This window comes from Eupeodes corollae, chromosome 2 (assembly GCF_945859685.1).
Source record: "Eupeodes corollae chromosome 2, idEupCoro1.1, whole genome shotgun sequence".
In the NCBI taxonomy this organism is placed as follows: Eukaryota; Metazoa; Arthropoda; class Insecta; order Diptera; family Syrphidae; genus Eupeodes; species Eupeodes corollae.
Window position 1 is genome coordinate 79447801 of NC_079148.1, and position 61593 is coordinate 79509393.

Genomic DNA, 61593 nt, shown 5'->3' on the forward strand with positions numbered 1-61593 from the left:
TTAAAAATCAAGTTTTAAATATGAGTAGGTGAGAACCAAAACTCGTCATCCAAAAATTTCGTTTTGTGTAAAATGGAAAAATCTTATTATGGCTTATAGAGGGTACTTGCTGAATTTATTATTGTTTTTATATGAGTAGGTGAGAAGCAAAACTCGTTATGTCCACTTTTTTAAAAATTGAGTTTTAAATGTATATTTGAAGGGTTGGCAGTATTGAACATATTAAAATTCAAATGTTAAATCCCTTTGAAAACTCTAGTTGGAAATCATGTTTGGTTTCAAAACTATCCATATCCACTTTGACGTTTGCAGCACAACGTTTCATATCCATCGCAGTAGGTATTGTATTCAAAACTATCCATGCCCACTTTGACGTTTGCAGCACAACGTTTCATATAGGTACATCGCAGTAGGAATTGTTTTCAAAACAGTTCTTCTCTATCATTTGTTTACCGTTGTGCTCAGACAAAAATACATTCTTTTGATAATAAGATCGATTTAAGATGGATAATCATTCTTTCCCAGTTTTGTCTGAAGGTAGGGGCAAAAAAAAGTGATTAATAAAAGCTCTTGGAAAAGGGAACAGCTAAGGAAGGAAAGGTGAGATTTTCAAGCATCAATTTATCAAGTTTATATCATTTTTGCTTAGGTATTTGCTGAAGAAACTTTAAACAGTGCCTGGTTGCACTCACAAGAAGAAAAATCTTAAATGCACTAACATTTCCATTCAAGATATTCGTCGTTTTTATGAATCCTTTTATGCAAATAAAGAAAAGATTGCACAGGATAATTTCATTTTAAAATACATGTATGTACCTACATCTCATTATAAATTATAAATCATTGCATCTCAAACAAATAAATGAGAATAAGGCGCTCTGGTAATAATTTGAATTGCAACTATGTGGTATTTTGAAAAGTCTTATCATAACTGTGATTTAGGAAATGAAACACAAGAAGTACAGTGGCTCCCAGCCAAAATGATGCACTCAATTTCTTTGCTGAAAAACTTAAATAACAAGAGAACCGCTTGAAAATTAAAAACCATACGTTATATTATTTATTAGGTTTATTTCAATGATGGTTTTAACGAAAAATGAAGAATTTATAAATTTTTAATAGCTTAACCAGTCATAATTATTTTGTTTTTGGAAACAATGTCTTAGGTAAAATGATGCACTCAGTTTAACCGGTGAAATGTATACTGTATTGACTTTGTTGTTCTAATGTCGTTGTGAAAGGACGTGTCTATAAAGTGCTCTTAAAGAAAAAAAAAAACAAAATAAGAAGGAAACAAACTGAAATTTAATCACTGAGTGTTGCATTACATACGAAAAACAACATAACACAACACCAAAGAAAATAAAAAGTTTAAATAAAAACATATCCGTTTTGTTTATAGCCCGTTGTAAGTGCTGTTTAAGAGAGTTTTTATCTCTCTTAAATTAACAAAAAATATTCCCTCCTGTCTTTGAAGGCACAGCCGAGGTGAGTAAAAACAAACTCGATTTTATATAAACTGCAAACAATTACATTTTATTATTATATAGAAATTAATTAAAATAAAAACTGCTATACTACTATTATTTAAAGTATTAGAAATTAGCACACAAAAATACAACATATATAAACCACACAAATATCCAAAAACTCTTCACTTTTGACATAGGCTTCTGACACCACACTCACATCTGAAAAAACAGTAGCGTCCTGAACTAAAAAGACCAATATGGAGAAGAGTCAAGTCGACAATAAATTGAACAAACTTTTGAATGCTATTGAAAACCTTGGGACAAATATAAGGAAAGAAATTAAAGAACAAACTGAAACCTTAGAACAAAAAATAAACTTAATAATAGACAGAAACAACACAATTGAAGAGAAACAGGAACACCTAGAAAAGAAAAGAAAATATTTAGAGAGATGTATAAAGAGAAAAAATCTTTTTATTTGCAATATAAAAGAAACCGAAAAAAGCAACGAAGAATTAGTAGACACCATTTTACACCTTTTAAACACTATTCTCGAAATAAAAACTGAATATTTTGAAATCGATTTTGCAAGACATCTAGGTAATAAAGAAGACAAAATAAGACCTAGCATAGATGTCTACAATTAAACCAAAAAGAAATTAATAATATGAACAGTGAACAACGCAACAACTAGCAACAAAAGAAGTAAATTTTGAATAATAAGGACTCTACCCCAAGCCGATTAGCCATCGTGGGGAAGGACAGCCAATTCCCTCCAAACTACCCATCAAACCAAGGCCAATCCAAAAACACTCTAGACATTTGTATATACAATGTAAGAACATTATCTACAGAAGCAAAATAATCAGAACTAAGACTAGCATTATCAACTATCAAGCGGGATATACTGGGACTATCCGAGCTAAGAATTTTTGGACATAATTGAAAACCAGAATGATATATTTGTTACATTGGTGAGACTAAAAGCTTGCATGGAGTTGGATTTCTCATCAAAAAGAGTTTAAAAGACAGAATAATAAATGTACGATTTTTTAGTGAAAGGATATGCAGCCTATGTTTAAAAATACAAATCACAAAAATAACGATAATTCAGGTTTATGCCCCGACCAAAACAGCAACTGACGAAGAAATTTTGAACTTCTACAATTTATTGGACAAAGTATATAATGAAACAAAAAGGGAGATAATGCATGTTATAGGAGATTTCAACGCCAAGTTAGGGAAACAGATTGACAACGATGAAGAAGTAATGGGACCATTTAAATACGGACGAAGAAACAAAAGAGGAGACTCTCTTATAAAGTGGCTGGAAGAGATGAATCTCAGATTTGCAAATTCTTTCTTAAAAGAGAGAAACACGGAAATGGAACTGGAACTGGATTCACCCGAATGGGATAACAAAGAACGAAATTGACTTAGTTCTAACAAATAAACTCAAAACTATTAACGACATCTCCGTATTGAACAATTTTAAATTTGATAGCGACCATAGGCTAGTAAGAGCAAAAATAAAAGTGGACCATAATACGCAGAAAAGAAACAAACAAGCACTCAGTATTCCTAGAATAATAAAGGGTGATTTTTTTGAGGTTAGGATTTTTATGCATTAGTATTTGACAGATCACGCGGGATTTCAGACATGGTGTCAAAGAGAAAGATGCTCAGTATGCTTTGACATTTCATGAATAGACTTACTAACGAGCAACGCTTGCAAATCATTGAGTTTTATTACCAAAATCAGTGTTCGGTTCGAAATGTGTTTCGCGCTTTACGTCCGATTTATGGTCTACATAATCGACCAAGTGAGCAAACAATTAATGCGATTGTGACCAAGTTTCACACTCAGTTTACTTTATTGGACATTAAACCAACCACACGAATGCGTACAGTGCGTACAGAAGAGAATATTGCGTCTGTTTCTGAGAGTGTTGCTGAAGACCGTGAAATGTCGATTCGTCGCCGTTCGCAGCAATTGGGTTTGTGTTATTCGACCACATGGAAGATTTTACGCAAAGATCTTGGTGTATAAAATACAGCTCGTGCAAGAACTGAAGCCGGACGATCTGCCACAACGTCGAATTTTCAGTGAATGGGCCCTAGAAAAGTTGGCAGAAAATCCGCTTTTTTATCGACAAATTTTGTTCAGCGATGAGGCTCATTTCTGGTTGAATGGCTACGTAAATAAGCAAAATTGCCGCATTTGGAGTCAAGAGCAACCAGAAGCCGTTCAAGAACTGCCCATGCATCCCGAAAAATTCACTGTTTGGTGTGGTTTGTACGCTGGTGGAATCGTTGGACCGTATTTTTTCAAAGATGCTGTTGGACGCAACGTTACGGTGAATGGCGATCGCTATCGTTCAATGCTAACAAACTTTTTGTTGCCAAAAATGGAAGAACAGAACTTGGTTGACATGTGGTTTCAAAAAGATGGCGCTACATGCCACACAGCTCGCGATTCTATGGCCATTTTGAGGGAAAACTTCGGAGAACAATTCATCTCAAGGAATGGACCGGTAAGTTGGCCACCAAGATCATGCGATTTGACGCCTTTAGACTATTTTTTGTGGGGCTACGTAAAGTCTAAAGTCTTCACAAAAAACCCAGCAACTATTCCAGCTTTGGAAGACAACATTTCCGAAGAAATTCGGGCTATTCCGGCCGAAATGCTCGAAAAAGTTACCCAAAATTGGACTTTCCGAATGGACCACCTAAGACGCAGCCGCGGTCAACATTTAAATGAAATTATCTTCAAAAAGTAAATGTCATGGACCAATCTAACGTTTCAAATAAAGAATAGATGAGATTTTGCAAATTGTATGCGTTTTTTTTTGTAAAAGCTCTCAAGCTCTTAAAAAATCACCGTTTACCAACCGAAAATATTGAAAAATATAATGACATGCTTAAGAAAGAAATAAGACTTAATATAACTACAAATAGAATAAACGAACATTTTCAAAATACCTATGATTCATTAGAAAAGATAATAAAGAACTCGGTGAAAGTTTCAATCATTCCTGCTGTTACTACAAAACCTGATAAATTAACAAATGACACTAAAGCGCTGATAACCAGAAAAGATAACCTACGAAACAAGGACAACAACAAAAATTAACTAAAATACCTTCGGAAAACCATAAAAGAAGATGCGAAAAATGATATCCAAACATATAACGAAACAATGATAAAAGAGATATTAAGCAACACACAATCTTTTAAAAAGACAAAATCATTTCTTGACAATGGAAAAAATGGATAACATCCATTAAGAACAAAAATAACAACGCTGTTAATAGGAGAGATATAAATGAGTCTGCTACCAAGTTTTTCGAAGAACTTGTCAAATCGACAAAAGAAATAAAAGATGATAATATATCGATGGCGGACAGTTACTCCAACTTAAATACTGTTACACTTTTTACAAAAACAGATATTGAACAAGCAATTGACGATCTTAAGACAGATAAGTGTACAGGAAATGATGGTATTGTAACAGAAATGCTCAAATATGGAAAACAACCAATTTCTACAGTCTTTACCACGATTTTTAATGACAAACTTATAACACAGCAGATTCAAAAACAATGGAAACAAGCTACAATTACGCTTATCCACAAAAAAGGAAATAAAGATGGCTTAAATAACTACATACCAATAAGCAACATTTCTATGATATATAAAATGTTCTCCAAAGTAATGTACACAAAAATTAAGGACACATTAAACAGAAATCAGCCAAGGGAACAAGCAGGATTCCGAGAAGATTTTTCAACAACAGACCATCTAAAAACAATGAACCAACTAATTAAAAAAACTAACGAATTTGAAAATCCTTTGTATCTTTTATATATTGACTTCAGTAAAGCATTTGACTCAGTAGGACATGACGTAATATGGACAGCTCTGACAAACCAAGGAATTCATTCTATCTTTATAAGGACGTTGAAAAATATACATACAGACAGCGTGGCGAAAATAAAAACCGAAAGAATAGGAAGAGAAATAAAAATACAGAGAGGCGTAAGACAGGGAGATCGAATGTTAACACCATTATTCTTTGCCGTACTGGAAGAAATATTCAAGAAACTAAACTCGGTCAATAGATATGGAATAAATATTTGGGGACAATATTTGAGCTACCTTAGATTCGCTGATGAAATAGTTCTCATTTCATCAACTTCCGGACAAATACAAAATATGCTCATAGAATTGACAAATGAATGCAAGAAAGTTGGACTTCATATGAATAAGTCAAAAACTAAGATAATGACTGACCATATTGAAGATGACATATTGCTGGATAACGAACACATAGAATATGTAAAAGGCTATACTTATCTAGGACAGACTAAGTCGTTCATTAACCAAGAGAAAAAAGAAGTTTCTAGACGCATTACCAATAGTTAAAAACAATTTTGGAGTCTAAAACAAATATTACAATCGAATCTAAGGGACGAAACACGAAAATATATACTAGACTCTACTATTCTACCTGTTATGACTTATGAAGATGGAAAGAAAACTACTTAACCTACGAATTAGCCAGAGAGTGAGAAATAGAGAAATAAGACGAAGAACTGGTTTAACGGACGTGGTTGAACGAGCAAAACTAATTAAATGGAATTGGGCAGAAGAATACATGACCAAAGATGGACAAAAATCATACAAAATGGACACCGCCAGAAAGCAGAAGACCAATTAGACGACCGAAGAAAAGATGGGCAGACGATTTGCTTAAAGAAAGCCAAATTTGGTACAATGACGCAAAAGATAGAGATCTTTGGGCAACATTGGAGGAGGCTTATGCCAGATCATAGAATTTGACACGCATCCATTTATTTATTTAAACTTTGTTCACATATTAAAGTTGATTAAAAAAAAAATATGTAAATTTTATATACATAGTAATTAATTCAAAAGAAAAAGAAAATGTAAACAAATCAATAATGGCAAATAAAAGCTTATAATAATAAAATTATAGTAACGAAATTGAAGTAGCAGCTCCTTTTCAATTTCATTTGAATTATAGTAACGAAATTGAAGTAGCAGCTCCTTTTCAATTTCATTTGTGTTTCAATCGCATAATTAAATGTTTCGAATTTGTGTTTTCAAAATGGGACGCCGTACGAGTAATGAAAAACGCGAACTAATAATTAAACATTTTAAAGATGGAAAAAGCCAACGAAATATTGCAGGAATGGTAAAAATTAGTTCTTCAGCAGTGCAACATATAATTGAACGTTATGTCCGTGAAAATCGAGTGGTCAGTAAAGCAAAAGAAGTAATATTTACTGATTCAGGTAAATTTAATCTTCGCGGATCGGATGGTAAGGGGAACGTTTGGAGGCAGACAAATACGGAGCTCCAGCCGAAGAATTTACGTGGGACAGTGAAACACGGTGGAGGGCATGTTATGGTGTGGGGTTGTACGTATTCTGCTGCCGTAGGAAACCTGCTTTTTATCAAAGGTAATATGGACAAAAGCATGCATCTAGATATTTTGAGGCTAAACTTCAAAAACATCAATGACAGTTTTCGACTATATCAAGATTAGTTTTTGGCGTAAGCATCTCCCAAAGCGGCCCATAGGCCTCGATTTTCGCCTCATTCGTAAGGCAAAGATCGTCGCTCCATCTCTTGTTCGGTCGGCCTGTTGATCTCTTGCTTTCCGGTCTCCATTTATTTGCCAATTTTGTCCATCTTTGATTCTGTAGTCTTGAAATATGTCCTGCCCAATTCCATTTTTGTCTTTTGGTTCTATCTATCACGTCAATCATTCGAGTACGGTTTCGGATGTCTTCATTTCTTACTCTTTCGCTGGGCCTTATTCTTTCCATTTTGGATTGACAGATCCTTAGCTGGTCAAGAGATTTCGTAGTCAAGCTTAAGGTTTGTAGTCCTTACTTTTGCCGGTGCTTTGCCGACGACGTCACTTAGGCATCAACATCATGAGATTTGACACAGTTAGCCTTTTTTTATTTGAAACTATCCAAGAGACCGCCCTTACAAGAACAATCACAGAACTCTTGATGCATGAAAAACAACATAACCCAGTTAATGCTAAAATACCGCGAAAGAGTAAATACAAATATTCTCGAAAGAATCGCTTGTTGCTAATCTTTCAAATATGACAACGTCCTGGCTTTATTATTACTACATATTTGGAATGCGTTTACTCTTCGATACAGTAATTTCGACAAAAAAAATAATATTTGGGTGGTAAACAATAATCCGTTAAAACAAATAAAGAACAAAGTATTTTTTTCGTTTTGCTACACGCTACATATGAGGTTGGTTCACGGTGCGTCTTCGCAGATTTAGTGCTGCGGATTATGGGGAAGCTTCTTCGGTTTTCAATAAACCTATTTCATTAATAGTGCCAAAAAGCACTATTAATTACGACGTTAAACAGTTTGTTTCACAAATTCAAAATTCCCCAGTTATGTTCTCCACTCCGGAAACATTTGAAGTCACATTTTTAGTTGTTTTTATACACCGGTGTTGTTTGTGTTTTTAATCTATTTTTTTTTTTGGAAACCTTCAAATACCTACAAATTAAATAATCGTAGAGCCGATAGTCTAGCTGCTAGTGCTCTTAAATGTATTATTTGTAATATATTTTAATATGTTACTGATAAAAATAAATAAATAAATAAATAATAATAAATAATCGTATTTGTAACACTATAACCTATAGGCTATACCTACTTATTGTTCCATAAAACTCACTATTAGTTTTACTGCAATGAAAGTGGGCTGCACTGAATTATAATAATCGCGCTTAAATTTATTAATTATAATAATCGCGCTAAAATGGGATCAAATTGAAAACTTTTGACTTAATGCTGTGCAGATTTTTTACTTCACTATTGTGGACTTCCTTTGCTTCAAAATGCCCGTTTTTAATGACAGCTTCTGCTTTAATCGTTTTTTAAGCTTCAAGATTCATTAGATATTGTAGACGAATTCGAGTGAATAACTTCTTGTACTTTCCTGGCATACAAGCAAAACTAATTAAAAATATTAAAATCGTCTTATTTGTTTTAAAAATAATTTTTATTTGTACAGAAATTACATATATTATACAAAGTAATAAGTATATATTATTTAATAAAACTAATAATGGTGTCTAACAAAGAATTAGTGATAAAAAATCATATTAAAAATATATGAAATTTCAATAAAAACGGATATGTGTGTATGCACTATAAAATCTTCGGTTATATAAAATACAAATTAAAATTATTATTAGAAAAGTAAATTACGTTATTATAAGGTGATACTTAAATGTTAATAATAAATTACTTTGTACGTATACATATTTAAAAAAAATTCACTCAAGAAAATTTAAAATAAAATAACAGTTCAGTCTATTGTATTGCCTCTTAGGATTATTAGCATATTTAAGATGCTAAAAAAAATTACAATATTCATAAGTGATGTATCGATATCGCATTTTTATCGTTCTTTGGTCCAAGACTCATTTCGCTAGCAACGAATGCAGAGTTTAAATTTCCAAAATTATTTGGAATAATTGATATGGAAACAAGTCGAGGGTCAGTATCTTCGATGCTGATACTTTTGGTGAAAATAGGCAGAATAGATGATCGCTTAAAACTCATTTCAGATATTTCACTCATTTCGGGAGATGGTGGTGGACTGTTTTGGTTGCGTTGTCTAGAAAAAAAATGAAATGGAAATATTATAAACTTAAGTAAAACATATCAAAAGAGAGTTGTATAATGTTTTTTAAATAATTCTTACCTTTCTTTGCTTTTGCAGCCAATCAAAGTTATTAGGATTCCTAATATCACAAAAGCTGCAAGCATACCTGATAAACCGGCCACAAGTGTCATAACTTCATGTGGCTCACCATCTGATGTAGCTTTTGGGACTGAAACAAAAAAAAAACAAGTATTAAAGTCATATTTCGAAATTAAGGTTTTCAAATATACTAAAATCTACGAGGCTATGTCCTTTAACTTATCAAATAGCAGGATTGTTTTTGATCTGTCCTTATTTTATTGTAACCACTGATAGAAGCCAGGCTTGGTTAATAAATTCAAGACAAGTTTTAAATTGCAAATTGTCGACAAAATTGTCTTATCCTTCTAAGTGTCAACCAATGAATCGTGTTACTCCCATTAAATATAGTAACTTAAAAATATTCCCATAATCACTTATATTACATAGGTACAACTAATGTATGTTATATTTTTGTTCTTAACTTATTTCACTTTTCTCGTTGTCATCAAGTTCAAAATACACGAAGCACAATACAGTGCGTGTATTTTATCAAGTATTTCCTCATTTTGATTTACACAAAAAATATAGTACTGCTATGCAATCGTGAATCGTGTAAGCCTTAGGGTAAGCAATTTGAACTAACAAACGAGACCAGAATCGACCTTGCCAATAATTTACCGACAGTTAACGACATATGTATATAACAGACGCGGAATTGTAAATTACATAAAATTGCAAGAACTCGGATTCAATCACCAGTACCGGAGTGCTTTAAAGAATAGTTTGAGGAAATTAAAGGCGCCGATAATTGGCCCGAGAATATTTTTGTAAATCAATTTTCAAGATTTGCAACCTTTAGCCAAAGCCAATGGGTAGTATATAAATACAAAGATTTTGCCATCTCCTGAATCAAGATCGAATGTGATTAACTCAGAAAATTATATGTATATTTTGCATGAATTCCTTCCAAGAAATAATTTATTAGAAATGTAAGAATAGTTGTCTTTTGTTTAAATAATTTGATATTGATTGCATACAACATCTGAGAATTCAACCAGAAACCTTTAATGCGGAAATAAATTTTTGTTAAAACGTAGTACATGAGATTGAGGCTTAATCAATATTAAGTGTATCTTAAGTGAAAAATGAAAATGCTAAAAACCAATGATAGCTGTAACTAGCCTACCTTTTAAACTAGAAAACTGATTTAGAGAGAATAATTTTTACAAAGAAACATTTGTATTTCTAGTTTTTTGTTGTTGTTATTGACAAAACATTGTTTTTCTTGACCTCGAATAGAATAACCATTGATTATTAGATATTTTGTTATGATTTTTTATTGAAAAACCTACACAAGTTGTTTTTACAAACAAAAATAGGTAATATCTTTTAGACTAGGTTAATATGTTTATACTCGTTTAACTTATTTGTCGAATTAGAAAACATAATTTTTCCATTTAAGCATTTTCAAATATCGATTAGATACAATTATTATTATTTTGGAGATAAAAACAAATTTACACAGATTTAAAATTTCCTAAAAACCATTCACGAAAACAATTATGAAAAAAACAAAAAAAACTCGTCTGAAGTAATTAGTTGAGTTTCTGATAACTTAATTTTTAGTAAATCGATAACCGCAATATTATGTAACTTTAATTTCATCAATTAAAGTGAGATTTTCGATGACATATTTATTGCTTCGTAGAGAATTATTTGTTTTGAACATTAAAAAATGACAAAACGAATCTCATTTCATTTAAACTCTACGTTCTGTAATATTTTTAATGCTATAATTATCCATTGTTTGATTTACTTAACTTTACCACTATAGTTTATTCCTCTATTAATGATTTTAGAATTTAATTTAAGAACATTTTGATATAATTTAAAAATGTCCCAGTCAACAGTAGTCGAAATGTCACTAAGTTGCAATGTTTCATGTATCGATTAAATTTCAATTTTTGCGAACTGCATTAAGTAAATATAAAATAAGCTTAAAATTTTACACATGACGTGTGTTAAAAAATACAGGTGTTTTAAACCGGATGAAAACATATGACAAAATATGACTTAGCTTTACATAAGTTGTTGTATTATAACAAATACCTTCAAATCCAGCACTGATTTTCGCATTTAATAGCAGTTGGTTACGCATAATGTCAACGTTTTATTTACAGCTTGTCCAATGGGAGAGCGTGAGAATTATTTTTGTGTCAAGTTGAATTATTAAAACACAGCCGGTTGATCGCGCAGCAGTTTCCTTCCAACTATATAATTTTACGATGACTAAGCGGCAAGCGGTCAATGTTCTGACAACTGCGGACAACTGTGGCGGCCGGCAAGGCGGCCATTATCATTATCTATATTAAAAGTAGGTAGGTATAATCATTATGTTAGGTCGCGAACCGCACGCCGCCGCCGGCCGCCAGCCGCCTGCGGCTTCTATATGTGTTGATCTAGACAAACAGGCGTGTGCTCTGTGCTGTTCAGCTATGGCATCGGCACTAAAACAGAAATAAAACCAGTTGCGAGTTGGCTAAATCATTTAGGCGCTTTCTTGTTTTTTTGTGTGTTAATGTCATTAAAACACTGTCTTAGCTTAGTTCAGGTAAGCACTGTATTCCTTTTCCTTCCGTTCTGGACCGTTTGAGTTTGTTTTGTACGTACTTCCTACAGAAACATATTGTTGTTTGTCAAAGCGGAAGTGAACACCGCGTGAAAAAAGTTGATTGACTTTGTGCAACGTGAGTTTATTTCTTGCAATCCTTCAAGCTTCAACTTTTATTTTTTGTTGTCGATGTTTAATTATAGTTTTTAAAAATATACATTTCATTTTTGTCAATATGTAGAAAGTCTTTGAATATTAATTTACCATATAATTGGAAAGCCTGTTTTATTCCTACCACACTTTTAAAATTATTGATTCTGCTTGAAGCTAATGATTTTTTGAATGTATACTGTAGTTTTCGTTAATCACTTGTGGTTTTTATCTTGATTTACTTTAAGATATTAGCATTTCAATAATTCGGCAATAATATGTTTTTTTGTATTGTTAAAACTAATCAGTAGAAAAAAATAAACATTTTGCTAACTATTGTCAATTTTATTTGACATTGGAAAAATAAACAAGATTAAGTCGACAACAACTACTAGTGACTTAGTTTTTTTGTCAAGGTCATGCAACGAACTTGAATTTGTATTTGCTTGTACTGTTGTTTTCATTTGTTTTGACACACATTGCTGTTTTTGTTTTATTTTTGGATAAACTTATTAATTACATAGGTTGTTTTTTATATTTTATATATTAATTAATTAATTATTTTTGTTTGTATAAAAAAAGAGTAGCATTTAATAAATAATCTGTGAGATCTCATTCATAGACTGGGCTGTAATGTGGTAATTTGAAATATTCAACATCAATTAATTTTTTGCAATTTACAAATTCTACCTTTTAACCTTTTTTTGTAAATAGAAATGATATCTTTTGTTTATAGTTATGATTTTCGTATTTGAATTTTATAAAATTCTATGTGACTAATTTAAGTCAAGAATTGCATGGACTCAGATCTCTTCACAGCTCTATTTCTAAACAAAAATTAAGAAAATTGCATTGCACTCTGAGACTGAGTTCAATAATAGATTTAAGTGTAAAGATATCAGAGGAACATCTTCGCGATATAGTGGATGAGTATTTGGGTACACGAAAGATCTGCTCATCGTTTTAGACTGAAGTCCAACTGACAGTCAGTCAAATTGATTACATGTGGTCGTGGATGAGAAGGAAACACCACCTTGCTTCCCGGCTATAGAATCAATTACAACGTTTGTAATAATAATCTTTTTAATACAAATAATATCTAAGTTGTCTTTTTAAATTATTTTTAAATGAATAAAAAGGAAACTTGGAAATCCAATCGCAACCATTTCCAAGAAACAGAAAATAAATATGTTAACTTTTAAATCGTAGAAGTAATTATTCTTAAAAATCTTATTTAATATTAAATATCCCTTTAAAAAATGTAACTATACACACATGTACCTAGAATAATTGAATAACTCACCGGAATCCTCTATAACGAATCGTTTTGAATATGGTGATTTTAAGTAATTATTGTCCATGTTTTTTGTATGTATAAAAATGTGTATTCCCGTTCAAAGTGTTATGGAAAATAAGTTGTCTGTTACTCCAGAAAATGTCACACGAATAAAACTGGAATAAAAATACAAATTTTTAATTATTTTTTAATTGTTATAAAAACTTTAATTTTAATGTAAATTTATAAAATTATCGAAATAGTATTTTTCTATCATGACAGTGCCACACAGAAATTTTACAATATTTTTTCCTATAGCGCCATCAAATGTATATATTTTTTAGATATCTTCCTATTGTATTCAATTTTATCCAAAGTATTATCTGTAGATAAACTAACACCGAGAAAAATGGATTGAAAATATTCATAACAAACTAAATGAATGAGATTGTTGATGCCAGTTATGAAATCATTCTATCTTAATCCAACAACTTTAAAAGGGTTGCCAAAACCTAACGAGCAAATGTTGTTGATTTCAATTTTTTTGATTCTCGATTGTCGAAAAATACAATTTCAAATCAAAAACAATAATTTTTGTTTCAAAAAAAAACATCCTGTAATCAGTGATTTATTTTTAAATTGACTCCTTTTTATATTTAACTTTATTGGCGGATTAGTATTCTGGATGGAAAATAACATCGTTTTTACGACACGCAAAATTGATTCAGTATTGTTTATTTCACATCATGAATGAATCACACCTGGGGTCCAAACTTTTATTGTTTATAAACAAATTAAACAGTAATAATTTTTGAGTCTTGTTGTAATAGTATGTTACATACAAAACTTCATACTTAAAAGAACAAAACGACGCAGCAAGCCAATAACGGTTTTTTCGATCACACAACTTTTTTTTTAATGAATAAGGTTTTTAGTAGCGAATATACTTCAAGGCTATAAGAAATACAAAAGTAAGCTTTAAGAATAATAATTAACCGAATCCAATCAAACCATCTTACTTAGTTGAATAAGCATTTGTCTTAAAAGTTTAAGATTAGCTTTAAAGAAATGAAGAAATGCTTTTGCTCATCTTTGTTCGAAAATGTATGAAAATTAATTGAATTCTTCCATAAGCATTAATTTTGACAATTCTGGGCTTCTAGGAAACATCACTTGTGCCTAAATATTTTTTTTTGGGAATATCACAGTAAAAAGCTATTATTTTTGCTATCTATTTCTTAAAAGCTGAAACTTGGTTGTGCTTAGTTAAGGCACAATAATGAAGATGATACCAGGGGCCCCAAGAGGATAGATGATTCTGTCTGAAACTGACATGTCATGACTTTTTTTTAGAACTTAGTTGGATTTGAAGAGACAATCTGATAATGCAAAAAATCTATTAAAGAAACATTCGCTTAATGTGTGTCTTTAATTAAGAATTTCCAGTTTTGCTATGCTCCAAGTCTTAAGGTAAAAGAAAAAGATTTTTTTTTTCAATCAAACACCTTATTGAATTGTTAATTTTTGCAATCTTGCGAAAGTAATCAAACTATTTAGTTTAAAGTTGTTAGAGTACATGTTTTGCATTTTTAAATAGATAAGCATAAAATAATAGAATAGAATGCAATACACCTGAAATGAATTTAAATTACAACATTTACAATTTAATAGTCAAAACAAAATATGCGACTTATGATAAAATCTAAGAATCAAGTCATGATATTTTTAGATGTATGTACGTACACATGTACATACGTTGAGATAGAAATCAAATAAATGCTTCCTATGTTCTCAAAGTGGGACTCACCTTATAAACTATAGTTCCTTCATTACCTATACCTTAATTAAATTGTGTATGCCAAATAATTTTTAGTTCAATTTACAGTTCAAACGTTTTTAATTTGTATTTTTGGTACCTATAGGTAATTGCTTTTTGTTACTAATATATTTAGCATCGAAATTTCCATATACATACAAATGTATGTAGGTATGAGTCATAAGTCATAAGAAAGCAATTGTTATAAGTGTTAGCGAAACATTATGTTTTCAGTTTTAACTAAAGATAAATGTACAAAGCTCAGTATGATGTAGCATTTTTATTTTATTGGAGATCGTGATTTCGATTAAGTTATCACTTCAATTGGAAAAATGGTGCTTACAATGTAAGTTAAATGTTTTTAAATGGATTTAGGATGTTTTAAGACAATTTCAGTTATTGTTGCTGTTGCAATTCCGGTTAAAAAATCACACAAATTATACAGGGTTGCCTTAAAGTCACGAAGCCATAGCTTAAACTAACTGTCACGTCACAAATTGTCTTTAATTTAAATCATTTTGTTTTTGTATTTTACATAGAAGGTACTTTTTAAATCTTGGAACAATAAGATTAATCAAGAAATCAGTTGATGATTTGCAGTTTAAAAGTCAATTGTCGAAGTATCCATAGCAAACACAGCTCAAAAACTTTAGTTTTTTTTTAAGAACTCGTATTTAATTTCGAAAACTAAAATTGAAATCGTACGACTCTAGTCATGTTTTTTTAGTTGTTTATATACATACATTATAACATACCTAGTTTTAAAATTGATTTACTTTGTTTAACGGATTCGGACGGAAAGCACGACCGACCGGATCTGTTTGTTGGTGCAAGGAATGCTGCTTCTTTCACTGCACATCATACATATTAGCACATTTACATAGTTATACAGCATAATTACCAAAACATATTTATGTAATTAAATTTAACTATGCAATTAAGTAATAAAGAGAATTTGGATATCTCAATACAGGCAAATTTTTACCTATTTATTAGAAAGGATCAGTGCCATAAAGTAGCTTTCCTCACTGAAGTTAAGTGAAAATAGGTGTCTCAAAGTACAAACAAAATTTGGATTTAAAAATTAAAAATATTGGCAACTCTAAAAAGACAGAAACAAATAATTTGAAAACTGATAATCTTGGGATTATAAAAACTACAATATTAAAAAAAAACGAAGTCTTTTCAACAATTCTTCTTAAAGAAAAAATAATTAGTTCAACTTAAAATGTTCCGGCAAAATATGGTCAAAATCACTTATAGTTTTGTCGAACCATCAGCCAAGTTCGTAATTAAAACTACCCAAGGACATAACGTGTGTCTTTGTGTAAACAATTAGAAATCTAAACATATTTTTATTGAAATCTTGTACACCACCTGATTGTGGCGCCACATTAAGTTTATTACTAAATAGAAAATATACATTTTTTAAGTAGTTAAAGTAACTTTCCAGAGACAAACAATTTAAACAAGTGGCGGAATAATTTTCAAAAAATATGTTTTATGTTTGTTTAATTATAAACCATAAACAGATATTTGTTTGTTTGCATAAGCAATTCTTTCAAATTCAATACATTATTGCATTTTTTAATACTCAAAGTAGGGAGCTCGTATAGTTCGCAAAGTTATCACAGACAAAAACAACTTATGGTTTATAAGACCATTTAAACATGTACCTTAATCTAATTATAACTACCTTTATTAAAATTAATAAAGAAATAACTTTTGATCTATTGAAAGAGTATAGCACGCGCCAGTAAATTTTGTGATTATTATTTTAATAGATTTTTTAATGATTTTGTTTTGTTGCAATTTGTTTTTGCTTTCCTAGTATGTGATGAAAATTTATTTACCCACTTATTTTTGTTATGGAGGATATTTCATCAACAACAATTTTCAATAAAAGTAAGGAACAAAATCATGTACCTAAAAAGCGCAATTTACAAAACATTTGAACTACTGAAATTAGTTTTCTTTTTTTATACCTAATTAAACTATTTTGCTATTGTATATTTGAAATAAATTTAAATTGCTGTGCTAATAGTGAAGTGCAATTCAGTTGATTGTTGATCTCTAAACAAAAGTTAACAAAAAGTTGTCTGCATGAGATAATAGATCAATAGAGTTTGATTAAGTAACAAAATAATTGGTTTATTTTTTAATCTGAATTGGAATTAAGTTCACTTTTCTTTGAAATATCACTCGCTAAATGGGTGAGTTCGTTGTACCTATGCACAGGAAATTAATTTTAAAAACAAAATAAAACTTTTAAATCAATTCACCAATATGTGTCGATAGGTATGTAGTTAATATCCACCCAATCGTTTTAAGGAAAAGAATAAAAGTGGATCCCATACCACTGGACAAAAAAAAAACAGGAACGGCTTCGCGTGCATCCCAGAACTCATGACATTAATGAAACCACCAAAGGGTGATCATCAATGTAAAATTCAGGTTGTTATATTATACATGAACCTGTAAGACGCAGCTTTAGTTATTTAAATAATATTGTAAGCAGTTTGAACTTCTGAATACGATAAGAATGCGACGAAAATGAGTTAAGAGCATTAAGAAAGAATTTTTCAGAACTTGTGTTATTTTTATAAATTCATTATAATATCGTAATTTAAAGGTCTCGTGTAACATGTTAAGGCAATTTTGTAAGAAATCAACGAGAACGACGACGCAACAGATGTGACAGCTGTCGCACGATGACGCAAATAAAAATAAAATAATAATACTCCCGATAAAATTTTAAAATAAATTGAATGAAAAAAAAAAACAAACTTCAGAGAATTAATCAATAAGAGATTTTGAAATTGTCGTTTTGCTCCCAATAGAATTTTAAAGAATTTTGAATAACTGAGACTATGTATGCACTAAGCACAATCAACGACTTATTGGCGTAAAATATTTATCCGGCTAAAACTTGGTACAATTTTAGATAGTATTACATTTCAAGATTGACTTTTTCGATTTTTCAATTTTTGTTGCATAACAAAATCTGCCTTTTGCCAAGATTAAGGGTTCGATGAGTTGAGGAGGATTTTCAAGATTTTGGCTTAGTAAACATTGCGGTGTTTAATCTTAGAAAAGGCTTAGAAATTTCAAAACTAATGAGACAACAATGTCTGCCTACCTACCTGCTTCAAAACAATTCTACCTAAATTCATGAAAAATGTTAAATCAACCCATAAATGTTTCTTTTACGGGGACTCAGATATGAGGTATATGTACATCAAATAATAAATTTATACATTTCAGTGAATTAGGTAATTTAAATATTGGGTTTTAATATCTCTTTTTTTGTGTCTGAATAACATAAAGACATTCCGTATAAGCCAATCCAGTATTTTAGTATAATGTTTTATTTGTTTATAATGACATTATATTTTAGTAATTAAAATTTCTCTATACATATGCATGTGTAGGCGATTACATTATTTAAACAGGTATGGGAAGTTAAAAACGCAATGGATTTATTATAATATATAAAGTGTTTCAAAAACAAATGGATTTGAAAAACAGAAAGATTATTTTAATTAGATTCTTATTTTTTTTTTTTTGTAACAGAATGTACTACATTTGAATATTGCAGTTGGGAGAGTCTTTGGTGTATTTAATAATTCAAGTGATATCTTATATTGAGAGAATTTGCGCTGGCAGTTTTTAAAGAACAAAACATGAACACAAACTAATGTATAACAAAAATCAACCACTTGCCGGCGCGGCGCGCGTACAAGCAAAACCAAATTTTAAAGCCAAATTTTAAATTTATACCTTTCATTGGATTTAATTATAAAAAATAACGCCTAAGCATCTTCCTTCAATTCTGAAATGGTTATTGTGATTTAAAAGCCAAACTTCTATTACAAATACAGTCTGAGGCATAATTGTTCACAATAGTAAAGTGATATTCCCATGCTCTTTAGTTCAACGGTGAGAAGGACTCAAAAATCAAATCTTCGTGTCAGGTTATTGAGATATCAACATTTTAAATTATTGAAAATTGGAAAAATAATTTGATTAAAAAATCATTTTATGGTTTTTCATTTCATAATTTACCATAAAATGTAACAATCATATAATTGATATAACGAACTATGCTTATTTTCACTTACTTGTTTTTATAGTTAATTAAATTAATTTATGACTACTTGATTCATAAAATCAATAAATAAACTCACAAATTCAAAACTGTGTCACAATCGTAACAAAGTATGCTGTTCAATTATGTTAGTTATTTAGGTTTCATTGCTATACAAAAAAAAAACAATAAAATTTACAATATGATCACATTATCTTGCTTTTAGCAAAAGTTTAACTAATAAACATGAAACATTAGCTTTTGAACTCAACAATAAATTGCATTAAGCACTATTGACAAATGTAAAATTAGATCAAGGAATTTAGATATCGTTTCAATTTTTTTTTCCAAAATTAAAGTTTAATGTTTTTTGTATAGCTCAACTCATTTCAGAACTTTTGAAAATCAGATTTTGAATTTTCACGAGAAAATTTTGATCTAGACCATTTTTTTTTAATTTGTAAAAGCCTTAAATATGGTAGATAACATAATACAATCACATCGATAGCTGCAAAGGGAATCAAAACATACATTTTGGCATTCATAACAAAAATGAAAAAAAAATATTTCAATATAAAAAGTTTAGTATGTTTTTTGTATAATATTTGCGTTTAGCGAAATTCTGGAACTACATTTGTATTATGGACTTAATGCCAACATTTATGTTATTTGTCACTTTCATCACTTTTTTTATATAATTAAAAACAAACTATTTATCAACTTTTAAAAATTAAAAAACTAATTCGAAAGCTGATAAACAACATTTTGGATAAACTTATTGAATTTTAGGCTAAATAATTCTTCACTCAACATATTTTACTAAATTTATTTAATAAACTTATAGATAATCAAATAATTATAACAAAAATGAATACAAAACAAAACTTACTTTTTTAAATTTAAATTTGAGAGTAAAAAATAATTATTTATAAAAAACTTTGTTTATATATATGTATGTATTTCAAGTCCTCAATTAAAGAACTATTGAATCCAATTTAATCGAAATCCGGGCCACAATTTCACAATTAATTATTTAGAAGAATCGCGAAATTAAAAAATCAAACTTGTTTTCAAAAAAAAAAAACAATCAAAATTTGAAGAAAAAAACACCATGAAGTAAAAAGAAGTCCTCTTATAAATTAATAATGAACGATTGTTGTCGAATGCTTTTTAATTTTGTTCTTAATCAAAATTCAATTTAACAAAATTTTAACACCAAACCTCACTCGCAAAAGATAAAAGTTTTTAAAAAATAATTAATTCAGTTTGCAAAAAATAATCGAAAATCACAAAAACAACAAAATTCTTAAATACGTTTGTTTTGATCTAAAGGTGTATAAATTACGCTGATATCCCGCGTCGGTCGTTCGTGGGAATTCTTTTCAAAGCGGTAATGATTCAAGTCACTGAATTTAATTCAGATCGATTCAATAGTACGAGTTGGTACTTCAAAGATCAAACAGTGCCAAGATTTTAAGATCCTTGTGTCGCGGATGGGGAAGCTTGTTTTAATGAAACTGCTTTCGCTAGAACATCAACTTTTATATAAACTCCGATGTAAATCATCAACCAAGTCAATCCGTGACAAAAAAAAACCCGGCGCGCGATAAGGTATATATACTATACTTGCTTTTGATGATTGTTGAGCTGTACCGGTGGCGGCCGAGGCGTATGGGAAGTGTTGTAGATACGAGATACGAAGTACCCCTGCACAACTTAATGTAGTACCTCAATCTATACAAACTATAGACAGCAGTCAAGTCATCATACAGTGCTCGTATAGAGGGTCTGATGGTAATGGCGTTAGTGGTACAAAAAGCTTAATTGCATAGCGTGTTTATGGAAAGAGTATAGGTAATATGAGTGAGAAATTGTTTGAAGCTAAGGGGGCGGCTTAAGGCGTGATTGTGACGTACCGGCCGGCCAGGCAAGCCTGCCTCTAGTTTGCTGATAGTCATGACAAAATCTGTATATCTTTAGCTTTGAACTGAGACAACGCCAACACGTTATGATAGCGATATCAAATAATGGTTGATGTCATGTGAATCTGCTGATTGTTCTTGACTTTGCTTTGAGATGTTTCCAGAACTTTTTTATACTCGTCTTGTATAAAATAATGTATGAATAGTAAGCATTTCACCATAATTGGAGGAAAGACTGTTTAATATAAAGAAAGACTTGTGCCGCTGCGTGGCGATGACACGACATCTTCATGTTCTATTAGCTATGTATACATCCTAATATCAGTTCTTCTTGCACTCAAAAAATTAGTTTTTTTGATCGATTTAAGTAATGAATGTAAGACCTTATTTGTTTTGAAAAATTAAAAAAAAAAACGAATTTCTTTACAAATCAAAAAAAAAAAAAAAAAATGGGGTGGCGCAACAGTCCGTTGTGAACCAGGGCCTAGTGACTTACAACTCTCAACCATTCCTGTGTGCGAGTACTGTTGTCAGGAATGGAAGGGACCTACAATTTAAGGCCGAATCCGAACGGCTAGTTTGAGAAAGCACTTTTTCATGACAAGAATTACTCTTGAAGGATTTGTCAATTCCTCGCAAGAGGCAGTACCCGCGAAAATTAATTTTTTTTTAAATTAAGCTGTCACAGGCAGGGATTGAACCCTAGACCCCTTGCATGACAGTCCAACGCACTAACCATCATGCCACGGGTACTACTTTACAAATCACAATGGAGAAATTGTGCCTGTGGTTGGTTAAGTTGTTGAATGGCAAAATTTAACCAAATCCATTTTATTCCGTGAGGCATTATTTATGACTGAGTGCATCGAATGAACCATATTGGAACTAGTCTGATACCCTGCTGTCTTGTAACAAACGCTTCTAATGTATATACAAGATGTGAAGAGAGTGATTTTGAGCTTCTTCTCTTTCTTTTTAATCCTGTTTAGTTTTATGATCAAAAACTACATTAATTTATTTTATCGAAATTAAAACCTGTTTTACATATAAATAAATAATATAGTGGGTAAGTCGTAGGTATATATACAAAGCGTTGCTCTACCTCATAAAAAAATAAGGAAAAATAATGAAGTTTGTCAAATTGCAATAATATCATATATATAATATCAAATTGCAGAAATATCGACTGCTGAAACATTTAAAATTTTAAAGGGAGCAATGTTCAAAATGACTGCATATGGATATCAACAAGCTGACAATCAACTATAACCTTAGCCGATTCCATAGTTTGAAATTGTATCGTTTTGTACCGATAAAAGATATAGAAATCAAAATAAAGAAGGAGTTGGAAGGTATACTAGAAGAATAATCTACAAGACAATACAAAATTCAATTCGAAGTTCAATGGTAAGACCTTTTAATTTTCTTCATTTTTAATTGTGTTTTCTCTCAGTGCAGAAAGTTGTTTCTATGCTACGGACACTTCAAATTTGTCACCCTTCTTGGTATCTATTCAATTCATGTACGATAAGTAGGTTCTAAGAAGTATATTGTTGCGAATGGAATATAAAAAAATTAGCTTCATTATAATATGGCAACCCCGTTAATTTGAAATGGCGCGCGACTTTTCGGGACGTGATATTTTAATCCACTCACAGAGGGGACAGGGCTCTACTTCCTAGTTGTTACAAATGTTTTCTAATGAATGGAAAAGAACTACGAAGTTTAACAAACTGTTAAGTGACATGATGATGATTGCATCTCATAAATCAAACAAATTGAAACAATTTAATCACTTTCAATACCTACCTTACTTATCGTAAATATGTACATTAAATAGATTTATACAATATAGCTTGCATTTTTTCTTAAAAGCTGATTGACACGTTCTCGATAGGAGGTACATTTACCTACTTGGTAGTTAGAATTTAACATGGTGACGATTAACGATTATCTTTGTCACTTTAGAGGTAAACAAATTTGTTTAATACGACACGTGCTTTTGTTTATGTTTATGTTGATTGAATACAAAATTAATTTTTGTCTGAATTAAATTATGCATAAAACTCCCCCTTACGCCTATCAAGGCCAACCTGTTATTGACTTTATAAAGACATTTTTATATTCACATTTTAAATATTTTCTTGACAGAGGCTTTTCTTTAGGTGACTAGCTTTAAACATATTTGTATGTTGATCTTTGTTCAATTAATAAATCAAAAAAAAAAACTATGCGTCAGCAAGAAAACGCACGACGCATCACGGAGATCGTGTCGTGACAATGAAAATGAATCTTCTAATCTAACGCTTCTATATACAAAACGTAACAATAGTAGAATTTGTCTTTCTCATTTTTCTTAAAGTGAATAAAATTAAGCCGGAATTAAATCGGGTTACAGACTATCTAATGATCAATAAAAGAGTCAAGAAAAGAAAATTAAAATATTGCGAAAGTATTAACTTAGTAAAGAGTATGCGCAAAACAATTCATCATTGAAATATGGTGGGAGGGCCTAAGGATGCGATGCCTAAAGAATCTGACTTAAGTATTATTTTTCGTTGAATTTTCATGAAATATTTTAAAATCATGCTTGAATACTTGATAGACTTCTCGAATTACCAGTATGTGATGCGTTTCAAATTGATTTTCCTTGCTACTTTTTTCTTTGGAAAAATTATACTTTTGATGAGAAAACGTTACCCTGTCCTGAAGAATTTTTCCGACATCACTTCAATAGTAATACTTTCACGATAAAAATATGGACCCAACCTTAGGTATAGTTTGTTTTGAAAACAAAAAATAAAAATCATAATTACTGTTTAGTATATTAACAGCCTGGAAAGTGTTTGTCCCATAAATGATGTAAAATTCTATCTCTTGTAGATTAACTACTATAAAATTGAATAAATTAATAAAAATACATATACCTACTCCTTAAGAGACTTTAGTCATTTAAGATGCAGACACTCGAAAGTTGACAACTAAAATTTGTCGGAAATTTGTATGGGCAGCGGAATCTCAATGGTATGTTCCATTCTTCTTTAAAACAAAATTGCCCAATCCATCTCCTTCAACGGCGTGGATGGTAGTGGCGGTCACTTTTGTATCGTGATAAAGAATTTCTTTCACTGGAATTGGATGATGGACTCTGATGATGATTTTTTGACATAGCAACTTTACTCAGGAGTAATGTGTATTATCACATTACCTTGTTTGACTTCGTTGATTTTCATCTTGAGAGATTTTCTTAAGTCACAGGGCTATTTATGCCAATAAACCTCAAACCACATTATATCCTCAAGGCCGATATCGTTCTCAGATTTATTTTATTTGAATTTAATAATGCAAAACCTTTCATTTATGCATATGGACGTTGACGTCAATTTCATTAAAGTTTATGTGTCTATTTTTACTTTCCATTTCAGAAGCTGATTTAAGAACTTCGGCAACTTTCATAAGAAACACAATAACAAAGACAGACATACATAAAATTAAAACTGTTGCTAATTGTTTTGTTTACATTAAAACAATAAAAATAACAACTGAATAAATAATAAAGTAATTTTTAATAACAAATTAAATGTTAAATAAATTTTTAAAATAATTTCCAATGTATACTGAATTAATTTGATGTGTACAATTGCATTTTTTTACATTTTCATGTTGTGGGTTTGTAGATATTTTTATGTTTTATAAGAAGAACAAAATTAAAATTCTTTTATGATCCCTCATTTGTTATTTGTTTAATTTTTATTTTTAATTTAGCCACCATTTGACTATTAAACTTTTTATGACCAATCGTCATGGATTCGACAAGAGGCATCCGGTTCTGGCCTCATTCAATAGCTATCTATCTACGCCATCTCTTCAGCGTAAGGCTTGCAACGCTGTCAAATACCAAAAGTACTACAAAGGATTCTCCGGGCAGATTCATATTTGCTCATGCGAGCTAATGTTGATGTTGAGTGGTGTGGATAGCAATCGGGCTATTTTAACTTGTTATATTGGTTATGGGCAACCTACATAGTGCTAACAATTTCTTAAATTCTCTCATGGCTTTTTTAATTTCTACCCTGGCTTGGCTATCGAAAGTCTTTGAAACAAGTTGGAATAAATTCTAGACATTTTTTCGTCACCTGCCTCAAATTTAATCGGTTGAGGATGAAACCACTCTGATGCTGTTCGATGATAGTGTTAGCGTATTGGGCTATCCGTACTTGTAGGATAGAGGAGAGTATCTTAAAGACTGTACTCAAGAGCTCTATAATTGCTACACGTGATGATATCTAACTTGTTTGTGCTCATATATTTAGTGCACTATAATTCCATGAATTTCCCGATTTAAAGTTATCCCTCTAAATAAAAAGAACTTGCCTGATATGCCTTCTTATAGCCTTCCCGACGTCTTCTATGATTGATGGTGGTGGTGGTTCTTCTTGAAGTGGAAGAGTATCCACTTCTTCAGTGAGCTTGCCAATCCTCAGTTTCCCTCCCCGTCCTTGTAGTATGTGTAGTGTTTACTGATTCGAAGGATTGGTAGACATTTGATTGAGACTTTAAAGAGAATCAGTCTCCCGAAACCCCTGCGTTTGCCAGTAACTTATTCCACTTTGGATTTTTAACAAATACTTTTCTGCACACATTTTTCAATTGCTTAGAAAGATGTCAATAATGGAAACAAATTTCAATTTGTTTTTTTTTTTTTAAATGCTCTGAAATTCAAATTTGACTTGGTGTTATTTTTTTTCTTTACATGCTTTTGAGCACCAACAAAAATTACTGGGTGAATTTAACATTGTCCTTTTTCGGATTTGCATGACTTCATTGCAATTCAAAAGACTTTTTTGTACTAAGTTGGCAGCAATCAATCATCAACATATAATCAATCATATTTATAAACCAAAAAAAAAGCATTTGATTTTGAATTTTAATGAGGTCGTCTTATCTTATTCTCAATTGTAGCTGAATGAATACATTCTTTGTTTTGTTATGCATAACAAAATAATACATTTTAAAATTGTTCAATGCTTAGTCAGCCGAATTACTTATCAAAACAGTCTACTATCTTAACCTAAGTGAAGCGCAGGGAATACGATGCTGTTTATATACAAAATTTAAGTTATTTTTTTACGTTCACACAACGTCACAATTTATAACCCGACAAAACTAAATTAAATTCTATGGTGGTGACACCAATATTATACCAAAACCAACATCTTTTCAAGGTCTTTAATAAAAGAAAAACAATTTTTTTGTTTTATTATACACATGTTAAAGATGTTTTATTTTTTAAGACAAGACTTTTAAAGCAAGCAATGTTTTCTGCAATCTACTACGTAAATTGAGATGTAAAATATGTAAGACTTAATTATAATTAACCAACGTCATGCATCACATTATAAATATTTAATAATTTTACCGAATAAGCAAAATAATATTCACAAGTTACTTTACAATTTTAAATCAGTTAAACAAAACTCATTGCTTATTTATTCTTATTTTTGTGATTTAAAAGCCATCCGTTTAAATTAATAACATTGTTAACGATTATTGCCATCAGTAAATTTCCCTAAATCGTTGTTTGCATTATTAATTTAATATTTCTGCTTTATAAACACGAAATCAAATACTAATTCAAATTGTTTTGATTATATTTTTAAATGATAAACACATTACATTATCACAGACGTAAATATTATGAATGGCACGCGGTCTTCTTTAAAAATATACATAGTTTCAACTTGGATAGGAGTTATTGTAAGAGAATATTGTTTTGATACTTTTTCCAAGTAATATATAAAGTCCGACTTACAGTTAATTTATAACTTTGTATGAAGAAAATATTGGTTTTATGAAAACTTTTATACCTTCACTTAAGGTAGCGTACTCGTATATAAGACTTATTCTTCCGAAAATGTACCTATATTGTTGAGTAAGGTCAGCTATTTAAAATACAAATGTTTTCTTATCTTGAAACACGGGCATATTTATTTAATTTGTTTATAGAATTTAAAAAATTATGACCTAATTGTCGTTTTCTGGTTTTTATCTTTCTTATTTACTTAAAAGAAAAAAGTCTCAGTATGCGTTTATGCGGAGTTTTAGGTCCAATTTTTAAGAATGTGCTAACTTTAATCTTGCATACGTGATTAGTGGATAAATAATAAATATCAGAGTTAAACACTTAACAAGCCCGAGAGTTCTAATAATAGAGAATAATCCAAATGTTGTAAATATGTACCAAGAAAACTCACAAAAAACAATGCAAAATTCCTTAATTGTTGAAATCAACTACAAAATGATGATTGGTACTCGCAATCGCAATTCGCATGTCTTAACATCAAATGTCTATCAGCACCGGGTCACATATAACTACACAACTAGCGTTGTAGGAAATTGAGATTTTGCAGCCTTTTTGTGTACGAACAAACATCGTCCAAAAAATTAGCAAAACATACGTTCAATATTTTAACGAGTGTGAATTAACCTGTTAACGTACCGGTGTTTGTTCCTTATGCTAATAAATAATAAATAAATAAATTGGGAAGTGCCACATTTAACATTTAGTGTCAAAAATAAAAAAAAACTCATTTTTTTATTTAATTTCTTTTGTTGTGTTATGTACATACATACATATATGTATTAAATGGAAATATTTATCAAATTTGAAAATATGTATGTATGTAATTAGGAACTAAGATCAACGAAAAAACATTTGTGGCAAATTTTCAAAAATGTTGATATCTTTTTCCTTTGTCTTTGAATATTTTCCCATAAATTGAAAACGAAAAAAAGCAAACATTTTCTATCCTGTGATGAGACCGGATGAATTTTTAACACATTTTAAATACGTTCTGTACATCTATATACATACATACATTACATATGTATACATGAAGCTGTCTTTTATTTTAAAAATTTATATTAAAGATTTTTAAATACTTCGAAATCCAAAAGCCTTTATTCTTTTGTCTAGAAGATGTACTTTCCAGTGTCACCGTTCCACTTTAAAAATCTTCGTTTTATTGTTACTTTTACGTTTCGACAAACATTTTTTTTAAATTATGTATCAATCTATTGGGCAGCTCTTATTTTTCAAACTTCCGTCAAAAAGAGGGTTGTCATGCTCTGAATTTTGTTTGAATTTTAATTCATATTCAAACACTATATTCTACTTTTTACGTTTGAAAAACTGTCCGTATAATTGACTGTTTTAAGTCATAAGTTTATAAGACCTTTCTTTGGATCCAATGAAAATATCTTTTAACAAATTTTAAATTTTATTAATTAGTACCTCATTTGTATCTAGATAAATCAAAATGCTATTTGATAGGAAAATATTTGTCTGTATATCGTGTTATGCGTGTTCAGCTAGAGTTTAGTTACAATGTTTCTTCCATCAAGGAATAGAAAATGCCGAATTTCATCATCACATCTTTAGTTGTTAGTAAGCATTTAATAAAGCAATCTCTACACGCAACTTTATCAAATTTAAAATATGATAGTTATCACAATTATAAAAATCAACTAATTGTGAACGAATTTAATAAAAATTAAATAAATAGGTACGTATATTTATGCATGATGGCAACATTAATTATTCTTACATCCACGATTGATTTACCCGTAATTAATGAAATAGTTTACATTTATAAAGAGTTCCCAATGCCGCCTGAAACGGAAGAAAAAACTCCCGTTTTGCTTAATGTGGTTATAACGTCTGTCCAATGACACTTACTGCTTGTAAAGGGACATTAAAGTTAGACAGACATTTCTTTTAATCTTGTAAATGGTGGAATAACAAAATGTCGCCTCAAATGTGTCCAACCTTCATAAAAGACTCGAGTGATTTCTTGATGATGTTCGATTTTTTTAATCAAATGTGTGTCTGAGCAAATAGAATTCGTGCGACATCTAACTGGTATTTTTTTTGTTTAGCAGTTAAAAACATAAGTTTAAAAAACATTACATACATTACTGGTTAATCTTGAGATGCTTAGATCGGAGAAGTGTCATCAAATTGCGTTTTAAATGTACCTAATTTTTACTTGAGCGATTAAAAAAATGTCGTAAAGAAAAACTCTGTTTGCTGCAGTCCCAAGCTTGTTTATACAAAAACAATTATTTTTCTTGCTAATTTGCTATTTAAGTTGATGATTGGCGGGATGTCACTATAATTAACCGATACACCTTGTTTGTTGGAAATTTAAATAGAAAAAAAAACACTTATTTTTTTCGATAAGAACATTCTCATCACTTTCACCCACGGCTATCGTAATTTTTGATTAAATTTATAGGTTTTTTTAATCAAAAATAAATCACAATGTAATAAAAAGATATTGTCCCAATCATCGTACGTTAACTAGAATTTGATAAGACTTAAAACAAAAAAATGTTTGATAAATATCTTTACGAAGCAGCGTTACTATATCGCAGAAAAATCTTTTCAACAACTGAAAAGCCAACAAAAAAACTTTGTTTTGTCGTTTGCTTTGCGAAAAATATAAAATCAATTTAAAGACCACGTATTTTTAGAAATGCTTATTTTTTGAAATATAAAAACAATGCCTGTTAGGTGAAGCACACAAGTTTGCGCGAAAAATGTGCTTTTGTTTATATCAAATAGAATTAAACAAAACACACCAAATATATTGTTGCGCATACGCCATGTACAACCAAAGCACTACTTAATAAGTTGTTTTTGTTTACTTTTAATAATATAGGAAAAAAACATACATACCTTCTGCATAAGTGCGTATGACAGACCAATGACTTGTAAACAAAATATACATAACAGACAATAAATGGAGGCATAATTTAACAATACATATGTAATATTATTCAACTCAATAAATAATAGTAATAGATTCTTTATATGTTTTATATTGTTTAACGCTCTAAATACATATCTACCAAGAGTGTGAAAAGTTAATCTACTTGTTGTTTTTTCAGCATACAAATCTGCTCACTTATATCACCATGGTCTTAAAACATTCAGAATTGAAAAGCCTTCGACCTTGACCGATCGCTTTTTTTTAGACTACGCAATATTTTCTTCTGTTTTTTATTCTTTCTTTGACGTTACTTAAAAACATTTACCGTTTTTGTGCCAATATACATACATACATATACAAATGAAAAATATTTATTTAGAACTTTTCTGAGTTATTTGATATTTTTCATTTAAACAAAATATTTGACGTGAAGACGAAAATTACTCCTATGAAAATTGGTTGTGGGTTGAAAATGACGTAGGTTGTGAAGGTGGCGCATTTTCGCTAATAAACTTATTACTTTAAGTACGGTCACGTGCCAATGGTAGAATGGACGGTACTATTTGATGTAAAATTCAGAAGTTTTTAACATTTTGTATGACACCTGGAATATTTAGTGTTCTAGGTCTAATTAATTGAAAGCCAATTCACATATTCCTTAGATTAAACATCGCATCACAGTGATGCTATAAAAATGATTAGATCATTTATTAACCTACAAATATATTAACTAGACTTGATGTTATAATGTTATTTGGAAAGAAGAAATCAGTCAGCATGGATCTTCAAACTCACCTTATTTTTAATTAGTGCAATTGCTCGAATTTTTATTATTGACTAAACCGTTTAATATTTAATGAGGTTCACCACTAACAAATGTTAAATTGTGTGTTATATGAACTTCTTAAACATTTTTATTTTATTTCCAAGGAAATTTCTTCAGTTTAAAAGCTTTCGTCTTTCATTAAACGATTCATAAGAAATTGCTTTACCTTACTTAACTTTATTTAAGAGCGAGATAAAGTATTGTGTTTGAGTCTGAAAACTGAGATTCAAAAACAATCAAAATAATTATGATTTTCTACAGAAAATAAAGTTGTACAAAACTAAAGACACCGAAAAAATATAGAAAGGCAAGATACAATTTTTACCACTTGTAACAATAAATTGACTATCTTATAACTTTTCTATAGATTTATGGTATCTCGCTTACAATTACCTTATTTAAAGATATTTTATATTTAATATTCAGTTCCTTAAAAATAAAAATAAAAAGTTAAAATAACTTACACGAAATCGTTACTTATGTATATTTTTGCAACTGCACGTAAACAAGAAATGTTAATTACAAAAAAAGTACTTTTTAAATTGAAATAGTTAAGTGATATTTAATGGAGCATTTCCGAATATTTAAATTTATTTATCACAATTTTAACTTCTTGAAGATTCTACTTTTCAAACTTTTGACCATTCAACTGTTCAAACTTACAACCATTCGTTGTAAGTTGTAACTTATTCAAGTTCCTTGTACTATTATTTCCTTTCTAAAATACTATTAGTTAATAATGTTTATAGGGAGAGAGGGGACCTACTTAAAATTTCCTGGAATGCATTATTTTTAAAAGTGTATTTAGATCAAATGGTTTTCCTATTTTTTGAAATAAAGGCCCTAAATCTATCGAAGAGTAATGAAACGTTAACCAAGAACTGCAATACGAATTTGTAACTTAATCAATTTCTTTGTACTATCATTTCTTTTCTTCAATAATGAGTGTGACCTAAAAATGAACCCCCATATGTTTTGTAGATAAGATAATAGTAAACCTAAATTTGATGGATATAATGCTAGTATAGCCTTTCAAAATTCTTTTAGTCATCTTCAAAACAAAAACAACAGAAGGGTTTTAAAATTCTTAAAGCTGTCTTCAAGGGCCAATTTCGAACATCTTCGCAGATTATTTTAAGACCGCTTTCGCAGATTTTTCTTCTACAAACACCTCTCTTCTTATTACTTGCGACATATAGGAACTATGTATATGGCAAGTTTTGCATTCGTGCAAAATTTCGAACTCGAGATTTTAATCAAACATGATATTACGATGGTATAGAAGTCGAAAAAAGTGGGTCCCGCGATTCCGTCCGGTCGGTTTTGTCTGTCTGTCCACGCTCCTACAGCCTAAACCATGGGGTCGATTGAGTTCAATCTTGGAAGTTAAGGTTTTGAGCAGATTCGCGTTAGGCGTTTTTTTCATTTTTTTTTTTAAGATCAAAAGTAACAGTGGCCCCCATACAATTTTTTTGGTCAAAAACCGAAAATTCGAATTTTCTCAAAAACAAACCGATAGATTTTTTTTAAATTTTCTCTAAAATTTTATTTTTTAACTTTGCTTCTTTCTATAAGAAAACCATATTTTTGTATTGCTCAGGAAAGGTACCGCTCATAGAACCGTTATTTTGTTTTTTTAATTTTCTCAGCAACTTATGAACTGATTTCAATAATTTTTTTTCTGAATACGCTCCAATATTGCCTTAACAATATTTGATTAACAAAAATGCAATTTTTAATTCTTTGGATTTTTTAAAAAATATTGAATTTTTATTTTTCAAAACTCTATATCTCAAAAACGGGTCAACAATTTTTTACGAAATTCAAACGTAAGACGTATATTTACAATCACTAAACAACTGCATTCCAAAAATATTTTTAGAACAAAATTGGAAAATTTTATATATAAAAAATTAATTTAAAAAAAAACCGCTCTAACGATTTTCAAAATAAAAATTTGAAAAATCAAAGGTTTTTTTATTTATAAAATGGCATTTAAATTTTTGAAGACAAACTTATTTTTCAGGTAAAATTTTGAATCTTAAAATATTATTTTTTAAATTATTTTTATAGGGTGCATGAGCCCGAAAGAGCGCATTATTTTGACAAAATTGTAATTAGATTCCTATCTTTCATCCAAATTAATGCATTTGGTACACATTTATATATGATATAAATACATGATTTTAAAATATTATTCTTTACGAATAAGATTGTTTCACACATGATTTACTGGCCTTCGCCTATATAAAAAAATAAATACTTAGTACCTACAAGTTAAAGAAACTGGCCAGAGAGAGTATATGTATTTTCTATTAGAATCACTTTTTCAACGCATACACATTGTACCTATTTATAAAGGTATTACGTACAACTTCTACAACTACTGCTTACGTGTCACTTCTTAACTAAAATCCAAAACGCACAAGAGCCTGACTGTAAACAACACATGAACAGCAATTTCTTGTACTTGTTCATATGCTTGTTTTTTAAAACTTTAGTGAAAAAAATAGACTGAACGTAATAACTCCATGTTTGCGCTGAAAACTTAAGAAGGAATGTAGTATGCACCTTCTAGCCACCAATAACATTCCTTCATTTTCATCATAAACATGTCCTTATCTATCTGTCTGCATAAAGCTAAGCACGCCAAGTGAACTATTCTATGGTCGTTTTAGACATCTACCTGCTACCTAACTACACAACGAATAGGCGATCGCCTTACAATTTAAACATTCATGGTCTGCCTTTTTCTTATCTTATTTATTTTCCATCCTGGTTCTTCTAATATGAAATAACAATAAAGCTATCTAAAGGAAAAAAGCTTTGAAGGAACAAGTTGAATCCATATGGATCGCATTGTAGCTTTATAGGTAATAGAAACCATTTTTCATGTACAAAGATCGTACACAAGTAAAACAAGACTTATGAATGTAAATAAAAACAAATATCGGTAAAAGATCCTAAACAGCTGACTTAAGCATGCAAAAGTTTGTTTCATCCCCTTATTAGATACAATATTAAGCCATTTTGGTTGTTATATAAAGTGCGTTGATATAAATAAAACAAAAACAAATTCATCAACCTTCATATGGAAGCTCTTTATGTGAAAACATATACGAGGATAGACTCAAATAAAATGAAGGAAATGGTGTTCACTTTTTGGGTCGAAAATTAATTATCTCCCTTATTCTGCTGGCTGCTTATGGGAATGGGAATAATATTTTTCTCTCGCTCTCGCTGAATTTCTCCACTTTCGATACTAACGCCACGCCAACGACTCGGCATCTGGTCGCCCTAAAAGTTTCTGCTCATGAGAGTACTATGGTTTTCATATACCTATAAAGATCGTGCGGTTTTTTTGACAATTCAAATGGCATTTATATCTTTGAAGCCAAACTTATTTTACAGGTATATTTTTAAATCTCATATAAGTACTTTTTTAAACAGACTCTTTGCATACAGGAGCAAGTTCGTGCGACCCAGTCGTGCATTTTATTTTTTCTAACACACATAGTACAGTCATCTTACATCAGTATCCATTCTATCAATTGTTTCTTCAGTTCTTCAGAAGTAACTCTACATTTCATTTTAAACTCAATTCTGGTGTACCTCAACAAATTCATTATGTTTTAAATAAACTACATCGCTAATCTATGCAAGCGATGTTATAAAAAATGTTGGAATTATGAACTCCACCAAAAATTGTAAAGAGCTACAAGACAATCTAAATCAATTTTGGGAATGGTGCCGTAAAAATCGTTTTATTTTAAATATTGTCAATTGTAAGACATTGTGTTTTACACTTAAACTTACAAATTAGGTGGCGCAACAATGCGTTAAGAATTAGGGCCTAGTGACTTACAACTCTCAATTATTCCTGTGTGCGAGTAATGCTATCAGGGATGGAGGGGACCTACAGTTTTAAACTGAATCCAAACGGCTAATTTGAGAAAGCACTTTTCATGACAAGAATTACTCTTGGAGGATTTGTCAATTCCTTGCAAGATGCAGTACCCGTCAAAAAACTTTTAAGTGGCACAAGCAGGGATAGAACTAAAGACCTCTCGCAACGACTTCTCTCAGTCCAACGCACTAACCATCATGCACCGGGTACTACTTGCATCTTAACGTAATATAATATAAATTATGACTCTATGTTTGCACTCGTCACGTTTGAATAAAAAAATACAATTTTTCTGACCTTGGTGTTGTTCTAGACTTAAAATTAACGTTAACTGATCACTATAATTATATTCTTAAAAAAGCTATCTCGAAAGTTCCGTGATCCATATGTAATTAAAATTCTGTTCTTTTATTTTGTCAGGCCAATTGTTAAATACGCTTGCATTGTTTGGGCGCTATAATATTCCGTTCATATTGATGGAATAGAAAGTATTCAACGTTGGTTTTTAAGATTTTGTTTTCGTTCTTTCCTCTAGCCTGATAGACTTTTATTACCACTATACACTTAAAGGCTCCCCTTAATAAAACTCACATCTGTTTCTGGTCACAGAAAAGATTTTCATTTTTATTGAATGGAACGATTTCATGTCTATCAATTTTTTGTCGATTGAATGTTAATCTTAAGAAGGAATATAACCCTTAGAACTATTTTTAGTATACCAAACTAGTTAATTAGTAAATTTAACAAAGTCTCTATAGTCATTGACTCTTAAAATTATATTCTCAAATCTGCAAGCTTTAAACAAAAGTTAAGATTAAAGTAAGTATTGTAAACTTAACTATAGCAATTAACGTATTTAATAAATACAGGTTGTTCCTCTACTCATTGACCAATTCCGATAAGTAACGTAAATTGTTTCTTCCTATAAGTTTAAGTGGAATATCCAGACCGTTTGCAATTTGAATTACTCTATAGATAACGTGTTTACACCTGAGTTTGGTTTTACGTTTTATTGAAAGAGAAAGATCCGTTGTATAGGTTATATATATGAAGTCAGGAATTTCAGTATTAACTTGGCAGTAAGAAGGTATCTTCGTTCTTCAAGTGAAAGGAATCCGGCTTTGGCTAGAAGATAAGGGATCAATGTTGTATGGAAGGCGCCTAGGGCAATTCGGAGTTACAGAAAATCAGGAGTGTTTCCGCCTTGGACATTTAATTAAAGGAGTGTTGACACTCAACTCTCAGCTTTAAAAAAAAAACGAATCTTGATCCTATCATTTTCAGAGAACTGTTTAATGAAATATTCAACAACCTATCTTAACTACAATGTAAATTAATTTATACCTACGGATCAGTTAATAATAACAAAAATAGCATGTGCAGTAGTTGATCTTAACTTCAACGCTGTACACCCAAGTAGCCTTCATAAATATAGCAACATCCTTACTGCCGAATAAGGAAAAAATGAAAGGTAAATTCAAAGTAAAATGCAAAGTTAGCTTCCAACTCACCACATTATCTTTTCAAATATAGTCAATCCATACGATTTCTTAAAAAAAATAAAAAATTCGCAAATGGAAAAATATTTAAGCTATACAAACAAAATTTATAACTATTATACGATTTCTACTAATCCTGTCCGTAATTCAAGTCACATACCAGCTACCTTTACTCGGCACAGGACAAGAGAGAAGAGGCTAAGGCTTATCCATACAAAACCCACACATAAACACCTACTTGACAAAAACGCAACTAATAATTCCTGCTAATTCTGCAACCACCCAAACAAAATGACAGTTGAACATCTGTTAAACTTTTGTCCTAACTTCCAAACACCTGACCACAGGATCAACAGTACAGAAATAATAAAACAACCCAACGAAGTTAACTACCCTAAAATATTAGAATTTCTTAAAAAATCCAATTTATTAAACAAAATTTAAGAAATATTTAATAATTCAAATTAATGCAAATACTACAAATATTGTATTATAACCTAATACCTACGTATACTTAAGAGGGCTAATGGCTTTTTTGTTGATGTTTGTTTGCACTTAACACTATAAATAAATAAAGTTTCTTTCTGCTGCAAAGTTAACAAAAACCTACCTACAAAATCATTAATTACCTTCATCAGTATTAACATTAACCAAATTTTGTACTATTGGATATAGGATATGATATCAATTGTTTCTTTAAAAACATTTAAATCGACACTGAAACAATCGGTGATCTAATATAAAAATACAGAACTTACAAAACGACCAATCTTGAAATTTTCCATTCTCAATTTGTTTGTTCAAAGCAAATCTATCTGCATCGTATTTCTATTGGAATTTTGTTTTAATTCTAGATGCATGTTCGGAAATATAGTAATAATTTAAAAAAAATAAATATACACAAATCACACGTAAAGGAATTTCAATCTGTATAGTAAACGTCGTCGTAAGTAAGTTATCCGTCAAGCAGTGGGATAAACTATCATGCCGTTATTTAATCGTACAATTGATTGACTGTCATTGCTAGACTCATTTTTGCAGTTGCAATTGAACGGGTTTTTAAGGCGTAGGTCGTAGTTGCAATCCGTGGAATTAAAAAGACCAATTTATGTTTCAGAATTAAATCTGAAAAATTCTATGAAAAACACACACTTTCTGTCAAAAATGACATTTGTTTGACTGAAGTTACTTTTCCGCAGTAGCAAAAGGGCATCATGCTTGTATGTATGTGGCAGTAAAATGAAATTATTTCGTTGTTATGTTTTCCTCGCTTAACTATGAGTTAAAATTTGTATACTAAACATTATTTAAATCATAATTTCTAATTTATAATTACTGGAAAATTTTACAAGAATCAATAAAATCGTATAAAATATATTGAACGGGCTCTGGGTACATAAACCTTTTGTCCTTTCCCATACACGTGGGACGTCGTTGTCGTATTCGTAGGTAGACAATGTATGGCAATAATTGACATTGCATCACGACTGCGACGTGAAACCTGAAACCTGAGAAAACATAACGCCGGTAATGCTTCAATCAATTGCATTTAAAGTTTAAACAAACAACGTAATACACCGGCACCGGTATTAGCATCAGTACCGGCAACAGCCAAAGCATGGCAACGGCATCTAGACGATTCGATTCGATGGATCTAAGTGTATTTTCCTTTGGTAATATTGTTATTTAATTTCCTGAAGATTTGTTTATTCATAGTCGCAAACTGTATAGATATAATTAGTGTGGTAAGGTGATAATTACTACTTAAGAATGCAATTGCAATAAAACGTAATAGTTATGCCATCGCATACCTCTGCCTAGTATAGTACTAGTACCTACCTTTCCACTGAGATAAAGACGCAAGCCAGAGTAAATTTATTATAATAGCTATGTATATGTTTTTTGAAACAAAATTGTGCGGAGCACAATTCTTACGGAGAAATCAATTATCATTTTAAATTGAAATTATATATTTAGTAACAAATTATAAAATTATATGTTTTAATTGAACAACAATAAGATTTTGATATGTGACTGATACTTGGTAAGTCATCTCTTCTACAAAAACTGTAGAATTCTGAATTTTTCCAACCGTTAGTTTTGACATAAATAAATAATTGAAAGTGTTCATATCTTCTTTTATATCCACCTTAAGGCGGTCACTGAAATGTACGTAGACACATTTTCGTAGTAAGTTGTAAATAAAACCAAACGTTCTCAAAAAATTATTTTTAACTTCCCATAGGAAGTTATTGTAATGGGTCCGATTTGTCAAATTGAAAATTTTGACATTTCTCAACGGTTCAAGGTCCCTAGAGTAGAAATAAGAGATTTTTAGAAAGATGTCTGTGCGTGCGTGTACGTACGTTCACGACATTTTTTTCGTTGTCCTAAGCTCAAGAACCAGAAGAGATATCGATTTCAAATAAATTTTGTTGTACAAATAATAAGGCAGAAAGATGCAGAAAGGTTTTTTTACCATAGCAGTTTTAAAAAAAGCTGAACATTTTGGTTAACCCTAAATATCTTACTTAAATTTTATATAATAAACTGTAACGTGATACCAAACAAGTATATTTTTTGGAAAAATTCCATTTAACAGTTTTTTTATAAATCAAAAAAACTGAAAAAAAAAATTTGTCACCTACAAAATTTTAAGACTTAGATATGATTTTATCTCCAAAACAATTTTGTGCAACGAAGAATAATATTTTTTATATCTGATCAAATTTTGAGAAAAATCGAATTGACAGTTTTTTTTTTAAATAAAATCAAAAAAAACATTACTCAAAATTGGTAAAAATTGAATATCGATTCAAATATCTTTTCAAAACCTTGAAATTTGGGCTTCTATCTTATTTTATCTTATAAGAAATATTGTTTTTAACATTCTGAAAAATGATGAGAAAAATCGAATTAACAGTTTTTTTACAAAAAATAAAAACCTACAAAAAAAATTAATAAAAGTTGGTAAAAATTGATTTTCGACTCAAATGTATTTTCAAAACTTTGAGATATTGGCTTTAATTTACTTTTATCTTTCAAAAAATATTGTTGTCAACATTCAGTAACATTTGGAAAAAATAAAATTGACAATTTTTTTACAAAAAAATAAAAACCGGAACAAAATTAACAAAAGTTGGTAAAAAATGATTTTCGAAAAATGATATTTTCAAAAATTTGAGATAATAGCTTTTTATTAATTTTTACTTATAAGAAATATTGTTTTCAACATTAGGAAAAAGTTTGACAAAAATCGAATGAACAGTTTTTTTTACAAAAAATAAAAACCTAAACAAAATGTATTAAAGTTGGTAAAAATTGATTTTCGACTAAAATATCTTTTCAATAATTGTAGGTATTGGCTTCAAACTAATTTTATCTTATAAGAAATATTGTTTTCAACATTCAGTAAAATTTTGAAAAAAAAATCGAATTGAGAGTTTTTATACAAAAAATTAAAAACCAAAAAAAAATTCACAAAAGTTGGTAAAAATTGATTTTCGAATTAAATAGCTTTTCAAAAATTAAAAATATTGTCTTCAAACTTTTTTTATTTCACAGAAAATATTGTTTCCAATATTCAGTAATTTTTATTTAAAAATCCAACAGTCCGTTTTTTCATAAAAAAATAAAATCTACAAAAATAGTACGCAAATTTGGTAAAAATTGATACGAGTACATATAGACAAACTTTTAAGCAAGACAAATCGACAGACGGGATGGGAAGTTATCAGTGTGTGTCGCATCCCAGCCTCTTTTTTTATTTTAATAGAAAAACCTTCTTAATGCTAGCCATGGCTTTGGTGGCATACCTTTATAGTATTTGTTGTATTTGTCAAAGACTGAAACAAAGAAATGTTCAATAAAGTTAGACAAAAAACTTGGCCTTAAGGCTTCTCTTACAAGAAAAGGTGGCTTGCGTTCTCTGTAATAAAACAAAAAAAGATAGGAAAATACATCACATTCTGATAACTTTGTGATAGTTTGTCGTGTTTTTCTTTCCATTGCTTTTAACTAGGTTGCAATTTGAAATTCTGCAAACATTATAAGCCTTAACATTTTCTTTAGAATTGTTTAATACTATAAACCAACATCGGTGGCGGAATTTTTGTCCCTATCAACAATGGTTACTTGATTGACGACTTTCGATCAACAGACATCGAAATACTTTGCATGAAAATTTAAATGGCAACAGGACATTTCTGTCTAGTGAAATTTATTATAAGCTCAAAGATAATTAGGTTTATTTTGTACAATTTGTAGAAACGAGCTATGACATTGTTAAGAATTTGCGAGGACAGAAGAGCTCTGGCTAGGTATTTAGTTAAGTTTTAAAGTATATATTTTTTAAATATTATATCTGAGGCTATCATTATAAGTTTAATTTGTGTTTAAAGATGATCAGTAGCAGATGGTGTAAGCAGTGCCATGCGGGGTGGGATTCCGGGCTTCTCTGGTTGCTTCAGCCTCTGTTGTGCCGCGGGCCGGCGACGGTTACGTAAAAGGTTCCGAAGCTTTCGTTTACCGATATTCCAAGTGGGGCATTCGTTCGGACTTACGGTTTGAAAGGGAACTGTGATCAATACGGACTAGGTGGGCAGGAAATTGAAAAGATTTCAGCTTGAAGACCAGACCTTTCCAAACGGAATCGAATGCTTTGTTAATATCAAGCAAGCAGTCTATAGTCGTTTGGTCTTTGTTAAGACCAAAAGTTGTGTCAACGGGAAGCTTCAGCAATGCGTTGAACGTTTAATGTTTGGCTTTGAAGCCGAACTAGTTTTGCTGCACTAGACCCAGTGACTTAGTGAGCTAAGTTTGCTGAGGATCAGCAGTTCAAGAAGATTGCGGAGATAAGGAAGCAAGGATACAGGGCGAAAGTCATTCACACTATGTATTTGCTCTTGGCTTTTTGGGGATTGGGAATATTTTTGCTATTTTCCATTTGTAGGGGAAATAATTGTTGTTGATACAGTTATTAAGAATTATTGTAAGGAAAATAAGAGCAATGGAACAAAGTCTTTTCATGATAAAATTGGAAATTTTATCAGGTCCAGACGATTTCTTGGCACTTCTTGGATTGGTAAAGAAGTCGTCGATAATCGTGAAGACTGACGAGTTGTCCTAAGAGAATGATGTGAGGGGTTCAGGTGACTGAGAAGTTAGTCTCGAAGCCTCACTGTTGACGTTAGCCAAGAAGTCGAACAGGTGAACAGGAAGGTTAGAATGTTATTAGAAAATGCAGTAACCTTTTCTCTGTAACACGATAGGAAATTGCCATCGAGTTTAATAACGATGAGTCTTTTCCTAAATTTTGAAACAGTAAATGAGTTTGTACTTTGATTTATAAGTGTTTTTAAGCATTTTAATTGGGAAAGAAAACTTTGTATTTATTTCCATGTGTACTCAAAGTACGATGAAATATTCTTTGAACAATTTGTATAAGTTTTGTATACATATTAGATATGTGCTCGGGAAGCTCTTTATGTTTTGAGTAGGAAACTCGAGGTTGTGTTTGTTCAGCAAGAGTGTCTGCTATGGAATTTACTAAGGAATTGATACCAGAATCGATGTGTAAGTTGTCTAAATTGGAGGATGAACTGGGGGTTTGATTTTTCAATTTGTCCGTTAAGGAACCTTGGAAAATATCCCAGTGTGTTTGTTCAGCAAGAGTGTCTGCTATGGAATTTACTAAGGAATTGATACCAGAATCGATGTGTAAGTTGTCTAAATTGGAGGATGAACTGGGGGTTTGATTTTTCAATTTGTCCGTTAAGGAACCTTGGAAAATATCCCAGTGAATTCTGCTGAGATTAATAAAATCTGGAGCTGTGGTAGCTAGTATATTAATTTCGGACAGGGGACGGATAATAAGCTTGACAGCTAGATGATCAGAGTCTTAATCAATAGGTGTGCAAGCGAAATTCTCAAAAGAGGGAATCCTACAAATGATGTTGAATGAACAAATAAAAAAATCGAGGGTCGAGGAAATGTTGGAGTTGGTTGTGTAGCATCAGCAACTAGATTGCACAATGGCAACACTTGGTTGCATATAAAAGTTTGACATTTCCTATCTTAAAATAATTATCTATGTTTTGCTTACCTCATGGTTAACTTTCTTTTTGATGTCTGCCTTCCGTCGAAGAGGTTATCCCAAAACGTATAAGTTCATTTTTCAGATCATTAAATATATTGTACCTAAGTTTAACGAAGCACCGAGTTTTTTTATTTCAAGCACTTTTCTGGTTGAAAACTCAACATTGTGGCGACGAGGATTGGTGAATAAAATACATATAATGGATAAAGAAGCAATTGAAAAATAGCTGTTGCAGCAACAAGCTTGGATGGAAAAGATCTTTGAGTCCAACAAAGATTTTATGGAGAAGGCTTTGCAGAAAGGTGCAAAAGTTTCTTCATCGTCAGTTCCATCATTTCCCCAATTTAATTCGGAAAAAGAAAGTTTGGATAACTTCCTCTTTCAGCTACAACAGCATTACACCGCGAATTCCCTGGAAGGCGTTGAACTTCGGAAGTCACATTTTAAGTCAGAGTGTAGTCCAGATGTCAACAAACTACTCGTGAAGCTCTTTGAAACAGAGAACGTAAGTACACATACTTTTAAAGAACTTACGGAAAAACTAACAAGCCATTTTCCGACAAAATTAAATGTATTGGCTTCGCGCTGTAAATTCCTCCGCACAGTCATATGTGGAGTGGATCGCGGATTTTAGAGGAGTAGCAAGAAGCTGTGCTTTTGTTTGCGGCAAAGAAGGTTGCAGTCAATCGTATGCAGATATGGTGATTAGCGACATGATATTGTTTCACACTCCGCATGATGCAGTCCGCAACGCAGTTACGCAGAAAAAAAATCCTACACTAGAAGAGATAGAGGATATTGCCACCGCCTACGAGTCCACCCAGCATGCAAATGACATATTAAAAGACAACGGAAAGTCTTTAGTTTAAACGCAGTTAGTACAGCCAACAATTTCAAGAAGGCTAATGATAGTCATGCAAGAAGGTCTTGTCCAGGTTGCAATATATATCACGACCGAAACGATTGTCGTCATTTGGATTCAGTTTGTGATCTCTGCAGTAAGAAGGGTCATATCAAAAGTGTATGTTTGTCAGCAGCACAGCGATCCGATGGTGGAACTTCATTCACAAAGAAAAAGCAGAAGTATAAGCATTCAAAGTCACGTGGCCGTGCTGCAAAGAAACAAGTAACATAGAATCGCAAAAAGGAACATGAATCAGCACACTACATTCATCAATTAGAAGAAGATATATCAGAGATATCAGAGCCTACCCATGTGGAAAAGAAAGCACTCATTTCCATTTCAGATGAGATATCATCATCGTGGAAGATGGAGCAAAGGGGGCGTAAGATTTTTATATGCTTAGACATAAATAAAATCCCAACAGGTGGACACAGGGGCTAAGTGAAGAGCACTTATGGGACTGGAGAGTTTTCGAAAACTTAATAATTTCAGTTTGTTGCCTACAAGTCGCACGCTCACGACATATGGTGATATGCCCGTTCCCATTAAAGGTGAAGCTGTTGTTACTGTGCAATGGCGTAACGAGAGTAAGCAGCTAACCTTGCTCGTTATTGACAGTACGAGCGCCTCAAACATAATGGAACTCGATTGTTTTGAGGCTTTTAGTTTTTGGGTTTAATAATCCGAATGAAAACATTTTGCAGTTGTCAGACGGATCTCGTGTGCGGAGTACAAATCTGTTTTTACATCCGAACACTGAGACACCTGAGCTACCTTCTCAGGAATTAGGAGCAAAAGATAAGATAATCGCTCTGAAGAACCAGTTCTGCAAGAAACCTAAATAGAAGAGGTAACTGAGCTATTTATGGAACTAAACAAAAGTTACAAAAATAAAAACAAATATGGCAATGAGTAAAACAAATAGATATAATACCCCAGGTGGCAATCCAGATAAACTGGTAAATCCACTCTCTTCGGAGATCGGTCCTATGGATTCTGGGGAGGACCAATTATTGCTTCTAGGAAATAGACGGAGTTCAAAAACACTAAGAACTCCACCAAAAATATCACCAAGGGTTACTCCATCGAAACCCCCAACGCAAAAATCAAATGACATAGAAGTCATTAACGAAAAAGGAACCATCCATGAAAAGATCGAAACAAAAGATCAGCAGTGTTTCACAAAAAACAACGAGATCCACCAAGTTGAATCCGAAAATTATTTCGATAAATGGCAAATAGAAATCTTAGCCAGAAAAGTCTCACGTTAAAGGTACCAGGCAAACTGCCCCACCCCCAATTATGATCTCCGGATTGGCAATGTTTGGCGAGCTAAAGAGCATAGTAGAAAAATGCACGAATAAGGCATGTAAATATACATCATACAATAAAGACAATTGGAAAGTCATTGTTGAAGACGCCGATGCGTATAGATCTGTCACTGAAGAATTGAACAAAAAGAAAATTCAGTGGCACTCGTACGAAAATAAAGCTACAAGATCGATAAAAGTAGTAGCAAGAGGCCTTCACTCTTCATGTGTTGCCAAAGAAATTGTCGAAGACCTTATACAAAAAGGCTTTCAAGCTCTCGATGCCAATAATCTTATTAAAAATGAGATAGTAAAAGACTCCACTGGGGTATCAACGACAAAAAAGAGATCTCTACCTTTATTTATGCTCACGTTTGAAAATAAAGAAAGTCTCGATAAGATTTACAGTATTAAATCAATTATGGGCATAGTTGTCAAAATTGAACCACTGCGAAAGTCGAAAAGTGTTCCACAATGTAAGCGCTGTCAAGCCTTTGGGCATACACAAAAATACTGCAATCGCGAGTTCGCTTGTGTTAAATGTGAAGGCAGACATGCAACCAAAAACTGTCCCATGGGCAGAGAACAGAAAGCGAAATGTGTTAATTGTCAAGGCAATCATCCTGCAAGTTACAGAGGATGTCCAGTAGCAAAAAAGTTCCAAGACACAAAAAGAAAAAACAAAACTGGGAACAAGTTTAGAAACTCAACCAACACAAAACCAGTAGTTGAAAGCAAAAAAGTAACGGTCGATAACATTACTAAAAATCAACCGGGAAAAGCAATTGCACTAAGCAAAAGTGATGAAAATAAATCCTATTCCCAGATTGTAAAAAATGTGCGGAAGAATGAGGAAACTTCTATAAAAGAAATGCTGGAACTCATCCTGAAAAGGATTGGCCAACAAGATTTAAACATAAAACAGCTAAGCGAAGAAGTCGCTCTTAAAAAACAATGATGGACAGAACACTCAAAATCGCAACATGGAATGCAAACGGTCTCTTACAGCATGTATCAGAACTAAACATCTTTTTAGACATAGAGCATATAGACATTTGTTTGGTGTCCGAAACCCACCTCGCTATTGAACAAAATCTTGATAATAAATTACCAAACTATACATGTTATCACGCTCCGCACCCAGCTGACAAAGCTAGGGGAGGATCAGCAATACTTATAAAAAAGTGCTTAACACACTTTGAAGAACCAAAGTTTACTAAAGAAAACATGCAAGTAACAACAATTAGTATTGGTATAAAAAAGAAAGAATTCAAAATAGCAGCTATATACTGCCCTCCGAGGCGCTCTCCAACTGAAGAAGACTATGCAGAACTCCTACATTTGTTAGGACATAACTTCCTTGTTGGTGGCGACTTCAATGCTAAACACACCCAATGGGGATCTAGGCTCATAACAACAAAAGGTAAACGGCTATACCAAGCAGGCCGAAAATACAACTGCGAATTTTATTCTTCTGGTTCGCCAACATATTGGCCATCTGATACTAACAAAATACCAGACCTTATAGACTTTTTCGTAGTTAAAGGTATTAAACGAAATCATATAAGTGTCGAAGGTAATTATGATTTATCATCAGATCATACTCCAGTAATTTTATCACTGAGCGAAACAGAAATAATAGAAAAAAGTAATCCCAAGCTCGTGAATAACAGAACAAACTGGAACGAATTCAGAGACAAACTTGAAAATTTTATAAACCTAAGATCCCCTATGCAAACAATTGAACAAATTGATCATGAAGTAGAACAATTTATTGCTGATGTGCAGCAGGCTGCAGAAGAAAGTACTCAAACTATTTCGAATGCGAGCGAAAAAGAAATAAAATATCCTATCGAAATAAAGGAGTTGATATTGGAAAAAAGAAGAGCTAGAAAAAAATGGCAATCCACGAGATTCCCAGATGATAAGGTAGTTTTTAACCGTCTTAACAACGAATTAAAAAAAAGAATCTGTGAGTTTAAAAATGATTCACTAAGTAGATTCCTGAAAAGTCTGACGACGGATGCTTCTACAGAATACTCCTTATGGAAAGCAACTAAGCGCCTAAAAAGACCTCAGACACAAAACCCGCCGATAAAATCTCAAGATGGTAAATGGATCGGAAACCCGAAACAAAAGGCTGATCTCTTTGCTGAACATCTCGCGAATGTTTTCAAGCCATTCCCAGCAAGCACAGCTACAGATCCCTTACAGTTTGTTGACAGAAACGACGAATGTGAAATACCTTTTGTCACGCTCAAAGAAGTAAGAAGCATGTGTCAACATAAGCTGTCAAACAAAAAATCACCAGGGTACGATCTTATAACTGCTCAGGTTCTGAAAGAAATGGCTCTTATAGCCTTCAAGAAACTCCAATTTATAATAAACGCATGCCTTAAACTAAGATATGTGCCACATCATTGGAAAATTGCGGAAGTCATTGTTATACCTAAACAAGGTAAGCCACCAACAGAAGTTACATCTTACAGACCAATATCGCTTATACCAATCATGGCAAAAGTTTTTGAAAAACTGCTACTTAAAAGGCTTAACAAAATAATTGAAGAAAGAAGACTAATTCCGAGCCATCAGTTTGGATTTAGAAATAAACATTCCACGATAGACCAAGTGCATCGAATTACGGATGTTGTGGAAAAGGCACTTGAAGAAAAACAAGTATGCTCGTCTGTATTCTTAGATGTTGCTCAAGCTTTTGACAAGGTTTGGCACTTGGGACTTGAGTACAAACTGCATAGGGACTTCCCCAGGCAGTACTACGAAATACTGAAATCCTACATTACGAACCGACTCTTTAGAGTACGGTACGACCAAAATTACTCGGAACTTAAGAAAATTGAAGCCGGTGTACCACAAGGAAGTGTCCTAGGACCAACCCTGTATCTGTTATATACAAGGGATATTCCAGTGGACATCAACGCTATCATGGCCACCTTTGCTGATGATACTGCAATATTGGTGCCAGATAAATCCGTTACGAAGGCTACACAAAAATTGCAAAATGCAGTCGATAAAGTTAGTGATTGGACGCACAAATGGCGTATCAAATTAAACGAAACAAAATCGACGCATATAAACTTTACAAACAAAAACATAAACAATGTTCCAATTTTTATAAACAGTACAGAAGTACCTTACTCCAATACCGCCAAATACCTTGGAATGACTTTGAATGCAAAGCTTAAATGGAAAGAACACATCAAAAAGAAAAGAGAAGAACTAAACTTGAAGTACAGAAAAATGTACTGGTTAATAGGAAAGAACTCTGACCTATCTATCCAGAACAAACTAATGTTATATAAGCAAGTATTGAAACCCGTTTGGACATATGGCATCCAACTATGGGGCTGTACAAAGAAAACAAATGCTGAACCCATCCAAAAATTCCAAAGCAAGGTCCTTCGTGGAATAATAAATGCCCCTTGGTATATAAAAAATAGCGATCTACATCGTGACCTTCAAATTGAAATGGTTACAGAAGTGGTTAAGAAACACGCTGTATCACACAATAAGCGGCTGCAAAGTCATACTAACTCTGAAATGGAGACCGTATTAAATGTACGAGACAATGTTCGGAGATTAAGAAGAACCAAGCCTCATGAGCTGATGGGCTAAAAGCTACGGGAAAGTGTTATAACCTTAAACTTCCCCCAATGCGATTTTAAAAATTAAGAAATAAAAATCATTTGTCGATCTTTCATAGATTGGTCCTGATTCACCGGTGGTTTTAGTGCGGTAAGAGTCCCACACTACTCGGTACCGATTCTTACCGAGTGTCTTTTGAAGATTTCCATCGGATATAAAAAAAAAAAAAAAAAAAAAAAAAAAAAACATCCGAACTTGGCTGTAGCAAACATTTTGTGGCTCACCGTACGTTGAAACCTGACAGTCATCCCCGATATTTTGAATACCGGTCAGTTCCTTTTGCGCAGCAGGCCGCTGTCAAACAGGAAATTGAGAGGTTAGTTAGTATGGGTGTTTTGAAAGCCGTTGAAACTAATCAGTGGGCAGCCCCCATCGTAGTTGTCAAGAAGCAGAATGGAGATCTTCAACTTTGTGGTGATTTCAAGGTCACCATTAATCCTCAGTTGGAAATAGACAGACACCCAGTTCCACGAATTCAAGAATTATTTTGTCGTCTTCAAGGCAGTCGTTTCTTCTCGAAAGTGGATCTCTCTGATGCATACCTCCAAATTCCACTGGACGATGCATCCAAGCGCCTGTGTGTCATCAATACGCGCCTAGGGTTGTTTGAATGTCAGCGACTTCCTTTTGGGACCGCAAGCTCGACTGGTATTTTCCAAAGCTACATGGAGCAACTGACAGCTGATCTCGACTTTGAAAGGCCATAACTAACCTACCAAAACCACAAAATCTTAAGGAGCTGGAAGCTTTTCTGGGTAAGCTAAATTTATACAATCAATTCATACCTGATTTTGCACAGTTAGCGGCACCGATAAACAAGCTTAGATCCAAAGAAGTACCTTTCTTTTGGGGTCAACAGCAACAAAAATCGTTCGATAATTTTAAGGAGAAAATCATGAAAATTTTGAGTTTGGTTCATTTTCAAAATGATTTGCCTATTTCTTTAGCTACAGACACATCATCGCATGGCATTGGAGCTGTGATCTCCCATCATTACCCTCATGGAACTGAGAGGCCGATAGCGTTTGCTTCAAAAACACTGACAGAAACTCAGAAAGGGTACAGCCAGATAGAAAAAGAGCAACTTTCAATTATATTCGGTGTAAACAAATTTCACCAATATCTATATGGCCGACAGTTCGAATTAATTACAGATCATCAACCTTTGGTCAATATTTTCAGCCCGAATAAAAAATTACCTGTCATGACCATCCATCGTTTGCAAAGATATGCTATCATCCTTATGAGTTACACATACACGATACGCTATAGGCCTACGAAATCGCATGGAAATGCAGATTGTTTGTTCCGTCTACCCATGGGACCAGACGAGGATTTCGACGATTCAGAAGAAGATAGAGTTTATCTAATAGACAAAGTGCTGGAAAATTTCCCCGTTAATGTAGCAGACATCGCTGCTGCGTCAATTCATGATGAACTAATTAAAAAGGTCATGTCTTATGTTCAGCATGGCTGGCCAAATTTTATACCGCCTTCTGAGACCGAGATACTCCCGTTTTTTCGTAGAAAGTTCTGCTTGTGTGTGTGTACTAATGTTCTTCTTTTTCAGAGCGAGAATTTTTGTAGAGTGGTTATTCCAAAAGCTTTAAACCAAGAGTATTGCAGAAAATTCACCATGGACATTGGGGCATGACTAGGATGAAGAAGATTTCGAGGCGATATTGCTGGTGGCCTGGTGGATTTTGCGGGGCCATTTAAGAAAAGCATGTGGCTTATAGTGGTCGACTCCAACTCTAAATTTCCTTTTGTAATCAAGATGACATCAACTACGTTACAATTTTTGCCTTGGAGGGTTTACCAAAGGCCTTAGTTTGCGATAAAGGACCGCAATTTACGTCCAAAGAGTTTGTGAAATTTTGTAAGAAAAATTCGATTCAACACTTAACGTCAGCACCCTTCAAATATGAATCTAATGGAGCCACAGAGCGTATGGTACGCACTTTCAAGACATTATTGTCTAAGATCTTGGAGGCTTCATCTCAATATGAGGACGCTTCGGCAATTTTCTTGGCGACATATCGCTCGACACCAGACAATACAGGAATCTCTCCAGCTGAAAAATTGCATGGTCGAATGAATCGAACAGTTTTAGCTGCAATGGTCCCCGAGAGACCCATTACTACAAAATCACCCGAGAATGACACTAAATTCTTGCTGGAACAACCGGTTTTTTTCGTCAATACATTAACAAACCGAAGTGGGTACCTGGTGTAATCTCAAAAAAACTTGGTCGTAAGATGTACATCGTGCAGAAAGATAATGCCAATTACAGAAGACAGCAAAACCAACTTCGTACTCGAGAGATTCAGAAGGCATCACAAGACATGCATGAAAGCGCAGTTGATGGTAATTTATTACTCAAAAATCACCCTAAAAATTCAATCACAGAAAATAATCATGTAAATTTACCACCAACAAATCCTTCAAATAACTCAATAATTTGGGAGAGTCCTACTGCTGCAAGTCCTGTGGATTTAACTTCTCTATCAGCATCTAACAATCAACAAGTAAACCCCCAGAAGATCTGACCGTTTACGTTTCAAAAAGGTTTCTTATTATTCTTAAATAAGGTGCGAGGGAAGCTGTAGCATCAGCAACTAGATTGCACAATGGCAACACTTGGTTGCATATAAAAGTTTGACATTTCCTATCTTAAAATAATTATCTATGTTTTGCTTTCTTGTGCATTCTTGTATATTTCTTACCTCATGGTTAACTTTCTTTTTGATGTCTGCCTTCCGTCGAAGAGGTTATCCCAAAATGTATAAGTTCATTTTTCAGATCATTAAATATATTGTACCTAAGTTTAACAAAGCACCGAGTTTTTTATTTCAAGCACTTTTATGGTTGAAAACTCACAGGTTGAGATATTATCTCAAAGGAGTGAGTGTGGAAGTTAAAGATGAGCCACTCTGAAATAGCTGTTTTTTGATTGTTGTTTAGGGAATCGAGCCATAATTGGTGGCGGGCATGGAAATCGCAGCCGATTATAAATTTAGAATGGTTTTGGCAGAATGCGTTGAGCAGATTAAGGTCATGTTTAACGTCCGTTTGGAAAGCGTTACATCTATTGTAAAGGGACACAAGAAGAATGCTCTCACGCAAGTCACTTCAAAGGTGTTTAAACCGGAAAGAATGACTTTACGACAATGGAAGGATGAGCTAACTAAAATGGTCGATGCCTTGAAGCTAATCTAGTCTCGGAGAGCAAACCGGCGTCGGGTGCAACAGGACATTTATTTATTGTATTAGCATATATGTATGTATATCCTCCAAGCTCCAAGAACGAGGTTTACGAAAAACTAAACAACTGTATTAAAAGTATTTATATCCTTTTAGAACCTAAAGACGAAGTACTGGTTGTTGGTGATTTTAATGTACCCAATCTCAATTTGATTCAAATTGACGACGATAACTTCTACGTTCCAATAAACGCGTCGTCTTCAAATGAGCTTTTATTAACAGATGGTATGTCTTCATGTGGCTTAAGTCAACTCAACGGTGTGAAAACCCGTTTTGGAAAAACTTTCGATCTGGTATTTTTCTCCGAAACTTTACGTTCTGAAGCAGCTGTAATTTCTTCTGCTGACAAAATTGTGGACGAAGATCGCCATTATCCTGCATTAGACATAGCGCTTAATTTAATCATGGCTTCACCTCTTATGCTATTTAAAAACAACAAACTAGAATTCAACTTTAGTAGGTGTAATTTTAAAAACCTTTTTAACTTATTATGTACGATCGATTGGGATCACTTATTTTGTAACTTAAATATTGACGATATGTGCAACAACATAAATTTGTAGGTAGTTTTAGTAAAGGTGATAACAGAAACGTTTGTCTGTTGGCACGTGCTGGCCGCTTTTCTGAGAAAAAGTGCATCAAATGCATTGGATCATGACGCCTACGACTCGCTGATCTCAAATATGCTTTCGACAGAAGTGTAGATGTCCTGCAGAGTTTACCGAAAACGTTTTTTTTTGCGTTCTTTGACTTTTGGAAAAACGCTTGAAATTGATCTCACCCGGAATCCCTCGACTTCCTGATTTCGAATATGTACATGACAGACGTCTACGTGGCCGCATTTTCCCAGCAGAGGTCGTTGCCAAAATTGCACTGAAAAGCTTAGGAGCGCTGCGAATTTTGTTTACAATTTGTTGTTTAGTAATGTGATTTTGAGAGAAACCATTTCTGTTATATGTTAACAGAAAGATATTATCACCTTTACTAAGACTACCTACGACTTTAATATCAACTAATACTATTTCAGATCATTTTGGTCAAATTGAGTCTTTTCTCCTTAAAAACATTTTAGCTTAATACCTACGTGTAATATCTTGTTTGATGGGTTGACAACTGGCTCGAAGGCAACAGATGTCAAAATGTATCTCCTCCTTTCTTACATGTTTTTTTTTCAATTAAAAATTAAATTCTTTAATTGTAAATTTATCAAAAGTTACTTTTTAAAACAACTTGCAGTATCATCAATTATTTATTTCACGGATTTAAATTAAAATTCCGAAAATTATATTGGTTTGCATTTCGTAGTTGTAACATAACCTCATTTTCATTTCCTTTTTGCTTCTTGGAAAGAAAAGTTAAATACAAAAGAGGACACCGGAGCAGATCACACAACAAGAACAGAAGAAATACATTTCTTCGCTATCTGTAAATACAATAATACCATAGCAATAGGTGACACATTTTCATGGAAACTCTTCGAGACAAAAATGAAATGCCAACTACAGACTCTCGAGGAAGGCGAATACTCGAGATGGCCGCTAGACGTGGACTATACGTAGCTAACGTAGGAAACACCCCCACCTTCAGGAGACCAGGACACAGAGGCACTATTCCAGATGTTACTTTTGCGATGGGCACCGCATTCGCAAAAATTAAGAACTGGAGAGTAATCGAGGACTATACGGGTAGCGACCACCAGTATATCGTTTTCGACCTGGAGGAAAACCAACGTCACCAACCACGGGCTCCAAGGTGGAACCTAAACAGACTTAACGCGGATGTTTTAACGGGAGTGATCGAGGAATGGGCAGATGCTGTACTGCAAGTAGAAGGACCTGCTGAAACCAAGGCTGAAGCTACAATGCAACTAATTCGGCTCACCTGCGAGTCCTCAATGCACCGAACAACAACAGAAACAGAAATCCAGTGTACTGGTGGACAGAGGAGATAGCTGCGTTACGCCGGAGATGTTTACAACTTCGACGCAGGGGAGGAGGAGAAACGCTGAAACTATGGACGGCGCCATAGTGGATTTCAGAACAAAGAGGTCCGAGCTCAAGAGGGCCATCAATTCGAGCAAGAGAGAGAAATGGGAGGATATCCGCCGTGATGTCAATAGCGACCCCTGGGGACTAGGCTACAAGATTGTTACGATTAAACTAGGAGCTCAGATGACACCTCCAGTCCTAAGCGAAGACAAAATGGAGCTCATTGTTGGAACACTATTCCCAACTCATCCTGTCAAACCACCTGACAACACACCGGTCCAAAGACAGGATATCCCACTTTTTAGCGAGGAGTTGAGCATAGCTGTGCAGTCTTTGCAAAAACGAAGAGCTCCTGGCCCCGATGGAATCCCCGCAGAAGTCCGCCAAAGCATGTCCCCAACTACTTCTGAACATGTTCAACAACTTCCTCATAGAAGGCGTCTTCCCGAAGAGCTGGAAGAAACAACGGCTGATGCTCATCAGCAAAGGCAAAGGAGACCCAGATTCCCCATCTTCATACAGACCGCTGTGCATGCTAGACACAGCAGGAAAACTCTTGGAAAAGCTTTTGAAACCAAGGCTTTTAGCTGCAGTACAAGCATCGGGCGATCTATCAGAGAGACAGTACGGTTTCCGGAGAGGCCGCTCTACTATAGGAGCAATACAAGAAGTAGTGCACGCCACCCAAATTGCCCAACAAAGAAACCACTACTCGAAAGAGATCGTCTTGCTAGCAACGTTAGATGTACGAAATGCCTTCAACTCGGTCCGTGAAGGAAGGAATTCACATCTGGTGCAGCGCAAGGATCAATCTTAGGACCAGACCTGTGGCACATCTCCTATGATGATATCCTTCGCATGGAGATGCCTGACGATGCCTTCTTGGTTGGCTATGCTGAAGACATCGCCGCTATGATTACGGCACAAAACACCGATAGCGCACAAAGAAAGCTAAACCAGGTCATGTGACGAACAAATTCATGGATGGAAGAGCATGGACTCAGCCTAGCCACGAAAAAAAACAGAGATAGTTCTTCTGACGAGGAAGAGGATTCCGACACAAATTGACTTCCAAATCGGGGCCGAAGTGATAAGAAGCAGCGCGACAGTGAAGTACCTAGGATTGAGGCTTGACACAAAGCTAACCTACTGGCAACAAATAAAGACAGCATCGGAAAGAGCATCAAAAGCTACTACATCACTCAGCAGACTGATGGCGAATGTAGGAGGACCAACGAACGGCCAGTAAGCGAAGGCTACTGATGGCGACAACCCATTCCATCCTTCTGTATGGCAGCGAAATAAAGGCGGACGCACTTAAGCAAGAGAAGTACCGTAAACAGATGGCGACAGTGCAAAGACGCGGAGCTCTCCGTGTGGCAAGCTCTTATCGAACGGTATCGGAACCAGCTGTCCTTGTAATCGCTGGAGTGACCGCTGTCGATCTCCTAGCGACAGAAAAGAAGTACGTCTACGACAAAAAGGCGGAAATGGGGGTGAAAGCGGCAGCCGAGGATGCTAAGCAGCTGACCGTACAGATGTGGCAAGAGCGCTGGTGCGCAGAAAACAGAGGACGATGGACGGCGAGGCTGATCAGAAATGTGGCTGAGTGGAAGGATCGGGAACACGGCGAGGTTAATTATTACGTCACCCAGTTAATCACCGGACACGGTTACTTCAACGCATTTCTCCACAAGATCGGTAAAACGAATAGCCCAGCCTGCCAGTACGGGGACTCCCAAGAAGATGATGTTGCGTAACGCATTCCCCCACAAGTAAAGTAATAAAAAAAAAATATTATTAATTTTATTATTATTATTATTATTATTATTATTATTATTATTATTATTATTATTATTATTATTATTATTATTATTATTATTATTATTATTATTATTATTATTATTATTATTATTATTATTATTATTATTATTATTATTATTATTATTATTATTATTATTATTATTATTATTATTATTATTATTATTATTATTATTATTATTATTATTATTATTATTATTATTATTATTATTATTATTATTATTATTATTATTATTATTATTATTATTATTATTATTATTATTATTATTATTATTATTATTATTATTATTATTATTATTATTATTATTATTATTATTATTATTATTATTATTATTATTATTATTATTATTATTATTATTATTATTATTATTATTATTATTATTATTATTATTATTATTATTATTATTTCCTCGGGGGTTTTGTAGTTTTTCCCCTAGAGGACGCGTCCACAGGTGGCGGATAGTGGAACGCTCAGCATTTCCTTGAAATGCAGGGTATGGGGGAAATAAAATACCTCACGCGGACCAACAAAAACTACTATGTGAAGGAACACAGAACAAGAAACCAAATATGGAAAGGGAAGATAAGGAGAACAATTTTACGGTGCAGGGAGTCGGATCCCCAGTACCGGCGTCTGTCGGGGGTGAGTACGCGGGCCCCGAGACGTCGATATACAGCGACCGCACAAAAACAAAAACAATGAGAACTGATTCGATGGGAGTGGAAAGCTTGGCTCCTACGGATCAAAATGCTACAAGCAAGAACAGTGGTGACCCTTTTAAAAGAGCATCAAAAATACTTCGGACTCCCCCTCCGAAGAATGGTACTCCTACAGGTCCTAAACTGCCTGAAGGGCCGAAGTCAGCAAGACGAGGGATTTTCCCGATTTCTCGAGCTGAAGCGGAAAAAGCAGAAGAGGAAGCCAACAGTGGTGCGCTGCCGACGGGAGTAATTAATGCTTCTGCCTCCAAAGAAACGGACGAGGGAAAATCTAACGACGTTTTTCTCATGGAGATGCAGAAATGCCTTAATACGATAAAGAAAATGAAGGCGGCGTGTCTGAGACAAAAAAATATCAGCATAGATATTAAAGATGGCATAGTGTTATTGGAGGAGTCTCTTGACAAAATAAAATGGTCAAAAGGGGAAAAGGACAAGACCGATGTTTGCTGCTCAAAATCGTCCACCACGAGCCAAGAACCCCCACAGCAGAGAGTGGAAGCCGGTCAAAAGAAAGTCCCTAAAAACGTTTCAGAATCGGGAACCACCAAAAGACCTCCAACGAGTCCACTCCAAAAGGATTCCGAAAAGAAAACGAGAAAGATCTCACAAGTCGCAGAGACGGAGGATAGGCAAGTTAACACACTAACCGACGAAGCCATCTCCGGGGTAGAGACCTACGCTCAAGCAACCATCAGAGGAAAGGTCACAGACGCTGCCAAGGGAAGTCTAAATGCTAACACGAAAAAGAATATAGCAACCCTCCGAGAAAAGGACACAGAAGCCGCCAAGGGAACGTTACCTGATAAGACGAACAGGAATAAAGGTAACCCAATCACCAAAACAAGCGGAAAACAGAAGAAGAAGAGAAAGAAAAAGCCTATACGGATACAAAACATGGGAGCTATTCTCATCAAGCCGATGGGCGAGGAAACCTACTCCGGCATTTTGAGAGAAATCCGGAATAAGGCAAATCCAGACGCGACAGAAACAGTTGTCAAAAAGATTCGCGAAACCAAAAAGGGAGAGGTCTTGGTAGAGCTCGGGGCGAAAACAAAAAACAAGACAGCCTTTGGAAACTGCCTAAAGGAAATTCTGGGAGAAAAAGCCATCGTCAAAAATCTCCAACATATGATTTCACTCGAAATTAAGGACCTTGACGAACTAACCACGATAGAAGAGGTCCAGGAAGCAATTCGCAAAAAATTTACCGACCTCATAACAGAGTTGGAAATAGGGATCACTAGTAAAAACAACAGATCCCTGAAGATGGCCATTATAAGGGTGAACGCTCAAGCTGCAGAAGAAATGCTGAAGGCCAACACAATTAAAATTGGCTGGACACACTGCCGAATCAGACAGAGAACCGAAATCCTACGCTGCTTCAAATGTTTCGGATATGGACACAAACAGTCGTCCTGTCCAAACCCGGACAGAAAGGGGCAAGGACTATGCATCCAATGCGGGGAAAAGGGTCATAAAAAGAAGGACTGTAAAAACCAGCCTAAGTGTTGCCTCTGTGTGGAATTAGAAACACCATCATCCATAAACCATGTACCTGGCACCGGAAGCTGTAAAGTGTTTAGGAAAGCACTTGAAGAGGCGAAAAAGGCCTCCTCAAAATGACTTTAATCCTCCAGGCGAATGTACACAGAAGTCTAACGGCAGACAGCCTTCTGACAAAACTTATCTCGGAACTTCGAGCTAACATTGTTATCGTAAGCGAACAATATCGCGATAAGGACGGGCAAAATTATTTTTCAGATCTGCTTAACACTGCTGCCATTTGGATCACAGACACAACAAAATTCCAAATTGATGGAAAAGGTGCAGAAAGAGGCTTTGTCTGGGTCAAAACTGGAAAACTTACAATAGTAAGCATATATTTTAGCCCAAACGACAGGATCGAAGAATTTCGCAAAAAACTGGAGGATTTGGAGGATTTTCTGAACGAGACTCGTGGAGATGTTCTAGTCGCAGGTGATTTCAACGCCAGAGGTCAAGAGTGGGGAATGCCAACTACAGACTCTCGAGGAAGGCAAATACTCGAGATGGCCGCTAGACGTGGACTATACGTAGCTAACGTAGGAAACACCCCCACCTTCAGGAGACCAGGACACAGAGGCACTATTCCAGATGTTACCTTTGCGACGGGCACCGCATTCGCAAAAATTAAGAACTGGAGAGTAATCGAGGACTATACAGGTAGCGACCACCAGTACATCGTTTTCGACCTGGAGGAAAACCAACGAGTCCCAAACCTACGCCACCAACCACGGGCTCCAAGGTGGAACCTAAACAGACTAAACGCGGATGTTTTCACGGGAGTGATCGAGGAAGGGGCAGACGCTGTACTGCAAGTAGAAGGACCTGCTGAAACCAAGGCTGAAGCTACGATGCAACTAATTCGGCTCGCCTGCGACTCCTCAATGCCCCGAACAACAAGAGGTGTCAACAGAAACAGAAATCCAGTGTACTGGTGGACAGAGGAGATAGCTGCATTACGCCGGAGATGTTTACAACTTCGACGCATAGTCACCAGGGGGAGGAGGAGAAACGCTGAAACTATGGAGGGCGCCATAGCGGAGTTCAGAACCAAGAGATCCGAGCTCAAGAGGGCCATCAATTCGAGCAAGAGAGAGAAATGGGAGGATCTCCGCCGTGATGTCAATACTGACCCCTGGGGACTAGGCTACAAGATTGTTACGCGTAAACTAGGAGCTCAGATGACACCCCCAGTCCTAAGCGAAGAAAAAATGGAGCTCATTGTTGGAACACTATTCCCAACTCATCCTGTCAGACCACCTGACAACACACCGGTCCAAAGACAGGATATCCCACTTTTTAGCGAGGAGGAGTTGAGCATAGCTGTGCAGTCATTGCAAAAACGAAGAGCTCCTGGCCCCGATGGAATCCCCGCAGAAGTCCTGAAGGTGACTGCCAAAGCATGTCCACAATTACTTCTGAACATGTTCAACAACTTTCTTATAGAAGGCGTCTTCCCGAAGAGATGGAAGAAACAACGGCTGGTGCTCATCAGCAAAGGCAAAGGAGACCTAGATTCACCATCGGCATACAGACCGCTGTGCATGCTAGACACAGCAGGAAAACTCTTGGAAAAGCTTTTAAAACCGAGGCTTTTAGCTGCAGTACAAGCATCGGGCGATCTATCAGAGAGACAGTACGGTTTCCGGAGAGGCCGCTCTACCATAGGAGCAATACAAGAAGTAGTACACGCCACCCAAATTGCCCAACAAAGAAACCACTACTCGAAGGAGATCGTCTTGCTGGCAACGTTAGATGTACGAAATGCCTTCAACTCGGCCAGGTGGAGTGATATCCTACATGCACTGGAACGGAGATTCCACGTACCTGCCTATCTTCTACAGATGACGAAGGACTATCTCAGGGACCGCGAGCTGATCTACGAGACCGCAGAAGGTCCGCGAAGGAAAGAAATCACATCTGGTGCAGCGCAAGGATCAATTTTAGGACCAGACCTTTGGAACATCTCCTATGATGATATCCTTCGCATGGAGATGCCTGATGATGCCTTCCTGGTTGGCTATGCTGACGACATCGCCGCGGTGATTACGGCACGAGACACCGATAGCGCACAAAGAAAGCTAAACCAGGTCATGCGACGAACAAATTCATGGATGGAAGAGCATGGACTCAGCCTAGCCACGGAAAAAACAGAGATAGTTCTTCTGACGAGGAAAAGGATTCCTACACAAATTGACTTCCAAATCGGGAACGAAGTGATAAGAAGCAGTCCGACAGTGAAGTACCTGGGATTGAGGCTCGACACAAAGCTAACCTACTGGCAACAAATAAAGGCAGCATCGGAAAGAGCATCAAAAACTACCACTTCACTCAGCAGACTGATGGCGAATGTAGGGGGACCAACGGCCAGTAAGCGAAGGCTACTGATGGCGACAACCCATTCCATACTTCTGTATGGCAGCGAAATATGGGCGGACGCACTTAAGCAAGAGAAGTACCGTAAACAGATGGCGGCAGTGCAAAGACGCGGAGCTCTCCGTGTGGCAAGCTCTTATCGAACGGTATCAGAACCAGCTGTCCTTGTAATCGCTGGAGTGACCCCTATCGATCTCCTAGCAATGGAAAGGAAGTACGTCTACGACAAAAAGGCGGAAATGGGAGTGGAAGCGGCAGCCGAGCAGGCTAAGCAGCTGACCATACAGAAGTGGCAAGAGCGCTGGTGCGCAGAAAACAGAGGACGATGGACGGCGAGGCTGATCAGAAATGTGGCAGAGTGGAAGGATCGGAAACACGGCGAGGTTAATTATTACGTCACCCAGTTACTCACCGGACACGGTTACTTCAACGCATTTCTCCATAAGATCGGTAAAACGAGTAGCCCAGCCTGCCAGTACGGGGACTCCCAAGAAGATGATGCACAACATACCTTCTTTATCTGCAGCAGATGGGCAGCACAAAGAGAAGAACTGGAGAGAAACATTGGCACCATCACTCCAGAGAACATAGTCGAGAAGATGCTTAATAGCCAACATAACTGGAACTTGATTAGTACATACACGCATCAGGTCCTCAGAAACAAGAAAAGAGAAGAAGAACAGTTCCGCGTTCCTAACCTTTCCTAACCTATTAATCTACTAACCTAACTAAATCTAACCAAACCACCTTGAACTAACGTAACCTAACTTCACCTAATAAAAGACTAATCTAAACTAACGAAACCCAACTAATTTAACCTAATCCTTACATAACCTTCCTAACCTAACCCTTCCTAACCTAGGAACAAAGTAAGCAGAAGAAGAAAAGATCCTGCTAAAAGACGTGAGCCCAGAATGGGCTGTACAACAGGACCCCCTCTTGAAGAAGTGCAATCCCGTAGTCCCGAGGGGGGGATCTTCGAGACACTTTTGGAGGTTTAGCCGGTATGCCATTATAAGGTTTTCAAAATTTGTATTTTTTCCTTGGTGAGCCCGGCACACGGGGAGGTATGGATACCTCCTTATGGTGCGTAACGCATTCCTCCACAAGTAAAGTAAAAAAAAAAAAAAAAAAAATTATTATTATTATTATTATTATTATTATTATTATTATTATTATTATTATTATTATTATTATTATTATTATTATTATTATTATTATTATTATTATTATTATTATTATTATTATTATTATTATTATTATTATTATTATTATTATTATTATTATTATTATTATTATTATTATTATTATTATTATTATTATTATTATTATTATTATTATTATTATTATTATTATTATTATTATTATTATTATTATTATTATTATTATTATTATTATTATTATTATTATTATTATTATTATTATTATTATTATTATTATTATTATTATTATTATTATTATTATTATTATTATTATTATTATTATTATTATTATTATTATTATTATTATTATTATTATTATTATTATTATTATTATTATTATTATTATTATTATTATTATTATTATTATTATTATTATTATTATTATTATTATTATTATTATTATTATTATTATTATTATTATTATTATTATTATTATTATTATTATTATTATTATTATTATTATTATTATTATTATTATTATTATTATTATTATTATTATTATTATTATTATTATTATTATTATTATTATTATTATTATTATTATTATTATTATTATTATTATTATTATTATTATTATTATTATTATTATTATTATTATT

General features: G+C 33.4%; 2 protein-coding genes across 3 annotated transcripts; both read right to left on the minus strand.

The window, feature by feature from the left end:
• Positions 1–8819: 8819 nt before the first annotated feature.
• LOC129947783 (uncharacterized) lies at positions 8820–29329 on the minus strand. 2 transcript variants are annotated; one of them, XM_056058483.1, is made up of 4 exons: positions 29072–29329; positions 13301–13449; positions 9255–9384; positions 8820–9167 (listed from the first exon to the last, which is right to left on the minus strand). In XM_056058483.1, exons 2-4 carry the CDS (start codon positions 13356–13358, stop codon positions 8921–8923), a joined length of 435 nt encoding a protein of 144 aa, XP_055914458.1. In that variant the 5' UTR covers positions 13359–13449; positions 29072–29329; the 3' UTR covers positions 8820–8920. The 2 variants fall into 2 exon arrangements, with proteins under 2 accessions (XP_055914458.1, XP_055914457.1); XM_056058482.1 differs by lacking the exon at positions 29072–29329 and adding an exon at positions 20066–20712.
• A 31769-nt stretch (positions 29330–61098) lies between these two features.
• Positions 61099–61416, minus strand: LOC129947784 (glycosyltransferase-like protein gnt13; the record flags this gene model as incomplete). The annotated part of the gene is made up of 1 exon (XM_056058484.1): positions 61099–61416. A coding segment is annotated over one exon (318 nt), but the record flags the coding sequence as incomplete, so codon positions are not given.
• Positions 61417–61593: the final 177 nt, after the last annotated feature.

Excerpts from the sequence above, each read along its gene's own strand:
- LOC129947783 (XM_056058483.1), bottom strand. The coding sequence starts at position 13,358 with ATGGACAATAATTACTTAAAATCACCATATTCAAAACGATTCGTTATA. Across the intron at positions 9,385-13,300 it reads ATTCGTTATAGAGGATTCCG|TCCCAAAAGCTACATCAGAT; the intron begins GTGAGTTATTCA and ends TTTTTGTTTCAG. Across the intron at positions 9,168-9,254 it reads GGCTGCAAAAGCAAAGAAAG|ACAACGCAACCAAAACAGTC; the intron begins GTAAGAATTATT and ends TTTTTTTTCTAG.